This window comes from Mustela nivalis, assembly GCF_964662115.1.
Source record: "Mustela nivalis genome assembly, contig: HAP1_SCAFFOLD_75, whole genome shotgun sequence".
Classification (NCBI taxonomy): domain Eukaryota; kingdom Metazoa; phylum Chordata; class Mammalia; order Carnivora; family Mustelidae; genus Mustela; species Mustela nivalis.
The window spans coordinates 1,075,897-1,147,985 of NW_028136523.1; the positions used below are offsets into that span (position 1 = coordinate 1,075,897).

At 37.5% G+C, this 72,089-nt stretch overlaps 1 protein-coding gene and 1 pseudogene across 2 annotated transcripts; both read right to left on the minus strand.

Annotated features, from left to right (window-relative positions):
- Positions 1–31,315: 31,315 nt before the first annotated feature.
- On the minus strand, positions 31,316–32,245 carry LOC309860632 (small ribosomal subunit protein uS5 pseudogene; annotated as a pseudogene). The gene has a single exon. The product of its transcript is annotated as a small ribosomal subunit protein uS5 pseudogene (transcript).
- A 13,707-nt stretch (positions 32,246–45,952) lies between these two features.
- On the minus strand, positions 45,953–47,334 carry LOC309860630 (heterogeneous nuclear ribonucleoprotein A1). Its single transcript, XM_082751390.1, has one exon. It carries the CDS (start codon positions 47,267–47,269, stop codon positions 46,307–46,309), a length of 963 nt encoding a protein of 320 aa, XP_082607516.1. The 5' UTR covers positions 47,270–47,334; the 3' UTR covers positions 45,953–46,306.
- Positions 47,335–72,089: the final 24,755 nt, after the last annotated feature.

Here is a 72,089-nt window from a genome sequence, read left to right on the forward strand (position 1 = left end):
CACCCAGGCACTCCAGCTGTTTATTTATTTATTTATTTATATTATGCATATGTTTTATCTCTCTTTTCTACAAGTCTTTTTTTTGATCTTTTTACTTTTTTCATAAAACTGAATTATTTCAAGATGACTTGGTCATCCTCTTTTCCCCAACCTCAAAGATCATAGAGTATATTTTAACTGTTAAAATAATATTAGTATTTAAGTGCTGCCTACACAAATTAAGGCAAATTATCTGTGATCTGTATTCCTGAAAATATTTTTTTTATTATGCCTTCCTATGCCAATGACATTTTATAAGGATCTAAATGTTTCCATTTGTGATTTTTTTTCAAGATAATAAAGCTATTACTTCATTCTTTTTTATATCTGATGTTATTTAAAAAATTTCTGTCAGTCTGATTCTTGTTTCTTTATTAATGAATTATTTTTTTTCTCTCTAACACTTGTGATTTTTTTTGTGTGTCTTTGGTATGTATGCCCTAGTTTGGGATTCATAGAGTCAACTCTAGTTATGAATATTTTCTTTCTTTTCTTGTATGTAAGTTTTAATCCAGTGTCTTGACTATTTTATGCTTGAGAAATAGATGTACATTAATATTCAAATATTTCTTTCCTTTTTCTTCTTTCATTTAAAAAAAGTCATTTATTTTATTTTATTTAAAAATATTTATTTATTTATTTGGAGTAGAGAGAGAGGGTCATGAAGAGTGGCTGATTATATACTTTCAATTTGGGAGGAGGTTAGGGATAGCACAAGCCTCCAAGGTATTTTATAAACAAGGTTTCCAGGACCTTGAGGGGGCTAGCTATTGTTAGGGAAAGGTCATTTATTACTATTTAGTAAAAACTCAGGGAAGAGACTCTTCTGATGTGTATCAGTGGGTATATGCTTGGGAGATGATTGCCAATGTATATCTTGAGGGCAGGGGTGGGGAGTAGAGATAAAGAAGTTTCCAAAGTAATTTTTACATGTGAAAGTAGATTTTCAGTATCCTGGGGGGTGGACTAAGAATGCTTTTTGCCCTGAGTGGATGTGTCCACATGGAAGCAGCTGAGTCCCCAGAGGAGCTTCAAGGACTTGTCAACAGGCTATGAGTAGTAAGGAAATCTAATTTCTTCTCTAGCTTTTGTTCCACACACATCACCTACATCTTACACCTCTTTTATATTGATAATTTTAATGCTTTGCTGGTATCCAGATGACTATATCCTTAAGTGACTTCTTATCTCTATTGAATCCATTACGTATTCTATCCATTGTATTCTTAATTCAACTAGATTACATATATTTAATCTATTAGTACCACTAGGTTCTTATTCTTGTTTTTATTTCAAAATCTTTCCTTATTTCCTTACATTATTTATTGGGTATATTTTAAATCCCTGAAATACTCACTTATTATATATAAGCTGTCAACCGTATTCTTATTTTGAGGTAGCTATATCTTTTTGGGTTTTAGGACATCATACCAACAATGCCAAATAATTTTCAGACAACAGCAGGATCTCCAAGAATTCAACTAAATTCTGACACTATCTACCTGAACATAGTGTAAGATTTCATCAGTTAATGGATCAGTCCTCCAAGACTATCTCCAACCCCACCTCAGATGCCAGTCTCACTGTAGGCCCCAGGTTATTACCTGTGCTTGTGACTGAGCAACTACAGGTTGGAGGTCCCAGTGGCCTACTTCTTACGTTCTTTTAATTTGCTACAGGGACTCACAAAACTCAGAAAAATACTTACTTTATGTTTGCCAGCTTATTAAAAGATATAATAGAAGATTTAAATCAATAGATAGATAAAGAAGTGCACAGGGCAAGGTATGGAGAATGGGCACAGAGCTTCTATTACCTTCTGTAAGACTGCCACTCTTCCTGCCTTTTCATACATTTCACAAACTAAAAGCTTTCTGAACCCAGTCCTTTCAGCTTTTCTGTGGAGGCTTCATGACATAGTCATGACTGACTAAATCATTGTCATTTGCTGATCTAATCTCCAGATCCTCTTCCCTCCCCAGATAATCCTGTATTGGGAGGAAGGGGAGGCAAAAAGTTGTGAAGGCTTTCACCAAGTGGTTGGACCTTCAGGCAAACAGCCCTTGCCTTGAGTGAGGTCTGAAGGTCACTTCATTAACAGAACAAAACACACCTCTCTCACCCTTATCACAGGAAATCCCAAGAGTTTTAGGAGCTGTGAGTCAGTAGCCATGGTTGAAAACCAAATATTCAGATGACCAAAATATATTTCTTGTAAACCACTATATTACACTACATGCTTAAGTATTTAATTATGTGATCTTTTAAACTAATATTTTTCTAAGAGTATAAACTGTTCTGGCAGTAATCTGGATTGGGGAGTGATGTATTGCCAAATTTCTGTCGTTTTAGTCCAGGAAGTCAAAGAGAAAGAACAGGAGAGCCCCGTAGGGCAGGAAGTTCAAAGTAACAATGTTGACTACTACTCCCTTTTCTTGATTTTTTTTTTTAAACAAGCAAATCTTCTCTTCAGAGTTGCAGTTTAAAGCCAAGAACATGCGGAATTGGGAGAAAAAATAGTTAAATTTGGAGACTTGCAGAGGTAGAATCAGAGTAGTGAAAGCCATTACAGCAACTGAACTAACTGAGGTCAGTCTTTGGTGAATCACAGAAACAGGTGGAGTTGTCAAACAAAGGAATCTTTGTTTACAACATACAAGGAGATCACAGGGAATAAGTTCCAAAGCCTTGACTGTTTGAACAGGAGAGAGATTTTTATTTAGTATTTAAGATGAATACTCAGAAGGGAGAGTTTTATTATTCCGTGTATGGTTGGTCATAAGGTTGTGGATGCATGCACATCCACATATGTATTTGTGCAATATGTATTGCATGTTCACCTGAATGAAGCTTGTATTCCACCGAGGGCAGAAACTTCAACGTTAGAATAAAGCAGAGGTAACTGTTGGACAAGGGAAAGGGACTCTGCAGGCTTCAAGAGCAGATAGAAACTAGATGGGGTCTTGGGCTCATTTTCTGGGACAAGGAATGCAAGGCCTTGATTGCTTTTGAAATAGCACTAGGAGTTTTGCCACTGATTTATTGTCTCAATAGCTTAGGCTATTTCCTGGTCTGGTGGTGACTGTTAGTTTTCCCATTGCCTTGTTCCCTCAAAATCCTTAAGGAGTGAGGTTTTTGCATTTCTTTGTAAGAACCTCCCAGGAAGTTTTGGAAGAAGTGTGCTTGGGCAAGTACACAGGTGGGGTATAGATCATTGAAAATAGCTGGGGACAAAAAATGATTTTCTTATGTCAGGAAAACTATATGTCATCTTAATTTTCTGGGAACCTCTAATTCTTTCTGCTGATGTTACCAGCAGGCTTCTGAGATATTACTGATTGTTCTCTTGTACCTAAGGAAAAAGAAATGTAGAAAGCAAAAGACAAAACTTTAAAATCTATCCTCCAACTCATCAATTCACTGCAGCCACCTCTCTGTCTTTCCCTTTCTCTTTTTCTTTCTCTTTCTCTCTCACTTTCTCTCTCACATACGCACAACACACGCAAATCATCTTAAAACAATTTTTAATTTTCCCTATTCCATTTTAATATACTTGAGGCATGATCATTTTCTTAGTAAATACAAGAAAAAAAAATCTAGGATTCCATCATTCTGTGTGATTAAAGTATTGAGGAATTTACTTCCAATAGCACTTATAAAAACACATTTTATTTATGTAATATTATATAATCAGGTGCCTGCATTTTTCTTATTCTCTAACTAGTGTTATTTGGCAATTAATATTTTGTCAATCAATATTCCCCTATATCTGAATGTGTGGGCAGTGAGAGATGAGTTAGAGGCAAGGATGGTGAACACTCCCAACAACTGCAGACTACATATATCTTAAGCCATGATTTTCTTTGCAAAGGTCAACATTGATAATGTTCTAGTCATACCTCCGTGTACCAGGAAAGAAGTAGCATATTTCTTGAAAGACACAGCTATCAAAGCTCCATTGAGAAACTGTAAAGATGGACAAGCGATTTCCAAATTACATATCTGATAATGGACATCTACTCTGATTATTTAAATATGAATAAAAATAAAAAACCTTACTAATAACCAAACAGAGTATCCAATTTTACATGTGAAGGAAATAATGGAAGAGACATGTCACCAAAAGTATATGGATGGCTTATAGGCACATGACAAATTTCTCAACATTTAGACATTAAAGAAATACAAATTAAAATCATAATGAGACATGCTTACATATCTATTAGAATGGCTAAAATTATAAAGGCTAATTGTACTTGGTCTGAGCTAGATTGAGAAGCAACAAAAAATCTAAACTGTTGTTGGCATATATCATGATACAACCACTTTGGAAAATAGTTTGAAAATTTTTTTAAATGCAAAATATGTTGCAGTTACAAAAATAGCCATTTTACTTCTAGGCATTTAACCAAGAGAAACAAGCCCTATGTTCATACAGGGACTTGTATATGAATTTCATAGCAGCTTTATTTTTAAGAATTGAAAACAGTGGAAATGTTCATCAATGTCCATCCATAGAGCAAAGAAAAATTATGATCTATTCATTAAAGAGATTACTATTCAACATCAAAATGAACTATTTACAATTGGAGATTCTCAAAGTAATGATGCTGAGAAAAGAAAAGCCAGGCAATGAATAGTATATACAGTGTGATTCCATGACTATAAAAAATCTAGAAAATACAAATTTATATATAGTCACAGTCATCAAATATATTGGTGTGATTTTAGTGCCTTCTTCTGTGATCCTATAGCTTCCTACACTTGCATCTCTGAGCATTTGTTACACCATGTGAAAATATGAACTCTTTCTCTTCATTCTGTCTTACTAGAATAAGAGTCCTTGAAATTTTATGGACAATTGAACTCTCAGTTATTAGCAGAAATTCTATCACACAGTAAGTTTCCAAATATAAAAGCCAGAGTTTTACAATGACTTCTAAGCTTTTACATGATCTAGCCACTCATTTAACCTCTGTGACCTCTTTCCCTGCTACTCTTCAGTCACTCACAGTGGCCTCCTTGCTATTCCTCAGATATGCCAGGCATGATCCAACCTTATGGCCTTCAAGATAGCCAATTCCTTTGTCTGGAGTGACCTTATTGCTGATAGTTCTGCGCAAATTCATCACCTTTCCATACCTTTGTTCAATTGTCAGCTTCATTGTAACTACCCTGATCTTCCTATTAAAAATTTTAACTCCCCATCCCCTGCCTAGCAACCTTGATTTTACTCACCCTGATCGAGTTTTTCTTTTTCCCCATTGTACTCATCCTTTTTGAATGCACTATGCAATTTTTATTAAGGTTTATAGCCTTGAATTGTCTCACCCATTAAAATAAAAGTTCTACAAAGCCAAGTATTTCATTTACCAGTGTAGTCTGAAGTAATATCTGCCATATAATAGTTCAGTAGACAACTGGTAAATTTCAAAATAAATTAATGTTGAGACTATACTGAATTTCACAAGTCATTTCAATATTTATTTCCAAAAAATAAACTATGTAAAACATACCTTAAATTTACTTTCAAAATATTTTATAGCATATAATGGACAATATACATAAGCCTTAAAGAAACAATCCTATAAATAACCATTTCATACCTACTTAAAAACTACATAATACCACACTCCTAGATCCTCTCTGAACGCTCTAAAATAACCCTAAAGGAAATACATTTTTAAAAATAACAGATTTTTTGTCAAATAATTTAATAAAATAAAAGTTTCATTCATCTATGTAGATCATAATAAATGTTTTTAATAAGCAGGAAATTATAACTCTGAAGTGTGCTAAAATGAAACCACCTGCTAAGGGTGAGAGAATAAAAATAAACATCATGTTTCCAAATAAGAGGAATTTATTACCTTTGAATCAAAGCATGTGGATTTGTTCAAACTGGCAATAAAGGAATATGGAGACACAAACCATAGAAAGTCATTTTTTAGATTTCTAAAAGACTTCGAAGTGAAAAGTATACATTCACTTCTCACTTATTGCTCCTACATATTCATGAATTTGAGAGAAAATATAGGCCCTGTGTGTCTTAGCAACTAATGGGATATTTTTTTGATATTTACATGCTTACACATAGTATGTGTTATAGTCTTCTCTTTTACATGCTGTAAAAAGGTTAACCCCTTTTCTGCAGAGATCTGAAAATGTGAAACAGTGCCTGAGTAGCTGAATTCATCTAATTCAAATTTCTTGCAGGTCTAAGACCTATTGATTTTCACTTGACTGCCTCCTTTTTCATCTGTCAATTGGTTACAAATTCTGGTACTGAAGAGAATACATTGGGGCTGGTGGCTCAGTGTGTTAAGCCTCTGCCTTCAGTTCAGGTCATTATCTCAGGATCCTGGGATCGAGCTCCACATCGGGACATAATGTAACGACAGATAGTTTATATGGGAGCCCTTTGGGTACTCTGGTGGATGAATGTTTTTAAATTAGTTTTTCATGGACATGGGGAGTTAGAGACGAGAAGGGAGGTGGGGGAAATTGGAAGGGGAGCTGAATCATGAGAGACTATGGACTCTGAAAAACAATCTGAGGGTTTTGAAGGGGCCGGGGATTTGGAGGTTGGGGTACCAGGTGTTGGGTATCATAGAGGGCACTGCTTGCATGGAGCACTGGGTGTGGTGCAAAAAGAATGAATACTGTTATGCTGAAAATAAATAAAAAATTAATTTAAAAAATATTAGTTTTTCGTAAACTACAAAAAAAAAAAAAAAAAAAGAAAAGCGCTCCCATTTATAGCGTACACTTTATGGTTCACAAAGCACGTGCCAACAATAAAAATAATAATGGGTTACCGTTACACTTCATAGAAAAGGAGGTACAGGGAAATTGAATGAAAGGGAATAACAAAGTAGGTTCATAAGTCAATCTTCCTTGTAAAAAAATTAACCTGAAAGTGCGTTTCTGCCACCTCTCTCCTGTGTGACATTTTATCGATGGGAGATGGAAAATAAATGGTCTGGTTAACCTTTCCCTCCCCCTCAAAACCCATTATTTGAAAACACAAAAAGGGAAGTGAAGGGAGAAATCCTCCCACTCCCATCCCCACTCACCTCCATAGCCACCTCCTCTTCCAAGAACCTAGCAGACAAGGTGCCAAGAAGTGTTAGGTACCAGCAGTGGTCTCAGATCTCATTCAAGAATCATGGTGAAAGGCATTCAAAGAGATTGTGGGGGCACAGGGATCCAATTAAGGGGGACAAGTTTAAGGTTTGCCTGGTCCCCTAAAAACTAATGGCACTAGAGAAGATGAGCTTTGGGAACTATAGCATAATGGATACAATGTGTAAAAAGCTTCAGTGAGTCATGGTGGGAAGAGGCCAAGAGGGTAGCAAACACAGTCTTAGATGATGTTATTAATAGCACTATAGGCTCTAGATTTCCTGTGGTGGTGTTCTTTGCAAGACCAGCCCGGCCAAAGTGGATACTCTCAACCTGGAACAGAGGGTCTTGGAGATGCCAGCACGTGAGGTATGATGAGAGGGTAAAATGATAGGAGGTGTCCTTTGGAAGGACTGACTCCTTGACTTTAAAAGGGAGAACCCAAATCTGTAGGTGAAATCTTTCTGGCTACAAAGAGGGCCAAGGCCTCCTAAGGTCAAGGTCTCCTCGTCACTTGCAAAGATGTCGAAGAACATATTCAGACATTTCAAAGATGTCCTCATATCATTGGTTCCCACTCTGGAATTCTATCAATAAGGTGAGAGTTCCTGTAGTTGAAAAAGAGATCTAAAAAGACTTCCCTTTCTCATGTAATTTCTGTAACCTCCAGGACACACCCACCTCCCCCTTCCAGCTCTGTAATGAAGCCACAGCTGGTGCCAATTTGTGGAACTCCTTAAAGGCTATTCTCCCTTATATACCCCGGGACCAAGTTCCCATGCTCCCTCACCCGATTTCCTGCACTCACCTCCCACCTGGTGTGTTCACACCTGCAAGTGCCTTTTACCAACCCCTTTGCCAAAAGGCAGCCAGAGTGACCTTTCAAAGACCTATCAGTTCCTGGCATTTGTCTCCATAGAAATCTGCACTGATCTTCTAACAAATTCTCAGTCCTCCAAAGGCACCCATAATCCTCCCATCAGTCTATTCATACCCCTCCAACTGACTGATGCCTGTTCTGCCCCATCTCTCTGCCCTTCAACCACACTGCCTCCTTCTTCCTGTGGAGACCTCTCATGGCACCTGCCTCCAAGCACAGGTGATTCCCATTGATGGGAAGACCCTCTTCTCTCCCCCATCTCCCCACTCCAGTTACTCCCACTTATTCGTGAGCTCACAAGCCCCATGGTACACACTCTCCATGCAGCCTGCTCTCTCTTTTCTAGCATTGGCCTCCGTTTCTAGCTGTGCTTGTGTCATGGATGTCCCTCCCCAGCCAGCCTCCAAGCTCTCCTTCCCTTTAGCTCCAACACCTGACACAGTGCCTGGCACGTAGTAAGCCCTGGCTAGCTTCTAAGAGCCTCACTGAGGGACTGAAAGCATTTTAAAAATGTCACCACGTAGGCTCGAAACTGTAGGCAGAAAAAGCTTTGCCTGGATTGACATTTTTGAGACGTATTCGTCAAGTTGGATATGTTCACTGACTTTACCTTGTAAAATTAAAAAAAAAAAAAGGACCTCTGTATCGCTTCGCATCTAAGGAAGGCGCATGTATATTATTAGATCACGTTATGAGCTTAATGGAAGGAGACAAGATGTTTTCGCTAAGAAAATGTATAAGACTGTTGAGGTCAAGTGGGAGGAAACAGTCCGTTTGTTGGAGCATTGCTATCTTACTCTATCACAGCCACTCATAAAAATCTGACACGGGGTGAGTCAGAATTGTCTGTCGGAGATGAGTTAGATCTGGCTCATGTTCCTACAGACATGAAAGCCAGAAGCGAAGAAGGAGGCTTTGAAAGCGTGGGTTGAGGAGGCCGTGTGGTTCACTGCGATGAGCTAAGTGCCCAGGGCCACCAGCAGACATGCTGGCCTGTGTCCGTCCTTTGTTCTGGGGTCCCTCTTGCACCATGTGGTGAGGCTGGTGGCTGGGAGCAGCTCAGGACAGGACCTGGTGGCATCTTACCTCTCCCACCCTCCTGTGGGCTCCAGTGGGCTCCAGTAGGTCCCAAGGGACAGCCTGCCTTCCTTGCAAAGCCCAGTAGCACTGGGAGCAGAAACTGGGGCCAAAGAGTGAGCACCCTGTTTGACAAGCTGGACCAGCCACCTCTTCTTCAGATGCAGGGGGAGCCCTGGCATGCTGACTCCTCCCTTCTCCCTTTCCCCTTTCCTCTTTCCTCCCTCTTTTCTTCCCCTCTCTCCTTCCCTGGTGGTGCCCTTTCCCAATGCCCACTTCATCCCTTTTCCTTTCTACATACCTGTCTTCTAGAGTTTCTTCTCTTTCCTCCCCATTACTTCCCTTCATCTGAATCTCCTCTTTGGTCCCTTTGTCCCTGCTCTCTGCTCCTCCTCCCCTTCCCTGGCCCCTGTTCATCTCCATACTGAATGCAGGCAGAGCTGGACTAACATGCTCACTTGCTTGCTCAGCCAACCTCCAGAGAAGTCACTCTTCGGTGGCCACCTTCCTGACCCCCTGGTCGCTTCTCCACTTGTTCAGATATTGCTCTGAAGTCTGAGGAGGACAGAGCGGGGCTGCCACAGAAGCAGGCCAGAGGAGAAACCAAACCATGTGTCCACACTGTCCCCCAGCACTGCTGCTCTGAGAGCTTTCGGAGTCCTCAAAGGGTTAGGATTTAGGGGCTTCTTCAGAACCGGGAGTGAAAACAAGCATAGGTCAAAAGAAAAGCGACGGCCCCCACACAAAAATAATAATCACAAATGAAAACTATGTTAACTCTGAGTCCCAAAGTCGAAAAATTGCCTTGAATCTGTCACTAGAGAACACCCAAGGCCTCACTCTCTGGGTTCTGGGTGCCCTGGGAATGGCAGGAGTCTCTGAAAAGCGCGTGGGGGTGCAGAACTATGGGGGCTAGCCTGCCCGCTGGCAGGGGGGGGTACCTCCTGTGGCGCTGTCCCAGCCTGACCCCCTGCGGACAGGGTGTGGCGCAGCGTCTGGGGTGGTCCTGGTGCCCTGGGGTTGGCAGGAGGCTGCGCCCAGCTCCTGGACTGCGTTTTCTGCTTCAGGTGAGGGCGTGTCGTGGTGTCACTTTACCTGTGAGCAGAGGGTCCTCCAGAGAAGCCATGGGTCGGGGAGGGGCAGCAGGCGGCGGGAACGGGAACAGGACACCGCGGCCTCAGGGGCTAGGCTGGAGCATGGGAGTGCAGGGGCAGCGAGTATGGTGGGTCCTGCAGTCCCAAATGGGCTGCAGCACAGCACCCTGGCGCTGCGCGCCCCTCCTTCCCGCCTGGGCAATTAGCAAAGCCCCTCTCCCGGCCGCCCCCGCCCCCCTCCCTCCTGAGTCCTCTGAGAGCTCACTTCCAGCTTTGGAAATTAGCAAAGACCCTTCTCTGCGCTGGCCCCGCCCCCTCACTTCTGAGGCCGGAGCCCATGCTGGGGTGCGGGGCTAGGCTCCCAGTGGAGCATCTCAACAGGAAAAGGTCCACCCAAGGGAAGCTCAAAGTGATACGTGCCAGGCACTGTGTCAGGTGTTGGAGCTAAAGGGAAGGAGAGCTTGGAGGCTGGCTGGGGAAGGACATCCATGTCACAAGCACAGCTAGAAAGGAGGCCAATGCTAGAAAAGAGAGAGCATGCTGCATGGAGAGTGTGTACCATGGGGCTTGTGAGCTCACGAATAAGTGGGAGTAACTGGAGTGGGGAGATGGGGGAGAGAAGAGGGTCTTCCCATCAATGGGAATCACCTGTGCTTGGAGGCAGGTGCCATGAGAGGTCTCCACAGGAAGAAGGAGGCAGTGTGGTTGAAGGGCAGAGAAATGGGGTAGAACAGCCATCTCCATTCCTGTGTGTTCATAGGCTTCCAACGTTTAGATACACCCTTGTTCGTGGTGTATATGTTGGCAATTCTTCCAGGTTTCTGTTGTTTTGATGCTCCATCAAGACAAAACAACTTCCGCTTATCTTTTGTCTCTCAAAGGCATAAAATGACTCTCGCTGACTTATGCACAAACACTTTGGCTCTCTTCTCCTTGGGAATAGCATAACCTATGTCTTCCCTGTTTCTTCACTTGCAAGCTATGAGTATCTTTATAGTCGAAGGAAATCTCCTATGGTCAACAGAAGGACGAGCTAGTTTAATATTTGCTGTTTTCTTATGGATGTTTTCTACCTTTTTTTTTTTTTTTTTTTGATTTGGAATTTCAACCACTCTTACAAACTGTTTGTATTGACGGGAGACTTTAGTCCTGATACTGAATGTATTATTGATAGGTAATAGTTCACTTTCTCATTTCGGTTGGCTTCTGACTTGGATTCTATTTGCCTTTCACCTATATGGTATTTTCTTGGGGTTGCTTCATTGGTACGATTCCTCGCTTCCTTCCCATATTTTGCATGTCTTATCTTTGTGTGTTTGCATGTGCATGTGTTAATGCTGTGTGGTGTGTGTGTGTTTCACATCACAATTATTATTAAAATACGAGAGAATGGAATTCGGTCTCTTGTGGGTAGCAATTCAATTTGACATGCCTTGAAATCTCACATTCCATCAGTTTCAGGAAATCTCCTGCAAGGAATGTCATCTCTTGTCCTCTTCAAGTAACACGTGTTCTCACAAAACTACTTTCCAAAGAACAGCACCATTTGAATTTCTCATTAGAGTCATACTGTTTGTACCAATACCCTTTCTTTTTCGTATGATTCTTGAGTGTCATGAGTTAGTGAAATCGTCTGTCTGATGTCGTTCTGAGAATGATAGATGTGACAAAGCCCAATGCTCTCCGCAAGACTGCCATAAGAGACAAGTGGAAGAATTCCTTCTTGCTTATGTCTCAGTACGAATTGCGGTGACATGGAGGAGAGTGAGATGGTAGTAGTGTCTAATAACCTCATGCTTGTCTTCAGCTATGAAGGCAACAGGAAGATGAACACAACAACTGCATTGGGGTGGAAATTGACCTGAAGCCTACAAGATAAACTCCACAGCGAAAGAAAACGGAAGTTGCAGAGATGATGGGAGAAGGTTGGAGACATGGCTCAGGGGATATTTGGTTGGTTAGTGGATCAGAGGGCTGGATCCCATGAAGAGTACCAAGGCACAGGAGAGCAGGGCACACTGGGAACCCACAAGGAACCTGTTTCCCAGTGCCGTTGACTGTGAGACGCAGAGGGTCTGAAGGGCACGAGTACTTTACAACACAAGTGTTGAAGGCTGAAGTTTTCCTATCAGCAGGCTTGGCAGACATCAACTTGAAGGAACACCATCTTTTTCCTGCATATGACACCAACAAGCGACCAGGAGCAGACAGCCTGGAGACAATGATCAGAGAGAGACAATACTAAGTGACGCACTGGGAAGATGGTGAGTAGTGGGAGTGATTCCGTGAAAGGCAGTGTTCGTGGAGATGTCTCAATGTGGACATAATAAATTTTGGGCTCTCGCAACAGCAGCATCAAGACAAAGCTACTGGCCAAGACAGGTATGTGAGGACATAGGCTGCCTAGCCAGCCAACTCGAAATCCCGACAGTGGAATACTTGGAAAACTGCCTTCCTCAGTCCAAGATGCTTAGTCCAAGGACAACGACTCTCCCATAGGGGACGAGAAGAAAGCTTTGACCACATGTTCTCTTCTGAACACAGCATTCTGCAGGCCTGCGTTCTGCTGAGTTGCTCGAATTTCTCCTTTCACAGGCACACCAGAGCCCACCAAGGTAAACCTCTGCATATTCAACCCGGACCCTAAAAACAACAAACGGCCGGAAAGGAGACCTACAGCAAATGACTGGCCTCCAGGACAGGGTCAGCCACAACACAAACAGCAGTGGCATGCATGCCACATACACACTCACAAACACACACACACGCACGCACTCAACAAACCTTAAGGGCCAGCCCTGGGTACTCCGGATCTCTTCCTCCTAAATAAATTACCCTCAGGTTAGAAAGCAGAATGAGTTTAACGAATACAGAGAGGTGACAGAGACTTAGATCCAATGCAAAGATGAAAAAATCAATTGATGCCCAGGTAAAGGAAGAAGGAATGATTATGGCTAGGCAATCAGAGTGAACCCTCTACATAGAAAACGCCCGATGCGGGATTGAAAGCAGGGGCCTGGATACTCGCTGTACGTCAGAAAACATAGGAGATATCAGAGAGTCTCGAAACACAGAGATAAAACTGATAAAGATAAAAGCACCTAAAGAACTCCTGAAGAGAAGATTGGTAGGAGACTGTACACTGCAGCTCCATGCAGGATCCCATGATCTTACTCCAGAGGCTTTTCCAAAAATTCCAATGCTGTTTCAGTTCTCATCATTTGAATTCGGGTGGCCCTCCAAAGATAGGGTCCTTATTCAAAAGAGCGAGACTGATACAAAGTGAAGGTCAAGCAAACGTTAATTTTGCACAAAGCATCGAGAATCATATTGACCGGTCAGGGCCTTCTCTTGCAAAGAGGCAACCCCTCCCAGCCTCAGAGACTAACATTTATAGCGGTAGTTTAGCCAGGCTATACAGACGTGGCCAATGAGATAACAATACAGAAAAAACTGCACAGTCGTGCTAAGTCTGCTACACCACAAAAACAAAAATGCTAGGTAACACATGGGTGGACAATTGGATCTCAATTTACCCTAGTAGATATATGCGTGCCCCTCTAATGGGATGTCTTCACCTGGCCTGATTCACCCTTGTATCTAGGCTTTGAGAGTAAGCTCCTCTGGGAGGAGTAGGGTCAATTTTGTTTACAGCATGGGTTCAATATAAGTTTACTGCAGAAACACAAAATGATTCCCTCTGGCCTAGCGGACCTTATAATGAGTAGCTGTAGCATCCCTAGAAATAGAGCCAAAATGACTTCCAAATCTTCAAAACTGACGATTTACCAAAAGCAGATTCTACATCCTAGAACCTTAGGTCCAGAATGGACTCATGTACTTGGAGTCCACAGGAGCAAGCATGGAGCATGTTGGAAAAGACCCATAGCCCAAGTGAAGCCATCTGAAAGACTTCCATGCCCGTTTCAGGAAGACAACTTGTATCTTCAAAAGGACGCATTGAAGAGGATTCAAATGTCAAAGAACCTGGAGCATTCCCACAGGGTCGTGCAGATACCCTCTGGAGGAGTACATGTAGATGTGACAGCACAAGCCTGCCTTCACCCTCTCATGAACATCCCCCAAATAGTTTCATGGGATAAGCAAACAATGCCTCTTGTGGAAGATGGGCGTGTTCTAATGGAGGCAGCAGAAGATGAACAGTGGGACAACAAAGGGCCATTAGAGAGCCACAGACAGCGTATGCTACAGGTTGGTGAGGATATTCAGGAAGACAAGGAACTGGAGAATGAACATTGGAGCTCTGAGCGAAGGTCTAGCATTTGAGATAATGGGAGGTTCTCTGAACCTGGCTGCCTTCCATAGAGATCTAGGTCCAAATTAAAGAAAACATCCCCTGGCCACAGTCAATCCTTGTACCCCGGTTGTGTTTTTGTCTTTTTGTCAAACAATGCACATGCACATATTTGACAGAGAGACAGAGAGATCACAATCAGGGTGTAGAGCTGGAGAGGGAAAAGCTGACTTACCCCTGAGCAGGGAACCTGAGACCAGAGTCGATGCCAAGACCCTGGGATCATGAGTTGAGCTGAAGGCCGCCTCTGAACTGATAGACACAACCCATGACACAACCTTTGACTTCTGAATATGTCCTAGTTCTAGACGTGAACCACTGCTCTGTCATTGTTCACAAATGAAGGGGAAATGGATTTTGGCTTGGGCTGGTGTTGCTTGAGCAACCTGGCCTGCTTTGAGAGCTGGTATAGTTTGTCCTCTTGAGGTAAGTGATTTGGCTATGTACAAACTACACTCCCACGCATATTTAGGTAAAGAGAATTCCTCCATTGAATGAAACTATGTCTTGTGGTTCCATGCTTCTGTGGATGGTGATGTGAGTCCTCCTTGCCTCTGAATCTGGATCTCTGTTTCTGCTCCCAGATGAGGGACAGTTTTAGCTCTGAATTCTCAAATCCATGTTCAGCCCTCTTTTTTTTCTCTCACTCCTACTTCTCCTACAATAAGCACCTCTTTCTATTCCTTGGAGTCAATGACTTTCCTAAGCTCATTGTCATGTTTCATCATTCTTCCTTCTTTCTTTGGATTTGTTTCCTTATTTACCATTCCTTTTCTGCCAGGTCAAAAATTTGGTCCTTTGCTTCTGCCAGCTTCTTGGACTTTTCCTTCAGTCTGCTACCAATCTTTTCTTTAGAAATTCTTTATTTATTTTATTTTATTTTATTTTATTTTATTTTATTTTACTTTATTTTATTTCTATCAGTTTAATCTATGTGTTTTGAGACTCCCTGATATCTTTCTGCTTTCAATCCTCCATTGGGCGTGTTATATGTGAGGTTTCACTCCGATTACCTGGCCATGATAATTTCTTGTCTTCTTCCTTGGCAACAATTGATTCTTCCATCTTTGTCTTGGATATAGGTCTCTGACTCTTTCTCAGTATTTGAAAAATCAATTCTGTTTTTTATCCTGATGGTAATTTCTTTAGAAATAAGATATCATGGAGTGCCCAAGGGCTGGCCCTTGAGGGAGTCTCAGGTATGTGTGTGTGGCATGCATGCCCTCTGCTGTTGTATCATAGCTGCCCCCTGTCCTTGAGACCAGTCATCTGCAGAGGCTCTCTTTGCCAGCCTTTTGGTGTGTTTGGGGTCTGGGCTGAATAGGCTGAGGTTTAGCTTGGTGGGATCTGGTGTGCCTGTGAAAGGAGAAATTCAACCTTCACAACAGAATGAATGCCTGTAGCATTCTGTGGTCAGGGGACAGCCTATGGACAGGGCTTTCTTCTAGTCCCCTATGGGAGAATCTGTTCTCTTAAAATGAAGCAAGTTGGACTGAGGAACACAGTACCCTATGTGTTCCATGGTTAGAATTTCGTGTTTGCAGGAGAGGCAATTAAAGCCCTCACCAACCTGTCTTTGGCCAGTAGCTCGGGCTTGATGCTGCCTGTGCGAGAGCCCCAAATTTCTTTTGCCCCCATCAAATCATCTCCAAGAACACTGCCTCTCACTAATGTACAGCCAGAACCCACCATCTTCCCACTGTGTCACCTGGTATTGTCTCTAATCGTGGTTTCCAGGCTGTCTTCACCTGGCTATTTGTTGGTGTTCTCTGACAGAGAAATACAGTGTTCTTTTGAGTTGATATGCCAAGGCTGCTGATCTAAAATCTCAAGGCCTCAAGGCCCTTTGTTGGCATGAACTAGTATGATTCAGACCCCCTGATGGTCAGAATCAATGGAATTGGAGAACGTACTCCTTGTGGGTTCCAAGTGTGCTCCGATCTCTTGTGGCTTTGCCCATTGCATTGTCTCACTGCCTTCTGAATTACCAACTTTCCACTTTTCCCCTAAACCATGTCTCCAGTCTTCTCCCATAGTGATTGCAACTTATTCTCTCTTTTGCTATGGAGTTTGCTTTGTGGGCTCCAGTTCATTTCTGCCATGTTGAAGTTGATGTGGTAATCTTCCTGTTGTGTTCCTGGATAAAGACAAGTCTGGAGTTACCAGACACTACTACCATCTCACTGTCCTGAAAAAGCCCCACAGAATCTTACCCAGCCATAAGCAAGAATGAATTCTTTCCACTTGCCTCATGTGGCAGAATTGTGGAGAGCATTAGCCTACGTCACATCTATCAGTCCCAGAAAGACAAATAACATACAATTTCACTCTCTCATGACTGTCAAGAGACATATGAAAAAGCAAGGGAAAAATGGACAAATAATACGACACTACCCAGGCACACAAAATGTGGTGTTTGTTGAGGTCAGGTTTGAGAAAATATGTGTTTATCAAAGAGGACAAAAGATGACATTCTTTGTAGGAAATGTGGCTGAAAGAGAGGGAATGTGAGTTTTCAAGGCATGTCAAATGGAACTGCTATCCATTAAATACCGACTTCCTATCTCCATCAATTTAATTATAATTGTTATTTGAAACACACTCAGCACACACACACACACACACACACACACACACACACACACACACAGATAAGACACACAAAAGATGGGGAGGAAGTGAAGAATAGCACTAATGAAGCAAACCCAAAAGAAAAGAACTGAGAGAAAAGGATAAATTCCAAGACACATATTCACTCCAAAGATTAGGTCAGGAAACCTACAAAATCTCAGCTCTGTAGTAGTGACTAAAGCGTTTGAAGCAGTAATGAAACCCCTGTCAACACACAGATGGCGAGGTGCAAATCATTTCCTGTTCAACTCTTCTAGACATTTAGAGAAGGCAATGCCATTTTCTTCTCATCAATTCCACAAATGGAGGAGGTGGATGAACTCCACTTTACTAGTATAAAGACCCAATTCAAATAATGACATTTTAGGAAATAAATTATATTCCATTTCAATAATTAAACATAATAAAAATATAATTCTTTCCTTTTCTCTGTCTGTCTTCACCTGCATTTGAAAGGGCCAGCTTGTTTTTGTATTATTTTGTACTGTTGAGGAAGCCAGCCTGTCATCCATCATCCATTTTTGACAGAGTATTCACTGATGCTTCAGTTCCATATATGACCTAGTACTCCGCCTAAGATATGCCAGAACTCTTCAACACCCATTAGCCCGTTCCCTCATTCCCTGCATGTCTCTTTTTTCCTTGACTCTCAGCTTGATTCCTCAGAGTTCTGAGTTACTCCTGGTTTGTCTCCTTCTCTGACTTATCCCCTTCAGTTTTTCCTTCTTTCTACTAAGGGCCGTGGTATTCGTCCTAGGGCACATATGAGAGAAGCCATATGATATTTCCCTATGTCTCCTTGCCCATTTCATTTCACAAACCCAGTCCTGTGGCATTCATGCCAGTGCAAGAATCAAGAGTTCATCCTCCCTAATTGCTGAGGAATACTCTGTTGCCAATATGGACCACACCTTCTTTATCCACTAGTCTTTGCAAGGACATAGCAGCTCAATCCTCAGTTCTGTTCAAGTGAGCCTTGCAGACCATCGATATAAGCCATTAATTTTCCTTTGATTAAAGAGACTTGGTCAACAGGGTTATACCCATTAACACAGTAGGTAGAGATAAATAATGGTAACAAGGAGTGCTGTCCATTGCTCCTCCTTAAGGATTAGCTATAATGTATAATGTCACTCTCTCATGCAAAGGATGACAAACCTCAGAGAGACGGGATGATATACCAGAGGACTTGTTGTTTCTGATATCTCTAGATATTTCAGAGGAAATAGGAAAACTTTGCCATCTCTGGAGAAAGGTTGGCCTAAAAGATCATTTTCCTGGGCCACTCTTCTAGGTATTTAGTGAAGGCATTGTCATGTCCTCTCATCAAATCCAGAGATGGAAGAGGCGGGTAAGCTCTAATTCACAAGGATAAAGACCCAATTCAAAGAAGGACATTTTAGGAAACCCACCCAATGTCATTTCAATAAGGAAAGATAATAAACAATATAATTCTTTCCTTTTCTCCCTGTGACTTCCTTTGGTTTTGAGAGGGCCACATTGTTTTCCTATGAATTGATGTTGTTGTTGCTATCTGTTGAGATAGCCTGCCTATCATCCATCATCCATTTTTGACAGAGTATTCACGGATGCTTTAGTTGCATGGACGTCCTAGTGCTCCTCCTAATATATGCCACAACTCCTGACCACCCATTAATCAGTTCTCTTTTCGGTAGCCCTCAGCTGGATTCTCAGAGTCCTGAGTCACTCCTGGTGGGTCTCCTTCTCTGACTTCTTGCCCTTTATTATTCCCTTCCTTAAGTGGGCCAAGGTATTCCTCCCGAGGCACATATTGTGGGTAGCCATATGACATTTCCCTTTGTTTGCTTGCCTTTTCCATTTCCCAACAGCAGGGCATGGGACATTCATGTCAAGGCAAGGTCCAGGGGTTCATTCACTCGACGGCAGAGGAATACTGTGGTGCCGAAATGGACCCAAACTTCCTGATCCACTAGTCCTTGCAAGGGCATTGTGACTCACTCCAAAGTTCTGCTCGAATGGGCCTTGCAAGCCTTCGGTATAGGCCGTCCCTTTCCTTCTGACTAAAGAGTCTTGGTCCACATGTTTATACCCGTTACCACAACAAGTACAGTTAACTAATAATAACAACGGGTTCGGTCCAGGCCTCTTCATTGAGAGTTAGCTCAGATGCAGAATATCACTCTCCTCAAAGACTTTGCAAAGGTATTTAAGGGAAAGCCAGGTAGACAGAGGCCTCATCCCTTAGCCGCGTGTTTCAGAACACTAGGAGACGAGGCCACAGACAGCACCATATAGCGATGCCCTCACCTTTTACCTCCGAAAGGGACTTTCCGTATCTTAGTCATCACTGACCCATAGGCAAAAGACGCTGACAAAGTACGCTCTCACCCACAGGACGAGAAAACCCACGGAGAGCTATTCATACCCGCGAGGCCTCACCTTTTCTTGAGATATCTAGAAATTGTAGTGTAAAAGGACACCTTGCCGTCTCTGGGGATATGTTGGCCTAAAGGAAGGTATACTGAATTTCATTTTCCTTCCTCTATGTCTCCAGAAAGGGGAAGTTGGACATTAACCCACAAGACATCCTGAGTTCTTGATCAGGTTCAGAGGGCTCTTGTTTTGTCCTTCCTGGGGCTTCCTACTTAAAGCCATAGGACACCAAGGTCATGGGAGAGGGACAGCTGCTTCAGTGAAGCCAGCATCTGTGATGTCACAAAGCCTTGAGGTCATAGCAACCACTCCTCATCAACCCAGGCCTGATCACTACACTTGACTGGAGTAGTCATGGGTGGGCCAAGAGGACCCCAAGCCATCCCAAACCGCTGGAGCCGCCTGGGTCTCTCACCAAGGCAGTTTGCGAAGCGAGTCGGTGTCAACTTCTCCATGGCCCAATTCGTAGTATTTGGTCGTGAGTGTCAGCACCAGCCCTCTGGACCTCGGAGAAAGGCAAGGATCCCTCATTCCATCTTAGCCACGACAGGCCAAGAAACTAACAGACCACAAGCAAAGCCTCAGGGGAGGAAATCCGAGCCCTGCGTAAGGGTGAGACCCTCCCACCAAATCATGGAGCATCTCAACAGGAAAAGGTCCACCCAAGGGAAGCTCAAAGTGAACCCCCGCAACCGTGCCAAAGACATGTCTGGAGTCTTCCACAGAAAGCACACGAGTACCTCAATGGTCTCCAGAAACGGTGCCAACAAGGCCTCCCAATCTTCCAAAAAGACCATGCATCCAAGGCAGAGTCTACACCCTAGAACCTTAGGTCCAGGACGGACTCATGTTCTTGGAGTCCACAGAAGCCAACGGAGAGCATGTTGGAAGAGACCCAAGCCCAAGTGAAGCCATCTGAAAGACTTCGGTGCCCATTTCAGGAAGACAACTTGTATATGCAAAAGGACGCATTGAAGAGGATTCGAATGTGGAAGAACCTTGAGCACTCCCTCATGGTGGATCAGCTACCCTCTGTGGAACTGCATGGAGATGTGGCAGCACAAGCCTGCCTTCACCCTCTCATGACCATCCCCCAAATGGTTACATGCGATAAGCAAACAGTGCCTCTTGAGGAAGATGGGCATGTTCCAATGGAGCCCCGAGAGGATGCACAATGTGTTAACAAGGGGTCAGTACAGCACGACAGACAGCGGATGCTGCAGGTTGGTGAGGAGATCCAGGAAGGCAAAGAACAGGAGAATGAACAAGGAAGCTCCAAGCGAAGGTCGGGCATTTTAGGATGGTGGGTGGTTCTCTATACCTGGCTGCCCTCCATAGGAACCTAGGTCCAAATTCAATAAAACATCCTTTGGCCCCAGTCAATTATTGTGCACTGTTTTTGTCTTTGTTATCTTATCGAACATGCACATGCACGTTTGGACAGAGAGGCAGAGAGATCCCAATCAGGGGGTGGAGCTGGAGAGGGAGAAGCTTACTTGCCCCTGAGCAGAGAACCTGAGAACAGAGTCAATGCCAAGGCCCTGGAATCATGAGTTGATCTGAAGGCCGCGTCTGAACTGATGGACACAACCCGGGACCCAACAATTGACTTCTGAATACCTCCTGGTTCTAGACAGAACCGCTGCTCTGTCATTGTTCAGAAATGCAGGGGATAAGGATTTTGGCTTGGCTGCTGTTGCTTGAGCTATCCGGCCTGCTTCGAGAGCTGGTATAGCTTTTCCTCTTGAAGTCAGTGACTGGGCTATGGACAAACTATTCTCCGATGCCTATTTGCCTAAAGAGAATACCTCCATGCCTAGATTTTCAGGGGTAATGGCACTATGTCTTTAGGTGCTCCGCTTCTGTGGAAGGTGTTGGGAGTCCTCTGTGCCTCTGATTCTGGACCACTTTCTCTGCTCCCAGATGAGCGTCCTTTTCAGCCCCGAGTTCTCCAATCTAGGATAAGCCCTCTTTTCTTTCTCTCACTCTTACTTCACCTACAAGAGGCACCTCTTTCATTAACTTGGTGATTCCCTAAGCTCACTATCATGTTCCATCAAAGAATACATTCAAATGGCCAACAGACACATGAAAAAATGCTCCACATCACTCGGCATCAGGGAAATACAAATCAAAACCAGAATGAGATACCACCTCACACCGTTCAGAATGGCTAAAATGAACAAGTCCGTCAATGACAGATGCTGGCGAGGATGTGGAGAAAGGGCAACCCTCCTACACTGTATGTGGGAATGCAAGCTGGTGCCACCACTCTGGAAAACAGCGTGGACGTGCCTCAAAAAGCTGAAAATAGAACTACCCTATGACCCAGTGCTTGTAGTACTGGGTATATACCCTACAGATACAAACGTGGCATTCTGAAGGGGCACATGCACCCAAATGTTTATAGCAGCAATGTCCACAATAGTTAAACTATGGAAAGAAACTAAATGTCCTTCAACAGATGAATCAATAAATAAGATGTGGTATATATGTTCAATGGAATACTATGCAGCCATCAAAAAAAATGAAATCCTGCTATTTGTGATGACGTGGATGGAACTAGAGGGTATTATGCTTGGCGAAATAAATCAATCTGAGAAAGACAACTATCATATGATCTCCCTGATATGATGAAGTGGAGATGCAACATAGGCAGTTTCGGGCGTACGAAAAAAAAATAAAAAAAGATGGTATTAGGAGGGAGACAAACCATAAAAGACTGAATCTCACAAAACAGACTGAGGGTTGCTGGGGGGAGGTGTGTTGGGAGAGGATGGTGGGGGTATGGACATTGGAGAGGGCAGGTGCTATGGTGAGTGATGGTGAGTGCTGTGAATCACAGACCTGTACCCCTAGGGATAAAAACACATTATATAAAAAATTTTAAAAAATAATTTAAAAAACCCATTAAAGAAAAAACACAGATTGCAAGCCCAGAGCTAATCTCATATTCAATCAAAACTTTTGAAAGTTTTCCCCTTAAAGATCAGAAGAAAGACAAGTGTGTCCATTTTCACTACTCTCATTTGACACAGTAGTGGATGTCCTAGCCAGAGAAACAAGGAACACAAAGAAATAAGAGACTCCAAAAAAAAAAAAAAAAAAAAAAGGAAGAAGTAAAATTTTCTTTTTTTGGATAACATGAACTTACATGTTAAAAAATCCTAAAAAATTCACAAAAAATTTGAATAAACAAATTTAGTAAAATTACCAAATACAAGATCAATATATAAAAGAAAAGAATTTTGTTTTGTTTCTTTTTTTTTTTTTATGGACTGCTTCCCAGTTTGTCATGTCATCCTTGTTCAGTGATCACGCTAATCTTCTCTGCATCATTCCAATTTTAGTATATGTGCTGCCAAAGTAAGCACAAGACAGGAGCATTTTAACATTCTAATGATGAACTATCTGAAAAAATAAAGAAAACAATCTAATTCACAATAGCATCAAAAATAATAAAATACTTAGGAATAGATTTAACTAAGAAGATGAAAGATCTGTACTCCATAAACTATGACATTGATAAAGAAATTGAAGGTGACAGAAATGGAAAGATAGCTCATATTTATGAATGGTAAGAATTAACATTGTTAAAATGTCCATACTACCGTAAACCATCTGTAAATCCAATTCCTATCAAAAATCCAATGTTAGGGGCGCCTGGGTGGCTCAGTGGGTTAAGCCGCTGCCTTCGGCTCTGATCATGATCCCAGGGTCCTGGGATCGAGCCCCGCATCAGGCTCTCTGCTCAGCAGGAAGCCTGCTTCCTCTTCTCTCTCTGCCTGCCTCTCTGCCTGCTTGTCATCTCTCTCTGTCAAATAAATAAATTAAAAATCTTAAAAAAAATCCAATATTATTGTTTTACAGAAGTAAGTAAAGAATCCTAAAGTTTATATGAGACCATAAAAGACAACAAATAATCAAAGCAGTTCTGAGAAAGAATGAAGAAGGGAGATTACACTTCTTGATTTGAAACTATACTACAAAGCCCTCATGCTCAAAACAATAAAGTATACTGGCATAAAAACAGACCAATAAACAAGTAGAACAGAATTGAGAGTCCAGAAATAAATCCTTTCATACAGTCACCTAATATTTGACAGGGGCCAACATATGTAATGGGGAAAGATAGTCTGTTCAATAAATGATATTTAAAACTGAATAGTCACATAAACAGTATGAAAAGGGAACCTTATATCACTCATAAGTCTGAACTTGAAATAGATTAAAGACTTAAAGGTGATGCATGAAACTAAATTTCCTAAAGGAAAACATAGGAAAAATTCTCCTTGACATTGGTCTTGCCAATAGTTTTTTGGATACCAGACTAAAAACACAAGCAAAAAAAGCAAAAATAAATAAATGGTATTACATCAAACTAACGTTTCTGCATTGCCAAAAAAAGGGAGAGAGAATGAAAACACAATCCACAGAATGTAAGAAAATACTTACGAATCTTATATCTGAAAAGAGGTTAATAACCAACAGATACAAATAGAAAAAAATATATGATTAAAAAAATAGCAAAAGGATCTCAATAGACTTTTTTTTTCAAAAAAGTTATATAAATGACCAACAGGAGCATTAAAAAGTGCTCAACGTAAAAATCTCAGGGCAAAGTCCTTATGTTGTTGTTGTTGTTGTTTACCTCTGAAAAACACAGCAAGATATTAGAATATATACTACCAAAAAATTGAAACTAACCAATTTTGGTAAATATTGGGGAAAACGGGGAACTTATGCACTGTAATAGGGATATAAATTTGTATGGAAAACAGTATGGAGATTATTCATATTATTAAAAGTAAAATTACCATATGATTCAGTAATCCCACTTCTAGGTATCTATCTAAAGAAAACGAAGTTCACTGTTCAAAGACATATCTGCACTCTTATGTTTATTATAAAATTATTAACTCTAAGCAAGAGATGGAAATAACTTCAGTATCCATTAATGGATGAATGAGTAAAATAAGTATGGTAAATATATACTACGGAATACTACTTAACCATGAAAAATTAAGAAATACTGCCATTTACAACAGCATGGATGGATCTTGAAGGTATTATTCTAAGTGAAATATTTCAAAGATTTTATATATTTTTTTAATTTATGTATTATGATATCCCTTACATACAGAATCTGAGGAAAAGGAAAACTAATGGAAACTTAGAGTTGAGTTGACAAGGAGTGAACCTGGGGTGGAGTAAGGTGGTCCAAGGGTGCAAACTTGCAACTATAATATGAAAAAGTTCTGGGGATTTAATGTACAGCATGATGATCATAGTTAATAAGATATACATACTTTTTTTTATTGTGCTTCCCTTTATTAAACTTTGCATATATCACATTCTTACAAGTTGAAAGTTTATAGCAATCTTGTATAAAAGAGGTCTGCTGCCACCATTTTTCTAACAACATTTGTTCATTTTGTGTCTCTTTGTCACATGTTGGTAATTCTTGCAATATATCAAGTTTTTTCATTATTATTGTATTTGTTATGGTGATCTGTGATCAGTAATTATGACCCACTGAAAACTCAGAACTAGTGTACTTAAGGTATATACATTGTTTTTCTTTAAAAACATAATGCTTTTGAACAGTGCAGTATAGTTTTTATTTTTTATATGCACTGGGAAACATAATTTTTTATATGCACTGGGAAACCAAAAAATATAATAATTTGACTTAGTTTATTGAGATAATCACTTTATTGAGGCAGTCTGGAACAAAACCCACAAGACCTCTGAAGTTTATCTCTACTATACTATATACATAAAAGTTGCTAAGAGAGTAGATCTTAAAATTCCTTAGGATAAATGCATAAAAAACAGTGGCAACTATACAAAAAAATGTATTAACATTTTTATGTAGATTATATTGCAATAAAGATGTATACCAATTTATCAAATTGTACAAAATTTACACAATGTTAAAGGTTTGCAATGTTATAAGAAATCATTTCTTAAATTTACAAATATGTCGATTTTTTTCAATAAAGCTGGAAAAAACTTTTTGTAGAATTAATCTATTTTTCAAAAAAGGAAGTAAGGCAGTAGAAACTGCAACTAACTCTGAAATAATAGAATATAAAATCCATTTTCATTATATACACTGTGACAAAAAGTATTACTTAGTTTACAATGGAGGAGTACTTATGAAACATGAAGGATGGTCTATAAATAAGGCTGAAAGAGCTCAGTTTTAAGGTTTAAATTTAAAATCTTCTTTTGAAATACTAAACTGACCACCCAGTGTTCCAAACATCAATGTCTTAACTGCATGAATTTATTTCATACAACTCTATAATCTAGTTTCATAAGAAAACAGCATGCAAATTTTGAATAAGACAGACTTGCTTAAGTTTCATGTTCAACAGTAAAGGATACCTCCCTAAAAACAAATAGAAGACAAATCAGCATATTTATTATGATAATTATTATTCATAAAGAGATTCATATTGAATTAGGGAATATATATCCTCAGAGGGGGTAAAGTAAAATGAAATTTATTTTGGTAAATGTGTCTATGAATAGTCAATACAATGCCTCAATATAAATGAATATTACCATTTTGAACAATTTAATTACTATTACTAGAATTATTATAAGTATAAAAATAGCTATCATTTTAGCATGGAATATGAGATTCTCATGCTCCATGCTTCATCACATACACACAACAACGCAGCATAATAAGTATTATCATCACCATTTCATGGGTGAAAAAACTGAGGCTAACACATTTGGATAACTGGTTTATGATTACATGGGTAGCAAAAATGCATCACACTAATTTAGGCTTTATGATTTCAGAATTGTACTCTTACCATTGCACATTCTATTACTCTGTAAATACTTGGCCTGTTTTCATTTGGTTCTTTAATTTTATTCATGTGGTGATGGCTTAAAGCTTCATTTAAAGGAAGCTTAAAAATTTCATTTAACCAAAAGCTCCCAAGAATTAAAAATGTCATTGATCTAATGTAGACATGGATATCATTAGTTAATGGGTAACTATATATTTTCCACTCTAGTGAGATAAAAGAGTATTTTTCTAAGTTTTAGTCTCTCAGTGTTAAAAAGGACTTTGTTAAAATAGAAATATTTAGACAAAGGTGATCAAAAGTCTGGATCAGGTCACCTTAAGGTAAATATTAGGAAACTGAGGAAACAAATGGAGATTTGAACACTGAGCTATGATATAATGAATGGTTTCAAGTATTTAGTAGAGTATAGAAAAGCCCTTTAAAGCCTGGTCTTAGCCTAGCATTGCAGCTTCTGGGATATCTATCTATCATCTATCTATCTAGATATAATGTGAAAACTTTTTTAACTTAAAGATTTTGAGAAATAGAACATAATCAGCACCATAGAAGATCTGTTTATGATAACAACCTAGCCCCTCCTCCCAGTTTGTTAATATTCTCTCTTATTTAATGTAACATTGTGCAAATAGACCACTACTGATCTGCTGTTATGAATGAAATAGCTATAATCATCTGTTTGCATATCCTGGTGAAAATATTCATTTAGTTCCATGTTGTATTTCTAGGAATGGACCAAATTTTTATTTTTATTTTTAAGTTTTCTAAATATTGTCCAACTTACCTCAAATGTTTTTATTATGGGCACTTTCATTCTTTCACATTCTTGCAAGGCAATTTTACTGTTGCCCAATATGGTAAGTGTGTAATAGTATGTCATTTTAGGTTTTAATTTATTATTAATTTAATTTAATTTAATTTAATTCCAGATTCATAATAAAGATAAACAGTTTTTATATATGAGTGGCCATTTGGATTACCCTTTCTGAAAAGTGCATGCTCAAATCTTTTGATATCTTAACATTGTGTCATACTGACTTCTTTAATAGTAGATTTTCTGAATGAACTTTAAGCTGTGTAGGTCTTCTCTATTTTATTTTGAACTTGTTTTCATTTCAAAATCTTTATATTTATTTTCATAATCTGCTTTTATTTTTCTTTGTCTATTATCTATCTATCTATCTATTTATTTGCAAGCAAGAGAGAGCGAGCAAGTGAGAGTGCAGGGAGGGATAGAAAAAGAAGGGAAAAGAATCTTAAGCAGGCTCCAGGCTCAGCACAGAGCCCAACTCTGGGCTCTATTTCACAACCCTGACATCATGACCTGAGCCAAATGAAAAAGATAAAATAAAATTAAGGTGTTAAAAAAAAAAGGAAAAAGAATTGGAGGTTTAATTAAGTGAGCCACCCAGGCACCCCTGTGGTACCTTAAATTAGCTGTCATATTTTTAAAGTTCTAGAGTATCCATTTGTTCATTTATAAAACCTTTCTCAATATCATTTTTAGTGTCAGTTTTTGGTTCAATTTGCTTCCCCTCTCATTTCTTTGAGCAGAGTAATCAAGCCATTTTACAATCTTTATTGATCATTTTAACATCATACTTAATCCCATTTTGTCTATCAAATCTTGTTAATGGTTTTTCTTTGTGTGCTTTGTTACATTTTGCTATGTTCAAGACATTATATTTGAAACTCTTATTGAGTAGGGATAATTAAGAGCTATAATAATGGTATGGTCCTCCTTGGTAGGATTTTCTCTTATATCTGAGACTCTACAAGACAATCATACTCCAAATTCAGTGATTGACTTTCTCAGTTTACACAGAAGGCAAGGTAGGCTATAGTCTTATTTCTGCTTCTCCTTGTGCTTTGGGGATCTCAAGTTAAATTTGGGTTGTACCAAAGTCCTCAAATTTGATTGCTGCTGGATTTTGAATTTTGTTTCTCTAGTATCAAGAGTCTATGAACAACACAGCTCAGTGTGTTTTAGCAGTTTCAAATGCTCTCATAGCTAAAATGGCTTCAGGGCATATATCTCTAGGCTCTCATTGTATTTCGTATTTTGGCCCAGTAATCCCTCACTTATTTTTATAATCATTCTGATATTTTTAACTTTAAAAGCTATTTTGTCTGGATTTTTAGTTGTCTTAAGTAGGAGTTTTTAGATCACCATTACTAGAAGCAACAACAAATATACATGAAAATATCTGCAGTAGTTTATCACATCTTTATGGCTTTGAACTTCCATAAGCTGAGGCATCCTTCTCTAATCACTTAGGCAAACTCCAATTTACCCTTTAATACAACACAAGAATTGCTTCATTTAAGAACATGTTCAGGGATGACTCTTCCCCACTGTTCTTACCAACATTCCCACACACTCTTTGCTACCCACACCTTGTTTATGAACTTTCGTTAGGTATATCAGCGTGACCAGAATTTTGCTCTATTGTATTTTTGTCCTTTAGAGCTTTAATTAAATATGAATTCCATAGAAAGTCTGTCCCTTTTCTTTCAAACCTGGGTTAGTTATTTCTTCTCATTCTTTGTCAGAAGTTACTTTATTAGAGAAACTTATAGCTCTATTGTGACTTTGGAGCCTTTACAGTTTTTCGACTGGAAAAATCACCCATCCCTGAGATTTTTACGCAGCTTCCTAGCTATTATTATTCAGAAATCTGTTCAAAACAGACTTTTTCAGGGAGGCCCTTTTGGACCACTCAGTTTAAAAACCTCTTCTCAATCACTGCTCTTTTAAAAATGTGCTTATTTAGTTCAAATATGCATCTCTATTAAAGAAAAATCAGTACGTTTTTTTTTTAAAGTTGGCTTACCTATTATCTATCTCTCCCATTAAAATGATTCCTCTGGGCTGGGGTTTTGTTGTGCTCATTTAGGCCAGGCACTCAATAAATTGTCTATGAATGATTGAATTGTTTGACTCCCTTGCTAGATTCTCAACTTCAAGAGGCCAAGGATTGTTCTATTCAGTCCTTCTTTATCCTCAATGTCTGTTATATTGCAGTCACTTACATGACTAATGGGAAAAATCACAGAAAGAAAGAGTTAAAACTACATAAAAACCCCGTAGGTTCAATAACACAAAGCTTTCTAAAATTATTTAGCCCAGGAATTGAATACTGGCTGCACTTTTGATTTTTTTTAAATGGTATTGAATTTAATTTAAATGGAAATACTGGAATGGTAGAATAATAAAAAAATTATAAAAGCAACTTGCTCCTTAAAGTAAGAATTATATAGGACATCTCTTCTAGAAGCAAAATTTTCAAATGACAAACATCTGAAAGCATAGAAGGAGAAGTAAGAGTGTGAATTGTATTTCAATGCTCTTTTCTTTATATTCAACAAACAGCTTCATTCACACACCTTTCCAATTTTTTCAACTCTTTTGACAAAGCCTTCAGAGGAGTTACTGCTGATGACAACCATCACAGCCTAACAGGAGAAATTTTATAAAGAAAAATAATAGCATGTTTTTCCCAAATTGTTAAGGATATGGTGAAGCTCTGTCGGATTCAAAGGAGGAATGTGCAATTCCATGCTATATATAATAATAACTTGTTTTAATAGTGGCTTTGCAATTTTTCAGATATATCCATTTACTGAAACCACTATCAAATAAACAAAAACAAACAAATGAACAGGGGTTCGAGACAGAAATTATCTAATCTAAAAATAGCACATGTTCACAGAATACACAACACATATCCCAAGTACTACTATAGGTTTCAAGTAATAGTCAAAACAATAGTAAAAATGATTCAGACCACACCAGTCAAATCATAAATGGGACCTTAACTGTAAATCCTTATCTTTAGATCAAAGCGGGTAATTGGGGGCTGAAGATACATTATAGAACTAATATGTTATAGAACTCCTCTGAAATGAGTCATTTATTCCATCACTTTTCCTGCACAGCTGCTGACCCATGTTTTGGTTCCTGGAAATAGCTGCTACCCTGTCATACTTCTTAAAAGCACATATATTGATAACTCTACTCATTCCTCCATTCCTCTGTGACTGTCACTGTGTTAAAATGTGGAGTCAGCTGACTCACTTGTGATGGTAATAAAGTAGATGAGTTTGCAAAGTATTTTGTTATTTCTAAAAATGCAAAAACCAAATTACATTGAAATCATAAGGGGTGTTTCAGGGAGAGCTGTAGGATGTGGTTTCTTGTGTAATCCACAGAGATTAGCTCCAACACATATTTAAACTCTCCTCTAGGAGCAACCTTAGTGGTAAAGCAAGAAGATAAACAGATGTATACACACCCTGGCACAAAATTATCACTTATGTTTGGCTTCCTAGTTTCCTCGTGTTACTTATTTATCTTAACTTCTCTCTGAAATCAGGGAACACAGAATCTCAATCAGTAGACATTTTTCTACTGAATTACCCAATAGTCCGATCATACCCCTAATACTTTTTAAAATTATTTCACTCATAATCCCAAATCTGCTTTGCTTCCTCATCTTAGTACACTGTAATTTGATTTCAAAATGAGGACAGTTGTCAGTAATGCCACATTCATTCATCTATTTTACAATTCCATGTGCTTATAACTATGAAGATATGTTAATAACATCCATTCCAATAAGCCACCCTAAATTTATTATCATGAAACAAGACCTCAAGAAAGAGAATTCAAAATCATCCATGTATTTGCAACTTATTGCAATAAAGCCTTTATCAATAGACTTCCCTGTGCACATGGTGGTCAAATTGCTGGTGAAAACCAGCCAGATCTATTACAAGCTTTCTCATGGCTTCTAGGTAACCCAAGTGAGCCTTTATTGATACTGGGAAGGGATAAAGCAGGGAAGGGATAAACAGTGCTATAAGATTTGGCTAGACCAAAGTAATGACTCTCATTACAAAGTGAGTATTTTTTTTTCAAGCTTTAGTTCAGTTTATTTTTCTTGTATAAAACTATGTAGTAGCCACAGCTGGAGCCTGGGTCCTCTGAACAGAGACTCTGGTGTGGGTCTTCACAAGATGGTCCGTGAACTCCTGATAGGGAGACTTGGTGAACACAGTCTCCTTCCAGAGATCAGGGGTGAGATAGCTGTAGGTCTTGGAGATGGCATCGAAAGTAGCCTTGGCAAAGTTCCCTAGGGTGGCAGTGCAGCCCCTGGCCGAGGTGTAGCAGTCGTCAATACCAGCCATCATCAGCAGTTTCTTGGGCACAGGGGCCGAGACAATGCCAGTGCCTCTGGGGGCGGGGATGAGACGCACCAGCACAGAGCCACAGCGGCCAGTCACCTTGCACGGGACAGTGTGGGGCTTGCCGATCTTGTTCCCCCAGTAGCCTCGCCGCACAGGGACAATGGAAAGCTTCGCCAGAATGATGGCTCCGCGGATGGCAGTGGCTACCTCCTTGGAACACTTGACATCCAAACCGACGTGTCCATTGTAATCTCCGATGGCGACAAATGCCTTGAACCTGGTCCGCTGGCCCGCGCGCGTCTGCTTCTGCACAGGCATGATCTTCAAAACCTCGTCCTTGAGGGAGGCTCCCAGGAAGAAGTCGATGATCTCAGACTCCTTGATGGGCAGGGAGAAGAGATAGATCTCCTCCAGGGACTTGATCTTCATGTCTTTGACCAGGCGGCCCAGCTTGGTGACGGGGATCCACTCCTTGTCCGCGGCCTTGCCCCCGCGAGCTCCGCGGCCTCGGCCCCGGCCCCGACCACGGCCCCGGCCCGGCCCGGCCCCGGATGCCGCTGCCGAAGCCACCGCGGAAACCGCCGCGGCCTCCCATTCCAGGGCCCCCGGGCCCTCCGGGCCCTCCCGCAGCACCGGCGTCATCCGCCATTTGGTGTTCTCTCGGAGAGGAAACAAAGTGAGGATTTTAAAGCAAAAGAGCCTGTTGGGAATATTGTTTTATAAAATAGTGGTTTTTTTTATTAACTTTTTAAAATTCAATTAGGTAACATATAGTGTACCAATAGTTTCAAATGTAGATTTCAGTTATTCATCCATAGCATATAATAGCTAATGCTCAGTACTTACTGTTATAGCTTCTTGAAAGCAGAATTTTAACCCACTGAGCCACCCAGGCGCCCTTGAAAGCAGAATTTTAGATCACATTTTCTGATTACTTCCATGTCGTACAACACTTTCCTGCTAGCAACCTTCAAAACATACTGTTTGTTAGAGGAATTTCTTTAATAATAAATAAATAGGAATTCATTTAAATTTATAAATATATAAAATAAATAGGAATTTATTTAAATTTATTTAAATATTACACACTGTTTCATTGTTCATAAATAAGGTGATGATATTATAGCCATTAGTTGGTAGCACTGATATATCACTATCTTTTTACTTCTCAGTGCATTCTCTTTACACAAATAGATATATATTTTAAAAAATGTGAATCTGTGGCAAACTTGTAAAAAACCCTATACAGTAAAGTTTATCATTTTAAGTAATCTCAATTATCTTCCTCAATTGTGATAGTATATCCTTCTATCTAGGCCAGATATTGTATGAGGGATTTGAAGAGACATACTTTTCTAAATTTCACTTTTCTCATCTGCAAAATGCTTATCATGATCCTACAAAAAAATACACTTATAATTTTTTGATGAAAATTTATTTATTTATTTTAAGATTTTATTTCTTTATCAGAGAGAGTGGGCGAGAGAGCAAGCACAGGCAGACAGAATGGCAGGCAGAGGTAGAGGGAGAAGCAGGCTCCGGCCGAGCAAGGAGCCAGATGCGGGACTCGATCCCAGGATGCTGGGATCATGACCTGAGCCAAAGGCAGCTGCTTAACCAACTGAGCCACCCAGGCGTCCCTTTTGATGAAAATTTAATCTGTATAAACAATATATTTGCTGTAATGCGTGGTTCATGGAAAACATCTTTTTTAATTATAAGCAGTATTAGAAATTAAGTAAATGTGTCTATAATATTTAAAGTTTTAACACATAATTCCACTGCTTTGCCTTATTTTCTCAAATCCCTTTACCACTTTCACTGACAGAGTCAAATGTACTTTTTCTACTAGTAGCCAGCTCTTTGTCTTTTGTCAGAAAGATGCCCTTGTGAATTATTTATAATAGAGATATTAGCAATAATAATAATAATAATAATAATAATAAATAGCAATGAAAATGTTAAAAAAAAAGTTTTCTTAACTAATTAGGGTTCTTAGACATCAATTAGAGGAACCACCTCGGGCAAGCAAATTAATCTGCAAGACATTCCCAGAATTAACAAGTCAGTCAGATACAGGGTTGTCTGTAGACTGAAAAGAACTAGGTTTGGAAAATAGGTAAGGACAGTGAAAAAAGTGATCAAATTTTTGGGCAAAATAAACTCTTAGGTGTCCTTTCAATGGAGTCCTGTTCATTATGTAGCAGAAACTCTGGAGATTATCTCAATCCATTGGAGTCACCCCGTTTATTAGCTTGCTATTGACAAAGTTATTTACAAACTGTAGAGCAAGAGGTTATAATGGAGAAAACTGATGGTAATGCACAGGATTCTTGTTAACAATAATGCAAGTTAGTGATTTTTCATTAGAAAACATAAATTCTATAACCCAAATTATGGGCCCAGAGCACTTCTGCTGCACAACTCTGCTTATATCCCAAATAACCATGTGAACTAGTTTTAATATCTGCTTCTCTTATTAATTTTTGAATAAAAAATCTTGACACAAGTATTTTATAATTGTGTGATAATCATGAATTTAATTTTTGGAGAACAAAACACACTTTAGCATAACTAGGTTTGTTCACAGAACCAGCCTTGATAACACACTTCTATATGTTAGAAATGATGTAATAAATGTAGAATATTGGGCACTTGTTTGGTATTCTTTGCCATGTTTTGCACTATCTAAAAAGAGATCAGTGAACTTGGACTGGAGTTAGTAGACATGGAAGAAAATAAAATATTACAGAGAAGAATACTCTGTGGTCCACAACCTAAACGGCCTGGGATTCCCATCATTTGGATCCCTGTAGCTTTACAGAAGTCAATTAAATTTGTGTATCTCTGATTAAAGTTGTTTCCCCAGTACTTTTTCAAACATCTCTTGTAAAGTATTGTTTCCCAGAAAAAAAGGGATTTTGCACATGTATCTGCCTTTGTCTCTGGTCATGATCTCAGTCAGTATCCTGGGATCGAGCCCCATATCGGGCTTCCTGCTCATTAGGGAGTATACTTCTCAGTCTCTCTCTGCAGCTACATCCCCCTGCCCCACTCATGCTCTCTCTCTCTCAAATAAATAAATACAATCTTTAATTTTTTAATTAAAAATAAGATAAATAAATTAAAATAAAAAGACTGGGCTTACTGCCCCATTTAGCTCCTTTTGTTTTTTTGAGTTGTATTTAAAGCAGCATGAGAGAACATGAGGCTCTCAAACTTAAAAAAAAAAAGGAAAAAATTGAGTTTTGTTAGGATTTAAGATCTTGTCTGCTAGACAAAAACGTTGGCTTTGTTAACATGTGAAAATTATCAAAAGGGAATAAGATAGAATTCTAATAATTTTTGTAGAAATTAAAAATTTTCTCCAACCCAATTACATACAGACCCATTAAGTAAATTCATTCCAATGTCCCAAACCAACCTTTTCTAATAGTAATGCATCTGAGTAAACAGGGTCAACCCAAGGAATAAATAAATATTATTATTTTTTCCTGTCTCTTCCACAGTCTCATCTGGGTATATTGGTAGCAAGCCAATTATCTATCTTATAAGACATGATATCATAAGGAAGGGTATTCTGTCCATTTGGAACAACTGAAAATCATTGTAATTTTATCTTGGTGCAGTAACTTGAGATGGCACAGTGTGGTTTATGAATATATTTTATTTTTTTTTTACTGGGAAGAAGAGATTATAGAGATATTGGTTATCCAAGAGAGACTGACAGGTGTTGATAGTTGCCAGGTCAATATCCATCTAATTTTTCCTTTAGTATCAGAAAGCACTGAGGGATTGACAACAAGGAAACTTAAAACAACATCAAATATTTTATTGTCTCTTTTCTAGTTACATTGTAACCTTATGACAAAGTATCAGTCGTACAAGATATCATTCTCTTTTACCTCTATCTTTCTGCCAGAAATGTGGGCTTAATAGTGAGAACTCCAACAGCAATTTTTGCAACTGTGAATAAAAAGCCATGAAAACCTCTAAGATAGTTCACTTGACTTTCTTAAGACTCTGAACCAACACCAGAAAACACTCTCTGTAGTCTTCTTGTTAAATGAAAAATATGGTTAAACCACTTTTGACACTCTACTACCTACAGCAAACTGTAAATCTTAATTGAAATATGTCCTCTCAGCTGTGCTTAAGCAACTGAGTCCTGAGCTTTTCAGGTTTTCAGTCTGAAAGAGTACACCTCGGGTGCTCTGAAAGGGAAGAGAAACGACACCCTGTTCTCCATATAAATTAAAGAAGAGAAATCTGTGCATTTAAGTGGGCCATATAAAATTTATCAAGCAGTTATCTCCTAACTCCTTCCTATCCAAATTACCTGATATGCTCTCCCTACTCCTTTATTCCACGTTACTGCCTTTTCACAACATGTCTTCTGTTATTTCCTTCTTGCAAGCTAGTTTTGATTTCTGCATCTAAAAAAATCAACAATCATTGTGTATTTCAATTCCCATTTTCCTCAAATGCATTGATTCTTCTTATCTATTACTCTTTTCTCATACTCAGTGTCTTTGTCTTTATGGGGTTTGTACTTTGCTTTTCCCCATCCTTTACTGCCATTATATAATCAATCTAATAACTTCTTAGAGAAAGTTAAAAATTCCCGCATGGCCACACGTGAACACAAAGTCACTGATTTTTAGCAAACCTATAAGATAGTCAGACATCCATTCAATTTCTTTTTTTTTAAGATTTTATTTATTTATTTGACAGAGAGAGATGACAAGCAGGCAGAGAGGCAGGCAGAGAGAGAGGAGGAAGCAGTCTCCCTGCTGAGCAGAGAGCCTGATTTGGGGCTCGGTCCCAGGACCCTGGGATCATGACCTGAGCCGAAGGCAGTGGCTTAACCCACTGAGCCACCCAGGCGTCCCTCCATTCAATTTCTTAACTGAGTCCCAAATGCATCCTGACTTCTAACCTAAACCTAAGCTCTACTTCTTACACGTTGTTATATGACCAAATTCTTTCAGTTCAGTATTTTGTAACATTTAAATATTAATCAGTTGATGCTTTGTTTGTGTATTTCTATGAAAATAATTTGAATACTGTAGATTTATTGTTATATTTATAGGTTTATAATCAAAGTTTCATCAGTTGAAGTTTTTGGAAATTTCAGATATAATGATTAACCTAAAATGATACTGCCTCAAATCCCTCTGATATCAAGGCCCAACACCTGATTATAGCCAAACCTGTGGTGGATAGTTCCATGGGAAATTGCAGTTACTTAACACTGATAGCATCTCATGTTCTCTCTCTCATTTTAGAATGTCTCCAACACAACCTGAAAGTGTAGGAGAGTTAATGTCCTCTGAGGACAGCTCTCAGTGAAGTGGAAATAAGAACCATAGGTAAAATTGTCAGTTTTCAGGTCTTCATGAGGACAACTTAAAGAAGTTTCTCAGGACCTTTCAGTAAAAGCAAGCCTTCATTTTCTATCCACAACAATTATATCAACAATGTACCTCTTTGACAAAGTTGCTTCTTCACTGTATCACTTTCCCATTCTTTTCTACCTTGGATAATCTCCCAGATAAACTAACAGTACTCAAATCCTTTGTCCTACTCTTTGCTCTCAGGATAAATGGAGCCAAAAGACTTAGATTAATATCAAGTTCTGAATGGGATCTTAGAGCTATTTCTGTCCAGATTTTCATAAACATAGGGACCTTTGAATTATCAGGCTATAAATAAGTTCTAAATGGAGGGGGCAAAAGCAAAAAGTAGAAATTTTTATGTTTGATTTTTAATCATGATTAATTGACTTTATTGATTATTATAAATACTAACATTATAAAAGTGTGGATCTTTGTAAAACAATGTCATATTGTAAGAAAGAAGTTGCATAATCCTTTTGAGAATATTAAACCAAGTGTTCAGGTGCCATCTAATTTCTTGTTTAATCCAGAACTTTGGTGTGCATCATCTTGAGGAATAGGATTTTGAAGTCCAGACAGACTAAGAGAAAACTGATCCAAATGTGTGTGTTTATATTTCTGCTTTTGTTGTAAAAATCAAAGTGTGATTGCTGGTTTAAAATGGTAAAACTAATAATGTTCATGGACTCGATTATAAATTTTCTAATTGTATGGGAAGAATCCAATAAACATAGAATTAATTGATTTGCAAATCCCCAAAGAGCTACAGGATCAGGTAGTGGTATGTTCTGATTCAACAGCATCATAATGCAGCATTTTATATGTGTGGCTAATGGATATTTTCATGAATGTTTGCTAGCTAGTCAGCCAATACAGAGAAATATTAGGTAGCGTAATTACTCACAGTTGTGTTTAATAAAATGAGAGAAAATTATCAAATGACACTAATAATAATAATCCTATAGCAGGCTAAATATTCAATGATAATTACAAGTATTAATCTAGCTTTCTTCCCTGATTATGACTCTGCTCTCCTTTATCATAATGGGAGTAGCAGATTGTCTGCAGTGAATTGTGAAAACGCAGCAGTGACTTTGGCAGTGAAGGCCTCCCATCAATTTTGATAGGTTAAAATGATTCTGGTTGGTCTTGAGCAAATGTGTCAATTTTTTTTTTCTGTGTGTGTCATAAAAGAAAGAAGCAATAGTAAATTCTTGCTGTTATTCCATGGAGCCAATAAAATCATACTGCCAACAAGAGGCTGTTGACACCATAGGTGTAGTTAACTGTCTTGAAATACTACGCCTGGAAATAAAATCCTAATATTTCACATAACCTCTTTTTTTAAAAGAAACAAAACAAAACAAAACAAAACAACTATACTGCTTACATTTAGGGCCCTGCTGTTGTGTAACTATTTTTGAACATGTCTTCTGTAAGTGTATATATATATATATATATACATATTTTTCTGTGCAATAAATTCATTTAGAGATAAATTTGGATTGCAAATTATTTTGGGGGAGGCGTGGTATTTGTGGCTAGTCTTACAAGTAAAAAGGACTAAAAGAAAGAAGAAAAACATTTTTTATTACAGCATATTTACATCTGTCCAAAGTACTTATCTACTATAATACTGACTAATGTATAATACTGTACACAAAGAAAGAAGCTAAATGAGTTATAATTCAGTCAGTGTATAGCTGGCCATTTTAAAACTTACCACTGAATCTTTCTGGTATGCAATGTGATATCTGGCAATCTGGTCCAGTTCATTACATCAGGTCATTTGTATGTTCTTATTACCATTTTGATAGCATAGCACATTTTATAACCCAGACATTTTACAATGGAACTATGATGCATGTATTTTCAAAAGTATAGACATACATGAAGCTATGAGGTCAAAAAAGATGAATGTCCGTAGTACCATATAGACTCAACAAATAAAAGTGTCCAAGGGTCTGAGTGTGACTTATGAATATTGTATAAGATTAGGCCAACATGTGGTTTTGATATAAATAATCTGTTCTTAAATTAGAATTACAATCGTTGAGTACAGTGTTGAAAATGGCAGATAGATTTTAGCTATCTTTGCTCACTAGGGAAAATGGAAAAATGTTTAGTTTGGTCAGATTTTCACTTAACTTCTGAAAAATCTTACGTTTGAGAGAACCCTTCTGAAATAAGAATCCTTAAAGACATAACCCCTTTGGCACAAGTTTTCAAGAAACTTGTTTGATGTTGTAGACAGTTCTATGGCACACGTACTGTTCTAGATGTTTCATGCCAATAATATGTAAGCCATACCAAGGCTACATATACATATAGAGATGTTCCTCAGCTTACAAGGGGGCTATGTACAGAGAAACACATAAAAAATTGAAAATGCATTTAATACCCCAAAACTATCAAATATCATAGCTTACCTTAAGCTTATTTAAACATACTCAGAACACTTACATTTGCCTGCATTTGGGCAAAATCATCTTAAGCAAAGCCTATTTTATAACAAAGTATCAAATATCACATGCAATTTATTAAATATTACACTAAAAAAAGAAGAATATATATATTCTATATATATATTCTATATATAGAATGCTTGTAAGAATATCAGGTGTTCACCCCTGTAATCTTCTAGCTGACTGGAAGCTGTGGCTCACTGCCGCTGCCCAGCATCACAAGATGGCACCATATAGAACAAGAGTTTCAGGTGGTAGGTGTTGTAAGTTTTACCCAAACTGACATTGGTTTTTGTCATCATATATGTCAAGTAGTTTTCTCAGGTTTATTTTTAGAATATCCTTGTATAATGAATATTTACACTGATATCTAGTATAAAAATCTTGCAATTTAACATTAGAAACATTAAGATATTGAAAATCAATCTATTTCTTTAATTCATTGAAGACATTTTTGGCTTGTTTCCAGTATTTCTTACTGGTTAAAAAATGAATTTGAAGTAGTCTGGATTTCATTATTATATGGCACTTTCCCTTTGATGAATACAAAGACGATATTCTATATTAGCTATCTGAGAAGAATTTATTTTTTTAATTTTATTTATTTGTAAGAGAGAGAGTGAGAGAGAGCACAAGCAGGGGGAGCAGCAGGATGAGGGAGAAGCAAACTCCCGGCTAAGCAGGGAATCTGTTGCAGAACTGAGTCCCAGGACCCTAAGATCATGACCCGAGCTAAAGGCTCAGGCGTTTAACTGACTGAGCCACCCAGGTGTCCCAATCTGAGAAGAGTTCTGTATGCTATTCCTATTAATATGCAGTTTAAAGTCTAGGTAATTAACTTAATATTTTAGTGGCTATTGCATAGATAGCACTATGTTCCAGGCAGAGAGTAAGAAAGAAATATTAAATCAACCATATTCTATGCATTCTAAATGAAAATAATTAATCGATCATAAAAATCCTTCTATTTATGGAATATCAACTTATAAGCTTTCCTCCATATGAACAATGCCAAATACCAGAACAAAGGGTCATCTAATACAAATAAAGGATAGAATTAAAGAATTCTGGTAAGCCATTTAATTTTGAAAAATGGTGTTCTATTGTTGCTGAGTTGTGGTTTTCAGTTACATAATATCTGATAAGTGTAGAAGTAACATGAGTGTTACGTGAGATGAGAAATGGTATATAATTAAGATATTTTTAAAAGTACAGATAAATACAAATTTGTAAACATAGCATTATGGAGGAGTAAAAATAAATGATAGCTACACACTCTAAAGTGAATAAAACTTGGAAAGCTAATAGAGAAGTAAAACAAGGACAGTGCAAAAAGTATGGTACATTTTTATGAAGTTCAAACAAATTCTGTGAAATCATAGATGGACTTAAAGATACTATTATGTATCAAATATTGTAAAAATTAAGCAAGGAAATAGCAAACATAAAACAACCAAAGCATACAAACTTGGGTAGATACAAGAGGTGTGATCATGTTCTACTTCATAAAGAGATGAGTTAATAGATAAATACAAGTAACTAGACTTTTTAGAAGTTAATAAAACGTTGCCTGTTATTTCTTAGTAATATAAAATATATGGTTTTCTAACAAAAACGTTTATCTTAAAATATTTAAAAATAAATTTTAGGCTACTCCTTAGGTTATATTTACTTTTCCACTGTAGGAAAAGCTGGTTGTTGTAGTTGTATTTGTTTGTTTGTTTTAGTCTCCTCCTAGTTTTTATTATTATAATGTGGAATGAGGAATGTTAGATTGAAAAGTGAATTATTTTATAGACAAAAATCATTACTTGATTCACCTCCTGGTACAGCAGATGGAACTCCTGAAAATATGCCCTTTTGCCTTATGGAAGAGTAACAGTTATGCTTACTTCTGAAACATACTTGGTGGTGGCCCTAAATAGTGACACCATAGTAAACATTTTGAATATTTGCAATTAATTTTTATAGTCATAGGGCTCCAAAAGGCACTGCAGGTATCTTAGCAGGTATTTCAATAAGGCTAAAATTTGCCTGACTGTTTAAAAATATTAGCAAGGCACAAAACATGGCAGAAGTATTGTCCTCAGATATTATTTTTTTCCATATGCTCCTGATTCCAGACATGACAAGTTATTTTTCAAATATTTATTATAAAAGTTTTTATTTATTTATTTGACAGAGATCACAATAAGGCAGAGACAGGCAGAGAGAGAGAGGAGGAAGCAGGCTCCCTGCTGAGCTGAGAGCCCGATGTGGGCCTCGATCCAAGGATCCTGGAATCATGACCTGAGCCGAAGGCAGATGCTTTAACCTACTGAGCCACCCAGGCTCCCCCATGACAAGTTATTTTGATAGATGTATATACAGTGTATTTTCCAGTTATAAGAAAAATGGTTCTGCTATTTTTAACCTTTTTAAAAATTAAATAATTTTTTTCATTGAAATTTTATTTTTTAATGTTTTACTTTTCTTTTCTTTTTTTTTAAAGATTTTATTTATTTATTTGAGAGACAGAGATCACAAGTAGGCAGAGAGGCAGGCAGTGAGAGAGAGAGAGAGAGGGGGAAGCAGGCTCCTTGCGGAGCAGAGAGCCCGATGCGGGGCTCAATCCAAGGACCCTGAGATCATGACCCGAGCTGAAGGCAGCAGCCCAACCCACTGCGCCACCCAGGCGCCCCAATGTTTTACTTTTCAATATACTACTTAGAATATAAAACCTATTCCATTTTGTAAGATGTTTACCATTTAAAAACTGGTAATTTTCTCATTGTGTCTTCCCCTCACATTGCTTTATTTTGAATAAAAAATTTCACAATAAACATAACTGATGCTTTCCTTCTGATGGTCCCTCTGTTGGTCATATTGTATATGAGCCATGACAATTAGTTTTACAAAATTTATTGATGTTTGTTGATATGTTTTATCATAACTAATTTTCCCTCCCTTATCTAGATTCCCCAGCTTTCAGACAGGTGGACACTTCAATAAACCATACCCAAGGGATGTATCAAGTACTTCTTAGACATTCTCTCAGATCCTTGAGGTCTCATTTTGCCTAGGGATTTGCAATAGGTTCTGCCAGAGGCACCACTGTGACAACTGATGTCCATGGTCTATCTCCTGCTAAGCTCAAGAGGTCACTGGTTTCCAAGTTTATCTATACAATTAATGCATACCAGCAAGTTCTTTTTTTTTAATATTAACAAACTTATTTTAAAGTTTATATGGAGAGGCAAAGACTCACAATAGTCAACATAGTGTTGAAGGAGAACAAAGACTGAGGACTGACTTCAAAGTTTACCATAACGATTGGGCGCCTGGGTGGCTCAGTGGGTTAAGCCTCTGCCTTCCGGCTCAGGTCATGATCCCAGGGGCCAGGGATCGAGTCCGGCATTGGGTTCTCTGCTCAGCAGGGAGCCTGCTTCTCCTCATCTCTCTCTCTGGCTGTCTCTCTGCCCATTTGTGATCTCTCTCTCTGTCAAATAAATAAATAAAATCTTAAAAAAAAGTTTACCATAACGATAATTGTAAGCATGATATTGTAATACCACAGAGAGACTAGATTAAAGCAACAGAATATATATTATCAATTATATTTTATATTTAATAGAAAAGCAAAAGCAATACAAGAGAGCAAAATACAATCTTTTAAACAAATGGTTCTGTAGCAATGGTGAAGCTAAATCTAAAAATATAAAATAAAATAAATCCAGGCAGATATCCTACACTCTTCACAAAAATTAACTCAGATTGGATTATAAACCTAAACATGAAACATGTAGAAGGTAATATAGAAGAAAATTTAAATGACCTTGGTTTTCGCAATAACTTTAGCTACAAAAGCACAAGCACTGAATTTAAAAATGTCTACTCTGTGAAACACAATGCCAAGAGAATGAAAAGGCAAAGCACAGACTATGAGAAAAAATTTGCAAAATACACATCTGGCAAAGGACTGTTAATCAAAAATACACAAAGACCCCTAAAAACTCAACAATGGGGGAAAAACCGGATTAAAAATGAGCCAAAGGCCTTAGCAGATACCTCACCAAAGAAAATATTACAGATGGCAAATAAGCATATAAAAAGATGCTTCACATCATATGTCATCAGGAAAATGCAAATTAAAACAAAAAAGAGACACCAGTACATACCCAGAATCCAGAGCACTGACAACAGAACACGAAATGTTGGTGAGGATGTGGAGCAACAGGAATGTTCTTCCATGTGTATTGAGAATAAAGAATGGAAAACAACTTGGCAGTTTCTTACAAAACTAAACATATTCTTGCCAGATGATTCAGCAGTAGCAGCTCTTGGTATTTATCCAAAGAAGATGAAATCTATACCCACAAAGATGTCTATAGTAGTTTTATTCATAACTGACAAAAGCTTGGAAGCAACCAACATATCCTTCCATAAGTGAAAGGTCAAAGAAAGTGTAGTACATGCAAACAATGGAATATTATTTAATGCTAGAGAAATGAATTACCAAGCTATGAAAAGATATGGATATAAATATTTAATAAATATTTGATTTTAGGCTTCTACAAGTCTATCAATGTTATTAGTATATTTTAACAGTGAATGCTCAGCATTCATGAATTTACCTAATAAAACATTTTGGGTTCAATATTTTAAATACTTCAACCTCTATGATTATATTCCTAATAATTTTGAATTGGGGTAAATAAACCTTAATTTTTTGTAACTTGTTTCTTATTGCAAGAGAGCTCAATGAAATTTTAGAAAATAAAAATTTACAAAAAAAAAGTTTAGTTTATTATTGCCAAATAATTTAAAACTTTATCTTATATTCAAATACATATATTTTTCTAAATTGATTTATATGCTACTAAAACCAAAAACTTTTAGTTATACTAGATTTCATATCCTGCAATCAATGCCAGAAATCCATCTGGCAATGATTTGTCTTAAATAGAGTTAAGATGGGTGTTATTACAATGCAAGATGGAAACAAAGATAGTATAACAATAGGTGATACATAACTTTTCCGTTTTGATCAAGTTACTAATCTACAAAAGGATTTTATCAGTGACAGACTTGGGACTTTAACAAAACTTTTAAACTAGCATGTGCGACTCATTCCTAGAAAACAACACAATCAATAACACTTTATTTAGATTAAATCATGACTATTTCTCCATTTGAATAAAAAAGGTAGCAACCCCAATAAGTTTATTGAACATGAAAAGTTGAAATGCTATAATGCTCCTAAGGAATTAAATGATCCAGTCAAGAATTACAAAAAAAGGATATAAATTACCAAAGTGTTTGTATAATTGTAATGTACAACTGCCCATTATCGTTCCATAGTGTAGGCTTGTACAAGAACTCTATAAAAGAACTCCACTTCTAAACTGTGGAAAATATGTTCCCTTTTCCCCTATATACAACTATTAAGCCATTCATTTAGCTTTTAAAATATCCACTTAATACAGGCTTTTTACACATTTGAACAGGCAGCAGGGCTCTATTCTTATCGCTTACATCTGAAGGATAGACTTCTAGCGTAAGAGGTAAAGCCCATAAAGGAGCCCAATAATAACAACAAAATACAGTTTAGTGAGCCCTTACAATCTGCCAGCTACCTTTCTGAGAATACTTCAATTAATAAAACATATAAAATACCTGACCACAAAGAGCTCACATTCTTTTGAAATATAATAGTGAAATAAACCAATAATAGAGGGGCACCTGGGTGGCTCAGTCCATTGAGTGACTGCCTTTGGCTTGGGTCATGATCTCAGGGTCCTGGGATGTAACTCCCCAGCAGGCTTTCTAGGCAGTGGGGTGTTTTCTTCTTCCTCTGCGCACCCTCCCAATTCTCTCTCTCTCTGTCTCAAATAAGAAAATAAACCAGTAATAGAATAATGATTGATGGTTGATGGTGATAAGTGATACAAAGAAATACAAGAAAGGTAAAAGCCATTGGAGAATGCTGGGATGAAAGTTAATTTTATTTTGTGTTGGGTGGTTATATCTCATTTATGAGATGTTATTTGCACAAAGACCCAGGAAGTGAAGGAGAGTGTTATACAAATATTAAAGGAAAAGATTGCTCTAGGCAGAGCAAGTAAGTATAGAGACTTTGTGTGAACAGCTTGTCTGTTACTTTTGAGGAAAAGCAAGGAGGCCAATGAGGAGTTCATAGTGGTGGAGAGAGGAAGAACGTATTGATGTATGACCTTCTAGTACATTGAAACGCCTTCAGTTTTTATTTAATATGAAAGGGGAAGATACCAAAAGTCTTTCAACAGCAGAATAAAATCATATGACTTGATTTTTAGGTTAAATTCTGTACCAAAATAAATTTGCATGGAGAAAGGAGTGCAGTATGTGTGGAAGTGGGGTTATCAATCAAGTCAATAATTCAGGAACATATGATGGTGTTTTTAGCATGCTGGGTGGTAATAGAAGTGGTGAGGTATGGTTTTCATTGTGTATATATATATATATATATATATATTTTTTTTTTTAAAAAAAGACACATTTATTCAGCGTCATGATCAGACTATTACATTTAGCAATCAACAGCATGGGTGCAAAAAAAAAAAAATCTACATTAAAACCCTTTGTTGGAATGCTTTACACTTTCCACAGAACAGAAACTAAAATAACCTGTTATACAATTAGTCACAAATACAGTCCTCGAGTTTTTTTGCCCATACACATGAGTATTGTCTAAAACATGTCTTCTTTGTAGCAGCTAGGCCCTGCCACCACTGTGCTTGGCTGAGTTCACAAATCTGTTGTAACCTGTAGCTTCCCTGTCACTTCTCTGGCTCTCCTCTCCTGCTAAGCTTTGTTTCCTGGCAGTAATTAAAACCTTCTGCCACTGCCATAGCTGCTGCTGCTGCTGGAACCACCATAGCCACCTTGGTTTCGTGGTTTGGCGAAGTATTGGCCTCCACCACCATAAGGGCCAGAGCTTCTGCCTCCAAAATTGCCTCCTTTCATGGGTCCAAAATTTGAGGATTGATTGTTGTAATTGCCAAAATCATTATAGCTTCCACCACCTCCAAAGTTGCTTCCATCATTACCAAATCCGTTATAGCCATCCCCACTGCCACCATATCCACCACCACCTCGACTGCCACCAAAGCCACCTCGACCACTGAAGTTTCCTCCGCGACCAAAGTTGTCATTCCCACCAAAACCACCTCCACGACCACCACCAAAGTTTCCAGAACCACTTCGACCTCTTTGGCTGGATGAAGCACTAGCCATCTCTTGCTTAGAGAGCGCTTTCCTTACTTCACAGTTGTGGCCATTCACAGTATGGTATTTTTGAATGACAATCTTGTCTACAGAATCATGGTCATCAAATGTTACAAAAGCAAAACCCCTCTTTTTGCCACTGCCTCGGTCAGTCATGATCTCAATCACTTCGATTTTCCCATACTGTTCGAAATAATCTCTTAGATGATGTTCTTCAGTGTCTTCTTTAATGCCACCAACAAAAATCTTTTTCACAGTTAAGTGGGCACCAGGTCTTTGAGAATCTTCTCTTGAGACAGCCCTCTTTGGTTCCACAACTCTTCCATCCACCTTGTGTGGCCTTGCATTCATGGCTGCATCCACCTCCTCCACAGTGGCATAGGTGACAAACCCAAAGCCTCTGGAGCGCTTGGTGTTCGGATCTCTCATTACCACACAGTCCGTAAGTGTTCCCCATTGCTCAAAATGGCTCCTCAGACTCTCATCGGTTGTTTCAAAGCTCAGACCTCCGATGAAGAGCTTCCGCAGCTGTTCAGGCTCTTTGGGAGACTCTGACTTAGACATGACGGCGGTGGGAGGGGAGACTTTAACGATGCTTACTCGGCGGCGTCCACAGGCAGAAAGCTCATTGTGTATATATTTTGATGGTGAATATTCTGGTGAACAGGATGGGGTATGTGCAGGACAGACATCAACATTTATTTTACCTGCACAAACAGAAGGGTGGAGTCTTCATTCCCTGATATGGAGAGAACTCTGAGTTCAAATGTTCTTTCTCATTAAATGGCATAGTGATGATGAGGATTTAGTCAGACAGTGAAAGAGAGCAGTAAGCATAGTGTTAAGCGGTAAGACATTATAATACATTGGAACATCAAAAAACGTTGTGTTGGATCATCTGTTTATGTGAGTAAATAAATAAATAAAGCTTCCTGGGGTTCTGATAGAGGTAAAGAAGACTGCTATATGATCCAAAAAGGCACGTGCACCAAATGTTTATAGCATTAATATCCACAATAGCCAAACTATGGAAAGAACCTAGATGTCCATCAACAAATGAAATATATATATATATATATATATATATATATATATATATATATACACACACACAATGGAATACTATTCAGCCATCAAAAGAAATGAAATCTTGCCATTTGCGTTGACATGGATGGAACTGGAGGGTATTATGCTTAGCAAAATAAGTCAACCAGAGAAAGGCACTATCATATGATCTCCCTGATATGAGGAAATGGAGGTGCAATGTGGGGGGTTTGGGGAACAGGAAAAGAGTAAATGAAACAAGATGGGATCGGGAGGGAGACAAACCATAAGAGACTCTTAATCTCACAAAACAAACTGAGAGTTGCCGGGGGGGGGGTGGGGAGGTTAGGGAGAGGGTGGTGGGGTTATGAACATTGGGGAGGGTATGTGCTGTGGTGAGTGCTGTGAAGTGTGTAAACCTGGCGATTCACAGACTTGTACCCCTGGGGCTAATAATACATTATATGTTAATTAAGAAGAAGAAAGAAGAAGAAGAAGAAGAAGAAGAAGAAGAAGAAGAAGAAGAAGAAGAAGAAGAAGAAGGAGACTACTATAAATCAAATGCTATGGTTTTCAGCATAGAGTGTGTAATCAGGCATATTTTATTAAAGTAACCAAGTAAAATGAGGTCGAAAATTGGAATAACAGAAAACATAAAAATCAGAGATTTTAAAAAGAGATATGGGACAGTGTAGAGAATATAGTCAATGATATTATAATAGTGTTATATGGTGACAGATGGTGGCTATATTTGTAGTGATCATAGAATAATGTATGGAGATCTTGAAAACCTGAAACCAATGTAACACTGACTATCAACTACACTCAAATAAAAAAATAGTAAAAGGAAACATTTTAATTTAAAAAGATAAAAAGAGGGACAAGAATTTGAAAAGTGAATTTCAAAAAGAGTAAAGATGAGGCTAAGACATACTCTGAACCTTGAGGAAAACACCATTTTGAAAATTCTTCCCATTTTGAGAAAACTCAAATGAATCAATACCATAAAAGAACCCATTTTAACCGAGAGATGTAATGAATGCTCAAGAAATAATTTTATGACAGGATAATTCTTCCCTATGAAACAGCATACAGAAACCCGGGGAAACACCTGGAAGCCAAATAAACTATACTGAAAATAAGAATTAGGAAAAAGATAAATGATGAAAGATAAGAAAATTAGACCTGCGACAGAGACCTAGTGAAGAGAATTTTTAGCTTGTGGTTTAATGTTTTTGAGGATAATCTAGAGTTCATAACTGCCTTGAGGCAGGCTGGTTGTAGGCAGTTTAGGCAGACCCCTAAGAGAGGCCTACTTTGGGCAGGTGGTGTTGGAGGAGGCCATTGGGCTGGACAAAGACAAATCCAACCATTTGACTAAAGTGTCTGTGAAGATGTTGAAGTCAGATGCAGCAGAGAAAGACCTGTCAAACCTAATCTCAGAAATGGAGATGATGAAGATGATTGGACAGCACAAGGACACCATCAACCTGCTGGGTCCTGCACACAGGATGGTCCTTCGTACACTATCATGGAATATGCCTCCAAAGACAACATACAGGAGTACCTGCAGGCCCAGAGGCCTCCTGACCTGGAGTACTGTTACAATATCAGCCACAATGCAGCAGAGCAACTCTCCTCCAAGCACCCGGTATACTTTGCCTACCAGGTAGCCTGAGGCATGGAGTACCTTGCCTCCAAGAAGTGCATACACCAAGACCTGGCCACCAGGGAAGTGCTGGTGACAAAGGACAACATGATGAAGATCTCAGACTTCAGCCTTGCCAGAGATATCACCACATCAGTTACTATAAAATGAGAACCAACAGTGGACTGCCTGTGAAGTGGATGGTCCCTAAGGCCATGTTTGACCAGATCTACATCCACCAGAGTGACTTCTGGTCTTTTGGGGGTGATCCTGTGCAAAATTTTCACTCTGGAAGCCTCCCATATCCTGGAGTGCCTGTGGAGGTGGTTTTCAAGCTGCTGAAGGAGTCATTTGATGGATAAGCCAATAAGTGCACCAGAGAGTTATACACAATAATGAGGGGTGGCTGGCATGTGGTACCTTCAAGCTGCTGGTAGAAGACCTGGATCATACTGTGGCCTTGACCTCCAACCAGGAGTACCCGGACCTGTCCTTGGCCCTGGAACAATACTGTCTATGCTTTCCCAACACCCAAAGCTTCACCTGCTCCTCAGAGAAGAATTCCACCTTCTCTCATGTGCCGTTGCCCAGGGAGGCCTATCTGCCCTGACACCCAGCCCAGCTTGCCAATGGTGGACTCAAATGACTAGTATCCCTATTACTCCTGTCCAGATTCCGTCATAAGCTGTAACCCTTACCCCCCACCCTCCCTGCAAGACTCACTGCCTTCTCCTTTGTCCCTTTCCTACTGGCAGGAGCCAGCTGCCTACCTGAGGCCTTCACCCCTTGAAGTTCACCTCTCTTCCCCTTCCTCTTCCTCCTCCTTACAACCTGCTCATGAAAGAAAGGAACAGAGAGGCAGGTACTTGCTCGTGGCTACTTCCTTCCCTCCCATATGTTGGACCAAGACCCCTCCCTGTCATCTGGTACTGCCTAGACGTCGAGAGAGTTGGAGATGAGGCATGCCAGTGAAAGCTGTCGGAGCTTTCCTGGTTTGGTTTTGTCTGCTTAGCATAACATGTAAGACTGAGTTCTGGTGGCAGGGACTTAGTCCTTGGGGCTATAGCACTAGTGAGGGGAGGTCAACTGCTCTGGGCCTTGGCTAAGAGCAAGCCCTGCTCCAGAGATATGGTGCCAAGGGCTTATCAATTTTGATACTAATTTGCTTTGCTGACCAAATACCTGGTATCAAAAGATGGGAAGGCAAAGACTGGAAGCAGTGTTGTGACCATGGGGTCCAGCCCCAAACTATGAAGAAAACACAAAGTGTATAAATCTGAGTAAGTATATATTTACACACCTTTTTAAATAGGTTGTTATCAAAGATTTAATCAATGGGTAATATGCTCCTCGTGGCTGGGAAGCATCAGTTGCCATATATTAAAAACAAAGAAAAGAGGTGTCTGGGTGGCTTCCTCCAAGAAGTGTCCCTTCTTTTCAGGTCATGATCCCAGGGTCCTGGGATGAAGCCCCACATCAGGCTCTCTGCACAGTGGGAAACCTGCTTCTCCTTTTCCCTCTGCCCTGCTTATAGTTCCTCTTCCTGTCTCTCTGTCTGTCAAATAAATAAAATATTAAAAAAAAAACAAGAAAGAAACAAAATGTTTTAAAAGGCCTTTTTTTTTTTTTTAATTTTCTAGGGGTGCCTGGATGACTTAGTTGTTTAAGCAGATGTTTGCCTTTGGCTGAGGTCATGATTCCAGTGTACAGGGATCCAGCCCTGCATGGGACTACTTGCACCCCAAGGAGCTTGCTTCTTCCTCTCCCTTTGCACATGATTCCCCCTGTTTGTGTGCTTCTTCTCTCTCTCTCTCTCTCTCTTGCTGTCAATAAATAAAATAAAATCTTTTACTAAATAAATAAAAAAATAAATAAATTTCTAAACCTACTTTCAGTTTAGGTCCCTTAACAAAAATTGCTACTGCTTCATTAAAAAAAAAAAAGGATGATTTAGAAAGATGCTTCCAGAGTTAAAAAGCTGTTTTGTTTCTTTGTCAGGATTCAATATAGAAGTGCTTTAAAAAGTAAAAGAAAAAATATGCTATATTAACTCTAATCACACTATAACTTTGGTGGTTATATCAAGATAATGAAAAGTGATTTTAAAGCAAATTTCATTATCAGACATAAAGATCAAGTCAAAATTACAGAAGAGTAAAAGGATGAATTCATCAGGGAGTATAATAATTCTTTTTTTTTTTAAAGATTTTATTTATTTATTTGACAGAGAGAGATCACAAGTAGGCAGAGAGGCAGGCAGAGACAGAGAGAGGAAGAAGCAGGCTCCCTGCTGAGCAGAGAGCCCGATGCGGGACTCGATCCCAGGACCCAGAGATCATGACCTGAGCCTAAGGCAGCGGCCTAACCCACTGAGCCACCCAGGCGCCCCGGGAGTATAATAATTCTTGAATTTTAATACGTAACAACAGATTTGGGGATATATAGGGAAAAACTAAGAACAAAAATCATAACTTCTACCTTGGACGACAAATGGAAAATAATTTCAACACACTTATTTTAAGATTACATAGACAAATGGTCATCATATTGGTAAGATATGTAAGACTTGAACAAAATGATCAACTAACTAGATATGCTTGATATTACATTACAGTAACTGAACTAACTGAGGTCAGTCTTTGGTGAATCACAGAAACAGGTGGAGTTATCAAACAAAGGAATCTTTGTTTACAACATACAAGGAGTTCACAGGGAATAAGTTCCAAAGCCTTGACTGTTTGAACAGGAGAGAGATTTTTATTTAGTATTTAAGATGAATACTCAGAAGGGAGAGTTTTATTATCCCGTGTATGGTTGGTCATAAGGTTGTGGATGCATGCACATCCACATATGTATTTGTGCAATATGTATTGCATGTTCACCTGAATGAAGCTTGTATTCCACCGAGGGCAGAAACTTCAACGTTAGAATAAAGCAGAGGTAACTGTTGGACAAGGGAAAGGAACTCTGCAGGCTTCAAGAGCAGATATAAACTAGATGGGGTCTTGGGCTCATTTTCTGGGACAAGGAATGAAAGGCCTTGATTGCTTTTGAAATAGCACTAGGAGTTTTACCACTGATTTATTGTCTCAATAGCTTAGGCTATTTCCTGCTCTGGTGGTGACTGTTAGTTTTCCCATTGCCTTGTTCCCTCAAAATCCTTAGGAGTGAGGTTTTTGCATTTCTTTGTAAGAACCTCCCAGGAATTTTTGGAAGAAGTGTGCTGGGGCAAGTACACAGGTGGGGTATAGATCATTGAAAATAGCTGGGGACAAAAAATGACTTTTCTTATGTCAGGAAAACTATATCTCTTCTTTAATTTTCTAGAAACCTCTAACTCTTTCTGCTGATGTTACCAGCAGGCATCTGAGATATTACTGATTGTTCTCTTGAACCTAAGGAAAAGGAAATGTAGAAAGCAAAAGAAAAAACTTTAAAATCTATCCTGCAACTCATCAATTCACTGCAGCCACCTCTCTGTCTTTCCCTTTCTCTTTTTCTCTCTTTCTCTTTCTCTCTCACTTTCTCTCTCACATACGCACAACACACGCAAATCGACTTAAAGCAATTTTTAATTTTCCCTATTCCATTTTAATATACTTGAGGCATGATCATTTTCTTAGTAAATACAAGGAAAAAAAATCTAGGATTCCATCATTCTGTGTGATTAAAGTATTGAGGAATTTACTTCCAATAGCACTTATAAAAACATATTTTATTTAAGGAATATTATATAATCAGGTGCCTGCATTTTTCTTATTCTCTAACTAGTGTTATTTGGCAATTAATATTTTGTCAATCAATATTCCCCTATACCTGAATGTGTGGGCAGTGAGGGATGAGTTAGAGGCAAGGATGGTGAACACTCCCAACAACTGCAGACTACATATATCTTAAGCCATGATTTTCTTTGCAAAGGTCAACATTGATAATGTTCTAGTCATACCTCCGTGTACCAGGAAAGAAGTAGCATATTTCTTGAAAGACACAGCTATCAAAGCTCCATTGAGAATCCGTAAAGATGGAGAAGGGATTTGCAAATTAAATATCTGATAATGGACATCTACTCTGATTATTTAAAAATGAATAAAAATAAAAAACCTTACTAATAACCAAACAGAGTATCCAACTTTACATGTGAAGGAAATAATGGAAGAGACATGTCACCAAAAGTATATGGATGGCTTATAAGCACATGGCCAATTTCTCAACATTTAAACATTAAAGAAATAAAAATTAAAATCATAATGAGACATGCTTACATATCTATTAGAATGGCTAAAATTATAAAGGCTAATTGTACTTGGTCTGAGCTAGATTGAGAAGAAACAAAAAATCTAAACTGTTGTTGGCATATATCATGATACAACCACTTTGGAAAATAGTTTCAAAATTTTTTTAAATGAAAAATATGTTGCAGTTACACAAATAGCCATTTTACTTCTAGGCATTTCACCAAGAGAAACAATCCCTAGGACTTGTATGTGAATTTCATAGCAGCTTTATTTTTAAGAATTGAAAACAGTGGAAATGTTCATCAATGTCCATCAATAGAGCAAAGACAATTGGAGATTCTCAAAGTAATGATGCCGAGAAAAGAAAATCCAGGCCATGAATAGTATATACTATGTGATTCCATGACTACAAAAAATCTAGAAAATACAAATTTATATATAGTCACAGTCATCAAATATATGGTGTGATTTTAGTGCCTTCTTCTGTGCTCCCATAGCTTCCTACACTTGGATCTCCGAGCATTTCTTACACCATGTGAAAATATGAACTCTTTCTCTTTATTCTGTCTTACTAGAATAAGAATCCTTGAAATTTTATGGACATTTGAACTCTCAGTTATTAGCAAAAATTCTATCACACAGTAAGTTTCCAAATATAAAAGCCAGAGTTTTACAATGACTTCGAAGCTTTTACATGATCTAGCCACTCATTTAACCTCTGTGACCTCTTTCCCTGCTACTCTTCAGTCACTCACAGTGGCCTCCTTGCTATTCCTCAGATATGCCAGGCATGATCCAACCTTATGGCCTTCAAGATAGCCAATTCCTTTGTCTGGAGTGACCTTATTGCTGATAGTTCTGGGCAAATTCATCACCTTTCCATACCTTTGTTCAATTGTCAGCTTCATTGTAACTACCCTGATCTTTCTATTAAAAATTTTAACTCCCCATCCCCTGCCTAGCAACCTTGATTTTTCTCACCCTGATCGAATTTTTCTTTTTCCCCATTGTACTCTTCCTTTTTGAATGCACTATGCCATTTTTATTAAGGTTTATAGCTTTGAATTGTCTCACCCATTAAAATAAAAGTTCTACAAAGCCAAGTATTTCATTTACCAGTGTAGTCTGAAGTAATATCTGCCATATAATAGTTCAGTAGACAACTGGTAAATTTCAAAATAAATCAATGTTGAGAGTATACTGAATTTCATAAGTCATTTCAATATTTTTTTCCAAAAAATAAACTACATAAAACATACTTTAAATTTACTTTCAAAATATTTTATAGCATATAATGGACAATATACATAAGCCTAAAGAAACAATCCTATAATTAACCATTTCATACCTACTTAAAAACTGCATAATACCACACTCTTAGATCCTCTTTGAATGCTCTAAAATAACCCTTCAAAGGAAATACATTTTTAAAACTCACAGATTTTTTGGCAAATAATTTAATAAAATAAAAGTTTCATTCATCTATGTAGATCAAAATAAATATTTTTAATAAGCATGAAATTATAACTCTGAAGTGTGCTAAAATGAAACCACCTGCTAAGGGTGAGAGAACAAAAATAAACATCCTTTTTCCAAATAAGAGGAATTTATTACCTTTGAATCAAAGCATGTGGATTTGTTTTAACTGGCAATAAAGCAATATGGAGACACAAACCATAGAAAGTCATATTTTAGATTTCTAAAAGACTTCTAAGTGAAGAGTATACATTTTTTAATTGCTACATAATGCTACATAATGACAAGATGACAGGTTGTGACAAATAGCATTTTAAAAGCTCTACTCATAATGGAATGAAAGATGTCATTTCCCTATAATTTTATATATGTCTTTAATTTACTATATCTGGATCAACATATTACCAAACAGATGTTCATCAAAGACTAAATCATTTTTAATGGAACATAATAATTTGAACCTACATCTATTAATCATTTTTTTCGATCTAACATTTATAGTCTCGCTAAACATTTTATCAGTTGTTGACAAAATTCAAAATAAATAGGATAAAAAGTCGTGTTTGGAAAAGTAGATTTTTTTTCAAATTTGCATTTAAATGAAAATATTTGCTGATATTTTTAAAACTTTAAAAGTAATTTATATATATATCTGACCTATCAGATGATATAAAATTTTTGGAGAAAATATGACATATTTTTTGATCTTGGTTGAAGGTATTAATAAAGAGCAACTGTTTGTATTATTTGTATTGTGATATCTTAGTTAATAAACATGGATAACTGGTATAAAATATGTTTTTTTAAAAATTTTATTTATTTACTTGACAGAGATCATAGGAAGGCAGAGAGGCAGCCAGAGAGAGAGGAATGGAAGCATGCTCCCAGCTGAGAAGAGAGCCCACTGTAGGACTCAATCCCAGGAACCTGGAATCATGACCTGAGCCGAAGGAAGAGATTTTAACCCACTGAGCCACCCAGGTGCCCTAAAATATGTTTTTTTTTTTTAATATAGAAGTATAGTTCTTGCCAAAATATGGAACTAGCTGGAACTGAATGCCTCCTTCAAAGTCAGCTCTGGAGAAATTATGCCAGTGGAATATGGAACTATTTCAGATATTAACCAAAAAGAAAGAAATGATGATAAATTCCTTAAAAGACTCAAAGTTGCCCTTGACTGGTATGTTTCAAGCTCTATTCCTGGTTTGAAACCAGGTTTTAACAGGCCTGTCACTGTAGAAATCCACTAGATGTTTAGAGGCTATCAGAACTTTACAAAAACCTTGAAGGGGTAAAGACTTGAAAATTCTTTAGAGAGATTAGCTCCCTAAGGCATTATTCCTACACACATTTTCCTCCAATCAATTAAGACTGATGGATGAGGGGCACCTGAGTGGCTCTCTCATCACGTGGGTGGTGGGTTAAGCCTCTGCCTTCATCTCAAGTCATGGTCTCTGGGTCCTGGGATCCAGCCCCACATCGGGCTCTGCTCAAAAGGAAGCCTGCTTCCCTCCCTGCTTGCCTGCCTCTCTGCTTACTTGTGATCTCTCTCTCTCTCTCTTTCTCTCTCTCTGTGTCCAATAAATAAATAAAATCTTTAAAAAAAAGCTGATGGATGATAAATTATGAAAACTGCTCCCTCCAAATGATGCTTCTTCATAAGGATTTAAGAATTTAAAATTGTAAGAATTTAAAATTGAAACTTGATCATAGGATTTATCTTATAGAATAAAATCAAGTGAAGGCAGTTATTATTAGTTCTGAAGTATTGGTGATTCTGAATTCTTGGCCTCATTAGTAAATTTATTTTTAAATTCTCCCATGGAGTGGTGATTGGCCTTCAGTCTTTCATTGATATACATCATTGGGTCAAATGAGATGTGTGTGCCCAGAACTATATATAATCTTTTTTGTATTTCACTGGAGATGGCATTTCTGAGTTTTGTTCAATTGAATTTGGACAGATGTTTTAATAGTCACTTCTAGAGTTGGCCCTGGAGAATATCTTCCTTTTTTTCTCTTCCCGATTCTCTGAAAAACCCTGACTAATTCACATTATCACAGTAATATCACATTTCAAGTTTTTCCAAACACTAAAGCTGCAAAATAGAAGGAAGCTACTCAGAATGGAATACTATTATGAATGATTGAGAAAGAAAACATTATTATAATTAAGCTACCAGGTTTCAATGTATTTTATTGTTGCTTAGAAAATCCTAGCATACCCAGACTTTACAGAGATTTGATGATCCTAAGAAGAGCTGAACTCATGGACCAAAATAACTATGCACATAAAAAGTACAATTACTTACCTAAAAAATATGATGTGGTTAACTTTATATGCCAATCCAAGTGTTATGGGAACAGGAATTAAAAAAATAGCTTAGGGGCGCCTAGGTGGCTCAGTGGATTAAGCCACTGCCTTCAGCTCAGGTCATAATCTCAGGGTCCTGGGATCAAGTCCTGCATCAGGCTCTCTGCTCAGCAGGGAGTCTGCTTCCCTCTCTCTCTCTCTGCCTGCCCTCTGTCTACTTGTGATCTCTCTCTGTCAAATAAATAAATAAATAAAATCTTAAAAAAAAAAAGAATGACTGTACTTTTAAAAAATAGCTTAAAAGGAGCGCCTGGGTGGCTCAGTGGGTTAAGCCGCTGCCTTCCGTTCAGGTCATGATCTCAGGGTCCTGGGATCAAGCCCCACATCGGGCTTTCTGCTCAGCAGGTAGCCTGCTTCTCTTCCTCTCTCTCTGCCCACCTCTCTGCCTACTTGTGATCTCTCACTGTCAAATAAATAAATAAAATATTTTTAAAAATAGCTTAAAAGTATATGATAAAATAATGATATACATATACAAGGAAAAGAAAGATACTATACTGTGAATATAAATTAAGTGAAAATTGTTGAAATAAAGAATACAATAAATGGAGACTAAGATGAATATAGCTGTAAAATGAATAAATGAGTTGGGAAAAACAAACAAATTAATGACTTCTGCCCAAATACAGCAGAAGAGAAAAAAAAAATAAAGAAAATATTTAAATAAGTACTGAGATAAATTTTGGAGAATTAAAGAAAGATAAAAGATACCAGACTTAAAATGATGCCAAACATGAGATATCAGAAACAAAACAAAACAAAAACTACACACACTAAAAACCACTCGTATACATTATGGTGAGTTTTAAGAATATCAAAAACAGAAAAAAAAAAAAAAAAAAAAAAAAAAAAAGAATATCAAAAACAGAGAAGAGCATAAATGATGCCCAAGAGAAGAACAGATCACCTAAAATGTACAAGAATAATACTGACAGCACAATTCTCAATAGTAATAGCATATAAAGAGACAGCTGGGAGTTTTTATAGATGGAAAAGATATTTGAAACTAGGTATTATACATCAATCCAAATTATTGATTAAATTTGAGAGCACAGTAAAAATACAATGAAGCATGTTAGGTCTTAGAACATTTATCACACAGAGACACACATTTTGGAAAACTTCCTTGGAAGACAGCTCAATTGAGATCGAGAAAACAGAATTATGTACTCAAAGGCACATTTTGAAGGAAGGATTGAATATAGTCTGCACTGCAAATATTCTTTAATCGTATGTTCTGAATTTCCTAAATTTAAGAAGTATTTGTTCAAATATTTATCTTTAAATAAATCCTAGGAGACTTTTTCTTGGATTCTGGAAAATCAGTCCATTTGGATACAAATCTTTTTGTCACTGATGGAAATTTTGATAGCCCTTAACTGTGGAATGCCTAATGTATTGTTACAGCAATTGTGATTTGCCAATACATGGGTGATGTGTGTGTGTTGTGTGTGTTTATTTTTATTTTTGATGGTTTAACTCTTCTATGAGATTTTTAAGTAGACATGATTTTAATAAATTATGATTTGTTGAAATTTATCTGAGGTCATATATAATAAAATGAAATTTGTGTGAACTAAAGAAGTGCATCTCCATTTTTTTTGTTTTAAGAGTAGACTGGTCTTTAAAAATTGTCCAAAGAAGTACATTATATTCATTATTAAATTTGATAATATACAATAAAGTATTTATGGTCATACTGGACCATATCAAATTCTACTATTAATTCATATTCATAATTACCATAAGAGGAAAAAGGGATATTTTTCAAAATAATAAAAAATTAGCGTATTTTTCAGAATATGATATAGTGTTATTCACTGAACTGAGGGAACAAATGTCAAAGTCTAACACAGTTTACAGAATGTTTTAACATAAATTGAAATTTAAATCTGACCAAATTTCACAGTTTTAAGTAAAATGATAGCACTTTATATCCTTGAAAAGTGGTAAGTGACCCAAAACATGGCTTAGAAAAACAAATTTAACACTACACTAGTCTGAGATGGTTAAGTTATGGTACAACTTGCCATTGTGTATCATCAAATGGTATATTTTTTTCTTTTGGGCTTGTCATTATATTTTATTTTAGCCATTCTGGTAAGTGTGTAGTGATATCTCAGTGTCATTTTAATTGCATTTCCTTGATGTCTAATTATGTCAAAATATATTACTTTGATGTTTAATGCTCTGAACTTTCTCAGTTCAAGACCATGAAGCCACTTAGGAAAAATACAGTTGCAGAGGCACTCATAGACCAACTCTTATTTCGAAATAAGAAGAAACATTACTACCCATTCCAACAAAAAATAGATTTGTTATGCAGCAGGGATTTTATAAATTACCTGACACAACTTATATAGTAAGATGAAATGGGACAGGCGGCTTCTTGCAGCTATATACAACATCATTTTAATTTCAATTTTCAGTATAATTTTTCCAAGGTATACACAGAATATATATTTAATGTAAATTGTGAACATTTTAAACTCTGTATATGGAAATTAGTCAATTTTAAGTTTATAACAATCAAAATTAATGGAAGTTTATTTTAAATTAGTTAGCTTTCTCTGCATTGCAAGACAGAATAATCAAGAATTGGTAAGAAAAAAGTAATCTCTGTAAAATTACCAGGGGTGCATTATAAAGTGTTCGGTAACCGATCAAACTCACAATTTGGATTGAATGGCAAGTGATTTTTAAAATCTGGAACTCATTGTCAATTTTTTTTTCTTCATTGTGTCTTAATAATTTACTGTGTTCATTTGCATGGAAGTGAAGAAAAATGCATGACATTTCATCTCAACACTAACACCTTTAACTGGCAACTCTGAATGTACTTTACAGCAGTGTAACAAAGTAAAGATCAATGATGTTTCATGAAATATCTGTTATAATTCTCAAGGAGATAGGGAGTTTGTGCAAAAATGCAAATCACTTTGCGACTAAACACATTGTTTATTTCAGCTAATTTTAAGAAAATATGCTGAGAATCTCTCAAAAAAGGAAGCAATGATTTAGGTTTGCCTTCAAACTCCTTATCTAATCCTGAACCAACAGCACATAGTTCAAAGAGCAACTAATTTGAGTAGCTCCAATTTACACATTTCCTAACAATGCTTAATTTAGTGGAATTTCTGTCCAATTATGGTAATTTGATGTAATGAAAGACAAAAGTTCAAAAAGATCATCCTTAATTTATATAGATGCCAAACTCTGCATTTTCTGAATGACGCCCAGGAACGTATTTTCAAAAACAAACAAACAATGCCAGAACCACTATTAGGTCATCTCTAGGCAGAAAGTGACTCAGAGCTTACATTACTCTCTCCCTGAAAGTATACTGTAGGCACTGAAACTACTACCCTGAGTCTGTGCTCTCAAATTCCTTAAGTTAGAAAGTTTTAAAACCCGTCTGTGTGGGAGTATTTCATTTACAGATAGAGATTTGGTTGTTTATACATTTTCATACTTGATTTTTAGGGTGTAATAACTATGTTTTAAAATTCATGGTGGTTTTGAATACTGTTGGATAATTGAGCTAAAATGGTATATCCATTCCTCCTAGGAAACAGAAATTATAGAAAGGTAGTGCTTTTCAAATCTGACATCTTTGAGTCATTGTAGTTTCATATAAATGCAATAGGAAAAGTGTCATTCATGTTTATGATATTTTCTATAAATAAATTAGAATGTACTGGAGGCCTGATATAAAGTGGGATGCCTAAACTTCAGTAAGATCTTGTTTTCAATTCAAAATAAATTTTATTTTTTTATTTTTTTATAATGTCCCTCAATTTCAGATAAGCACCCCCATAATGTCCACTCCGGTTTTTTTAAGATTTTATTTATTTTATTTGACAGATAGAGATCACAAGTAGGCAGAGAGGCAGGCAGAGAGAGAGGGAAGAGGAAGCAGGCTCCCTGCTAGGCAGAGAGCCCGATGCAGGGTTCGATCCCAGGACCCTGGGATCATGACCTGAGCCAAAGGCAGAGGCTTTAACCCACTGAGCCACCCAGGCGCCCCCAAAATAAATTTTAAATTGAATTATGCACCTCTAAGTTCAGAGACAATAAACATCAACCAACACAATTAATAAGTTCTATTTCTTAAAATTTTGGGAACATTGATAGTCTCATCTCCTGGAAGAACAACAGCTAAAATTTTTGGTCATGGATTCTTGCTAAAATATCACTTTCCCAAAGAAAATTAATGTTATGAATTTTTATTGATTGTTATTGATCATGAAGAATATAACAACCACGATAAAAAGAGTAGGAAAAACATGATATCTCATCTGTAAGGGCATGTGGAAAGTAGGAAATGCTAATAAAAATAACTACCATTATTTCCTAAGTTAACATAATATAACAGAACAAAAATATTTCAAAACAATGTTTTCTTTTTTTAAGATTTTATTTATTTATTTGACAGAGAGAGATCACAAGTAGGCAGAGAGGCAGGCAGAAAGAGAGGAGGAAGCAGGCACCCTGCTGAGCAGAGAGCCCAATGTGGGACTCGATCCCAGGACTCTGAGATTATGACCTGAGCCAAAGGCAGCGGCTTAACCCACTGAGCCACCCAGGCGCCCCCATAACAATATTTTCTAGGCTCATTCTGATAACTCTTTTCTACATTCAAATTTAAAGGTTGAGGCATGTGATATATATTACACAAAAAACATCCCAAGGAATTCGTTAAAAAAAAACTTTAATAAAGAACAAATCCAAAGGAATTTCTTTTCTAATTTAATTAACAAATTATGAATTGATTTACCTATTTCATCACAGTGTATCAGGCACCAATAATATTTTTTAATCGTCACACCTGATGCAATAGTTATCATCTTTCAGACATACTGATCACGAACAAGCAAATAAACAAGAGCACCGTAGCTTAAGATCTACCTGCATAAATATAGGCTACTTCAGACAATCTCTTCACCACAACATAGAAATGAATAGAAATCATACATGCTCTGTATGGACATACAGATGAGATAGAAGGGGATGGATGTTAATATATGCAGAATCTTTATTAATTACATTGTAAACCATAATATGGAAAAACAGAATACAATTTTAGAAATACCCAGGTCACCATCATTGTTTTATTTTTATATGTGTAGATAAGGAGTTTAATAAACAATCCATGACTATTCAACTCCTTATATTTTGAAAATTTTAGTAAAAGTAACAAACCTACCACCTAGAAAATTATACTTATCTGCAACATACAGCTTTGCCAGCATGGTAGAGGAAAAGCAAAACAAAATAAGTAAGAAAAGTTTAACATTTCACAAGAGATTTGCTTTTATTTTTTATTTATTATTTTTTATTTTTCATTAATTATTTACTTCTATTTTCTACTTTATTTTAATGAAAATGTCATGACCATAACATAAGAGCAGAATTAAACCAACCTGAGAAATTATTTTTTCATAAGTTAAAATAAACTAGCTTGGTGATTAATTCAAAATTATATTACAAATTTCAGTGTTCTTGAAGTAAGTATCACTGCATAAACAAATGAGTCAGGAGTCATAAACTAATGATGATTCTAAATGTTATTTAGAGAGACATTCTGTACTTAATATATTTCAAATATTCTACACAAGGCAAAGTGGATCCAAGTAATCTGTAGGCAAAATAAGATTTTAGAGAAGTATATATTTCCAACAGTATTTATAAAATATTACCTTTATGTAAGGCATCATCCTGGACTTTGTGGAAAACACACAAAGGAGTAAGAAGTGGCCCTTCAAGAAACATATACAATATCAAGGTTTAACATGAAGCAGCATGTCTTCTCTAAGTAAAAAAAAAAAAAAAACATTGTACCAACTGACTTTACTGAAACTTTATATTTATTGCTCTCATTTTAGGTCATAGTGTCCTTCTGCATGCAGGCTGCTATAACGGACATGATATAGACTTAATAGCTTATAAAGAACAGGAATTTATTTCTCACAGTTCTAGAACGGAGAAGTTCAAGATTAAGGAATGGGCAGATCCAGGGAGAGCCCACTTCCTCATAGATGGCTATCTTCTCACTGTAAACGTACATGATGAATGAATCAAGAGAACTCTCTGGGGTCTCCTTTAAAAGGACTGTAATCCCACTTATGACCTAATCACCTCCCAAAGGCCCCTAAGTTTTAATACTATCACTTCCAGAGTTAGATTCCATAATATGATTTTGGGAGACATAAACATTCACACCATCGTATATATAAACAAAAAAAGACACAAAAACAACAAACAAAAAAATTATTTTAACTACCTATTATTTTCAACTACATAAACTTTTAATTTGTTTCTATATAATATTAAATAACTCATTTGAGTGATTCACTTATATCCAATGCATCTGAGTGCAATTAAATTTGCTTACCCAGCATATCCAGAAGCATATTTCTTCAGACTATCCCATTCCCCACCTTACAGGATTTACCACAATTAGAAGACATGGGATAGAGGATAGATAGATAGATGTATACATAAACACACTTGTACATACACATATGCATATTTTTTCCTGTTAATGATACTCATGCAAATAAAATTTAAGCTCAAGAAACCTGTCTTGTGTGTTACTTAATATCCAGTTTTTAGTCAACATCCAAAAACAAATAATCCAATAAAACCATGGATAGAAGACATGAACAAGTGTTTCCCCAAAGCACACATTCAAATGTTCAGTAGATACATGAAAAGATGTCCATCATCATGTATCATCAGGAAATTGCAAAGCAAAACTAGAAAGAGATACCACCTCACACCTGTCAGAATGGCTAAAATCAACACTACAAGAAACAAAAGGTGTTGGAGAGGATGTGAAAAAGTAACACTTGTGGGGGCTGCCTGGGTGGCTCAGTGGGTTAAGCCTCTGCCTTCAGCTCAGGTCATGATCTCAGGGTCCTGGGATCAAGTCCCACATCGGGCTCTCTGCCAGGCATGGAGCCTGCTCCCTCCTCTCTCTCTCTCTACTTGTGATCTCTCTCTGTCAAATGAATAAAATCTTAAAAAAAAAAAAGTAACAATTGTGAACTGTTGGTGGTGATGCAAACTGATACAGCCATATTTGAAAACAGTATGGAATTTCCATAAAATTTAAAAATAGAAGTCCTTTGTGATCCAACAATCCTGTTGGTGTGTATTTACCCAATGAATATAAGAAAACTTATTCAAAGGGATTCTAGCACCCCTATGTTTATAGCAGCATTATTTATAAAGCTAAGATATGGAAAGCGCCCAAGTATCCATCAATTGATGAATAAATAAAGAATAAGTGGTATGTATATACAATGGAATATTATTCTGCCATAAAAAAGACTGAAATCTTGCCATTTGCAATAACATGGTTGGAACTAGACAGTATAATGCTAAAAGTGAAATAAGTCAGTCAGAGAAAGACAAATACCTTTACTCATATATGGAATAAAAGAAACAAAACAAACAAGCAAAGGGGAAATAATAAGACATAGAAAGAGAAACAAAGCAAGAAACAGACATTTCATTACAGAGAACAAACTGATGGTTACTTGACGGGATCTGAAAGGAGTGATGGATTAAATAAGTGATGGGGGTTAATTAGAGCACTTGTCATGATGAGCACTGAGTGCTATATGTTATATTGTACACATGAAACTAATACAACCATATATGTTAACTAACTGGATTTCAAATGAACATTTTTTAAAATCCCAGTTTTTAGCTCACATTCTGGCTTACAAAAGGGATTTAGTCAGGAATTTGGAGATTAGTTAATGAACAAAAAAGGGGTGAACAGGCAGTTGTTAGATAAAATTACTATCCTTTCTGGCATTATCTTATACCTTTTATCTAGAAGTATTTTTAGCACTTTAGACTCTTCCTATTTTATTTTGAGTCATTAAACAAAAATTTCCTCAAAGGACCTTAGACTCCATTCAATTTGAGCAACAGTGTGAGAGAGGAAATGGTGTCAGGAGGAAAAAAAAAAAAAAGATGAATCTACTTTTGTTTACTAGTGAATGCATAGTTCTTCCACAGAAGAAGCTCTAAATGGAAAGGGCTCCAGCTTTATATGTGTTCAGTCATATGTTCAGAAGTAGGTAACACTATCAAAAAATATAAAGCATCTGAGATTATTTTCCGTTATTTGAAAGCTGGTGTATGAGTCTGCCATAGTTTCTTGGGTGTTGATAGAAGACGCAGACTCATGGTTCAGAAATAATATAGTTTATTATTCACAGCAATAGAGGTAGCCAGAATATTAACAGTATTTGTGTGTGTGTGTGTATTTGTGTTTGTGTGTGTGTGTGTGTGTGTAGGGGTGGGAGTTATATATCAGTTCTGAGCCTCAGTTCCCACAAGAAGAATCAAAACAGAGGCAGATAATATTTGCAAACACAACAGGTTAAGTTAAAAAAAAAGATACTATTTCTATCTTCCAAGTCTATTCAATACAACCATCTTCAAAGGATGGCCTAGAACAAATAATAAATGCAGAAATGTAAGCAACCAATTGAAAAGTGTCTCCCAAGAAACACACTTTGAGAGTCTTCATTTGACAAAAATACTATAGGATATTACATGGATCAGGTGCATTGAATACTGGAAGGTTAAAATTACAAGGGACCAAATATTTTTAAGCAGTTCTGGCATCCAGTAGAGTTCAAATAGGTTTTATAAGATTGAGGAAAGAAGCCATCAAAACCTGGGCCCAGGGGCCCCTGGGTAGCTCAGTGGGTTAAGCCTCTGCCTTCGGCTCAGGCCATGATCTCAGGATCCTGGGATCAAGCTCTGCATCAGGCTCTCTGTTCAGCAGGGAGCCTGCTCCCCCCCCCCTGCCTCTTTGCCTACTTGTGGTCTCTGCCTGTCAAATAAATTAATAAAATCTTAAAACAAAACAAAACAAAAATCCTAGGCCCAATTTTCCCAAAAGTATGATTCTGATTCTAGTCTCTATGATGTTATCCCTTGAAGACAATGCCTCTAATTGAGTTGAATTAGTTTACTAAAGAGCATACCCCCATTTGTTGTAGGAGATGAACAATATGCAAGAGGCAAAATGCCACATGGAAGCCACCTGGTCTTCAGTGGAATATAGAATCAGTTCCTTTGGGATGAATTTGTTCCACATTTGACTTCCCACTTAAGGGAAAATAAGAGTGCCTTCTAATAGATTTTAAATAGGAAATGACAACGGAAGCTTATACAAGATTATAAAATGGGAAATTTCATTTAGATAAGCAATCATTTCAAAGTCATCTTCTTAATATTACAGACTCTTCACATAATCATAATTTTATTTTGGTATTATATGGTAATTTCAAATATAGTAAATATAAAGAATTTACCTCTGTAATTATAGCGAGTCTGGTCGTAGTTTAATGGCAACAAATCTTCAATTTAGAAGTATGGTCTACCAATTATTAATACATTTGGAAATGGTGTGTCATCTTCACTCCACTTGTCTCACTAAAACAGTGAGCCAAAAAAAGTAGGTCCAAGCTGTTTACTATGGTCAAAATGGGTTGCTTTTGCACTTGGTAAAGAAGCAGTCATATTTTGGAAGAAGAAACTGAGGCTATTAATATTTTCAACTTATTTTCAGAAAAGGAAAGAAAGGATAATCTAAGCTAAAGCCAAAATCTTACACAAGGTGGCAGGAGAATGATCTTTTCCCAGATAAAGGGTTTTTCATCTTAGCCATGTTAGGAGGCAGAAGAGATGAGACATTGTGGACTTGACTAACGTTTGTACACTGTTCAAAAAGTTTTCAAAATAATGTGTATTATTTTTCTTCTTTTAGTTGAGACAAAAACAAACAAACAAACAAAAAACACTAATGAGCTTACTCTTAAAAGGAGGTAAACAAGAAACTAGCAAAGATTGAGTGTTAGGTATTGTCCCCCTCCTTTTCTTTTTAATTATGTTATGTTAGTTACCATACAATACATCATTAGTTTTTGAAGTAGTGTTCCATGATTCATTGTTTGTGTAAAACACCCAGTGCCCCATGCAATATGTGCACTCCTTAATACCCATCACCAGGCTCACCCATCCCCACATCCTTCTCATCTTTAAAACCCTCAGTTTGTTTCTTGGAGTCCATAGTTTTTCATGTTTCATTTCCCCTTCCAATCCCCCCACTTCATTTTTCCTTTCCTTCTCCTAATGTCCTCCATGCTATTCCTTAGGTTCCACAAATAAGTGAAACCATATGATGATTGACTTTCACTGCTTGACTTATTTCACTTAACATAATCTCCTACATTCCCATCCATGTTGATGCAAAAGTTGGGTATTCATCCTTTCTGATGGCTGAGTGATATTCCATTGTATCCTTGGATCACATCTTCTTTATCCGTTTGTCTGTTGAAGGGGATCTTGGCTCTTTCAACAGAATGGCTATAGTGGACATTGCTGCTATGAACACTGGGGTGCATATGGCCCTTCTTTCCAGTAAAATAGAGCTAGCCTATGACCCAGCGATTGCACTACTGAGTATTGACCTCAAAGATACAGATGCAGTGAAAAGAATTAGGTATTGTTAAAGCACAAATGCAGGGGATAGAAGTTATGGTACAGAAGAGGGAAGGGCAACCATATGGCAGAGTAGAATAAAGTAGCTCAGGAAGAAATTAGTCATATCCAGATATTGTAAGGCATGTGGGGTTGGCAGGGAGAGCATGAGAAATCATGAGAGAAGAGAGAGAAAATGGACCAGGCAGGAGAGGTTTATAACATTTTAACATCTAAGGTAAGCATATGCAAAGCAGAATAGGGAAAGAAATAAAAGTTCTTATAAGAATCAATACATAAGGAATAACGTGGAGGACACTGGGAGATGGAGAGAAGTGTGCTGGGGGAAATCGGAGGGAGAGACAAACCATGAGAGACTGTGGACTCTGAGAAACAAACTGAGGGTTTTGAAGAGGAGGGTGGCAGGTGGTTGGGTGAGCCCAGTGGTGGGTATTAAGGAGGGAATTTATTACATGAAGCACTGGGTGTGGTGCATAAACAATGAATTTTGGATCCCTGAAAATAAACTAAAAGAAAAAAAAGACTGACTACAGACATGGAACTCAGTGTAACACAGATATGGAACTCACTGTAATACCAGCCACTTCCCACCGACACACACAGACTATGATAATAATAAATAATAATGCAATTAAGAAAATTTCCTGCCAAATAATTTTTCCTCTTTTTTATTTTTATGATTATTATTTTTATTTTATTTTTAAAGTTTTTATTTAAATTCCAGTTAGTTAAAATAAGGTTAATATTAGTTTCAGGTGTACAATATAGTGATCAACACTGCCATACAATGGCTTAAATAAAAAAATGAAAAAAATTTTGTTAAAGATTTTATTTTTAAATAAAACCTCTACACCCAAGGTGGATTTCAAACGTACAACTCCAAGATCAAGATTTATATATTTTACTGACTGTTCCAGCCAGGCACCCCAACAAATAAAAATTTTATAAAATTGTTGAGTTTGTGGGAGTCTCATTTGCTTAGTCAGTTAAGTGTCTGCCTTTGGTTCAGATCAGGATCTCAAGAGTCCTGGGATCGAGCCCCATATTGCTCATGCTCTCTCTCTCTCTCTCTCTGGCTTTTGCTCTTAAATAAATAAATAAAATATTTTTTAAAAAATTGTTGAATTTGTTTAACTAGTTTTAAACTAGTAGACAGAGATGAAGATAAAGTATGATGTCATGGCACGGAATAATACAACTTACACTTTTTAAAAAAAAATGTGCAATGCAAGTTACCTCACTTCTTTTATCACCACACTGGGACTTTCCCTACTGAGTTGTTGTAATGTAAGGACCTATTTTATATTTTTATATTTTAGCAAGAGGCTTTCATTGAGGTTAACCCTTAAACTGTCCTTGCTCCCCTTCCCCCAGGGGATTCACTTAAAAACAAGTCCTGGAAATCAGCTCCAGGTAACAAAGCCCATATACAAGGGTGGGTCAGGCCAGGTGGAGACTTCAATGAGCAGAGGGGGGGGGCGGTGTTTGCATATTGTCTCCCTAGATACTAATGAGTATGCCCCACTCCTCTGCTCTTTGGGAACCTTTTTGGCACTAATCCTAATCAAGGTGTAATAGGCTGGGTCAAATGTCTATACTAGGGTAAATTGAACCTCAATTGGTCACCTAGCCTCACTGTGGAGTTTCCTGTGTGTGTTAAAATCTCATTGGTCACCTGTGCGTGGCCAGGCCTGACTGCATGGCCTTTGCCCTTAAAAGCTAGACTGTGAAACAGCAAAGGGTTGCCTTCTCTCATAAGAGATGTGGCCCCAAACGTTCGGTTAGATTCTTGATGCTTGGCATGAAATAAAGCTTTGCTTGACCTTTGCCCTACATCAGTCTCGCTCCTTTAATCATAGACCCATTATTGGGGCATAACAGTATTAATCTTAAAGTTATAAGTCCACAATGCATCCATCATCCATTCTACCCCTTAACATTCCCCTTTGGACAGACCCATGATCTAGAACAAGCCTTATTTTATAGTGCCTTGTAGGTGATTTTGGCTGCTGCCTAAATTGCCTACTTTCCTCTCACCATTACCACGGAAATTGGGTCCACTGAAACAAAGGGGTAGTGTAAGAAATTAACACTTCCATAAATCTCTTTAAATAATAAAGTATAAGATAGTGATACCTTTTTTTCTGCCACATAACCAATTCTTGCAAGAATAAGGTCATATAAAAGAATTTACAACACATGCTAGCATTATCCTACTGGACCCAGATCATTTGTATGTTTCTCTGTCTCTGAGAAATGTAGTTATTTACATGACTGAAACCTGAAAATTGTTTGATATGACCACTAATATCACCTTCTTTTTTTAAAGCCTGTTTAAGGCTTCTGTAATACATAGGTTTTTTAAAAACTTATTAAGCATCTTGTATATATCAAACACTTTAAAAATCTCTGCTTAAAAAAAAAAAAACTCTACCTCAATGGAACTTTGAGTCTGAAAAAGATACAGGCAATATACAAGGCAACAGATAGAATAATTACATATTTGATTATATACTCTGAGGATGTCACATTAAATTGATATGAAAACGATCAGAAGGATCTGGATTTCTTGTCAAAATTTTTTGCCTTACAAAGAAATTGATATTTAGGGAAAGTTGTTACTGAAAGAGGTCCTGTGTCAACCAAAAATGTTAAATCATGATCTCGCTAAATTTTCCAGTTGTGATCATTGCTTTGTTTAGCTGTCTTCTATTAAGACTGAATTTAGTAATTCAGTCTCAGATTTCAGTAAGTCTTTTTTTAAAAGATTTTATTTATTTATTAGAGAGAGAGAGGGAGGGGCAGAGGGAGAGGAAGAACCAGACTCCTTGCTGAGCAGGCAGCTGATGCAGGACTGGATCCTAGTACCCTGGCATCATGACCTAAGCTGAAGGAAGACACTTAACCAACTGAGCCACCCAGGCACTCTAGACTGTAAACTTCTTAAAGGTAAAAAAGTTTATTCTTCTAGTAGTTCCACAGACATTTCTAACATCCATAAGAAAGCATGTACTGATGTAAAATGCCAGCAAATCAAATTATTTAAAAAAGAAAGAAAGAAAGAAAAGATATATCTGGATAAAGAGAAAAACAGAAAATCTAATAATACATTGAATTATTAGAGCAAAGAGTGGAGGAAGAGAAAATAAATATGACATAGAGATTTCCACTAAAAGAAAAAAATTGAATAAGGCAGGAGATTTAGAAAATTATTATGACAGACTTGAGAAAAAAATAAAATAGGAATTTTTAGAAAATAGCAATAAATGAAAAGGTAAATTGTTCCTACCTTTATAATATTAGATGTTTGTTGTTGTTGTTGTTGCTAATTTACCTATTTAAGCTAATAAACAAAGAAAGGTTTCATTTAGGAATAAGGTTTCTATGTATATATATATATATATATTTTTTTTCCATTTAGGGATAAGGTATATATATATATATATATATTTTAATTTTAATTGTTAGAAAATGTGTCACAGAAAGTGTTTAAACTTTAAGATACAGATGCAACATGTAATGAACTGCATTGTTTGAACGTCTAATTTGTAAATGCTGTTAGAGGAAACTTGGTGGAAATGTTCCTATGTGCTTGTGTTTCTGGAACTAAGTATATTTATTAATAAGGAATAGTTTAAAATTATGAAATGACCAGGAGTGGACAATTTTCCTAATCCTATCAGCTCTTTGCAGCTCTTTTATTAGCCCCCTTCAGGAATATCAGCTTTTTTATCTAATTAAATTTTATATTAATGTGCTTTTGACTTTTGGCCTTTCTCTTCCTTCTGTTCTTTTTTTTCCCCTAAATTACATGTTTCTGTTTAACAGCTACTATCAATTCTTTGATATGAATTCTCAACATCAATTTACTAACTCCAGAGATGAAGGAGCATCAATATTTAGAAGCGAAGAATACAAAGCCTTGGGCATCTGGATGGCTCAGTCACTTAAGCATCTGCCTTCGACTCAGGTGGTGATCCCAGGGTCGTGGGATGGAACCCCAGGTTGAACTTTCTGCTCAGCTGGGAGCCTACTTCTCCCTCTCCTTTTGCCTGCAGCTCCCTTTGTTTGCGT

What these genes read in the sequence shown, in the direction of transcription:
- LOC309860630 (XM_082751390.1), bottom strand. Translation starts at nt 47,269, where the DNA reads ATGTCTAAGTCAGAGTCTCCCAAAGAGCCTGAACAGCTGCGGAAGCTC.